At 53.9% G+C, this 54,894-nt stretch overlaps 4 protein-coding genes and 1 non-coding gene across 7 annotated transcripts; 4 read left to right on the top strand and 1 right to left on the bottom strand.

Annotated features, from left to right (window-relative positions):
- Positions 1–18,603: 18,603 nt before the first annotated feature.
- Positions 18,604–26,838, top strand: SLC29A2 (solute carrier family 29 member 2). 2 transcript variants are annotated; one of them, XM_013060039.2, is made up of 12 exons: positions 18,604–18,899; positions 19,147–19,228; positions 20,717–20,883; positions 21,117–21,256; positions 21,662–21,796; positions 22,457–22,554; positions 22,768–22,852; positions 23,412–23,548; positions 23,812–23,917; positions 24,031–24,116; positions 24,979–25,061; positions 25,737–26,838. In XM_013060039.2, exons 1-12 carry the CDS (start codon positions 18,871–18,873, stop codon positions 25,846–25,848), a joined length of 1,260 nt encoding a protein of 419 aa, XP_012915493.1. In that variant the 5' UTR covers positions 18,604–18,870; the 3' UTR covers positions 25,849–26,838. The 2 variants fall into 2 exon arrangements, with proteins under 2 accessions (XP_012915493.1, XP_004759480.1); XM_004759423.3 differs by having other exon boundaries at positions 24,862–25,061.
- An 8,231-nt stretch (positions 26,839–35,069) lies between these two features.
- TRNAS-GCU lies at positions 35,070–35,151 on the bottom strand. The gene has a single exon. It is a non-coding gene; the product is annotated as a tRNA-Ser (tRNA).
- A 186-nt stretch (positions 35,152–35,337) lies between these two features.
- On the top strand, positions 35,338–37,880 carry B4GAT1 (beta-1,4-glucuronyltransferase 1). Its single transcript, XM_004759424.3, has 2 exons — positions 35,338–36,780; positions 37,022–37,880. Exons 1-2 carry the CDS (start codon positions 35,725–35,727, stop codon positions 37,211–37,213), a joined length of 1,248 nt encoding a protein of 415 aa, XP_004759481.1. The 5' UTR covers positions 35,338–35,724; the 3' UTR covers positions 37,214–37,880.
- A 296-nt stretch (positions 37,881–38,176) lies between these two features.
- Positions 38,177–45,364, top strand: BRMS1 (BRMS1 transcriptional repressor and anoikis regulator). Its single transcript, XM_013060023.2, has 10 exons — positions 38,177–38,291; positions 41,010–41,155; positions 41,239–41,329; positions 41,487–41,614; positions 41,796–41,875; positions 41,972–42,068; positions 42,642–42,734; positions 43,828–43,892; positions 44,430–44,469; positions 44,836–45,364. The coding sequence occupies exons 2-10, from the start codon at positions 41,017–41,019 to the stop codon at positions 44,841–44,843; spliced, it is 741 nt and encodes a 246-aa protein (XP_012915477.1). The 5' UTR covers positions 38,177–38,291; positions 41,010–41,016; the 3' UTR covers positions 44,844–45,364.
- A 136-nt stretch (positions 45,365–45,500) lies between these two features.
- Positions 45,501–52,631, top strand: RIN1 (Ras and Rab interactor 1). Of its 2 annotated transcripts, XM_045065333.1 has the most exons (11): positions 45,501–46,457; positions 46,612–46,792; positions 46,924–47,038; positions 47,134–47,206; positions 47,352–47,443; positions 47,580–48,317; positions 48,495–48,800; positions 49,114–49,245; positions 49,414–49,565; positions 50,453–50,932; positions 50,986–52,631. In XM_045065333.1, the coding sequence occupies exons 1-11, from the start codon at positions 46,372–46,374 to the stop codon at positions 50,998–51,000; spliced, it is 2,370 nt and encodes a 789-aa protein (XP_044921268.1). In that variant the 5' UTR covers positions 45,501–46,371; the 3' UTR covers positions 51,001–52,631. The 2 variants fall into 2 exon arrangements, with proteins under 2 accessions (XP_044921268.1, XP_044921261.1); XM_045065326.1 differs by having other exon boundaries at positions 50,453–52,631.
- The last annotated feature ends 2,263 nt before the right edge of the window (positions 52,632–54,894 follow it).

Raw genomic sequence — 54,894 nt, 5'->3', positions numbered from 1 at the left:
TCACTCTGGATGGTTCTGTTGTTTTCCCATGAGGTTAACAGGATTTTCTGTCATTGTGGCAATCCTGAAAGGGCTGCTGGAAAAATCCATCTAGATGTGATCTTTACTTAGATTTTCCCAGATGTGTTCCCAAATTTCCACATAGCTTCTCCGAAATGCTTTCCTACTGTTTCCTCCAGTAGGAAATGCTGGAGGGTATTGGGGTGTTCCTTGGCCCCAAAGTTTTTCTCCTAAGGTACATTTATAGTTGCCTACATAGATCCACTCTGCCTCTTGACATGAATTTTCTCTGGAACAGCCAGTAACTCCAGGAAATCTACAGGATTGGGACAATTTGGGACCAGCTGGCAAATTCCCTACACACTCACAGTTCCAGCACTAGATTATAACCATCCATGTGTAATTTCTTACCCATCCCTTATCTGCCCCCAAGTGGCTCCCAGGGGTGTGCTCCAAGCCCAGGGTTTTAGCGTCATAGTGGTGGCGGTGGGGATGGGTGCTGGGATGTGTCCTCTCATTTGGTTTTCCATAACTGTTCAGTTCTGGCTTCTATCAGGCAGAGAGCCAAGAACCATGATCACTTTCAATTGGAGCCATATCTAGTAAATTCTCATAAACCAAGCACACTTGGGAACTTTTTCACCAAAAAAAAAAAAAAAAATCTCTGGTACTGGATATTTTCCATTTGCACCTGCAGACCCACTTGCTGTCTTCTTGAGCTTGCTTCGAGTGTAGGGAGGGGGATATCTGTGATGGAACCAGTGGGTTCCTTTGCCCATTTGTTGCCAGGTGATGTGACCAACAAGAATCATTGGCAAGAAAATAGAAGGATGGATAAGAGTGAGGCAGAGGTATTTAGACTTCCTAGCTTCATCACTGCTGGGTGACCATGGACTGGTGGCATTTCTTCATCAAAGACTGAAGCCCTGGGGTGTCTGGGAGGTTCCGTGGATTGGCTCCATGGAAGGGTCTGCCTTCAGCTCAAGTCATAATCTCAGGGTCCTCGGATCGAGTCCTGAGTCAGGATCCGTGCTCAGTGGGGAGCCTGCTTCTCCCTCTCCCTCTGCCCCTCCCCCCACTCATGCTTGTGCACCCACTCTCCCTTTCTCTCTCTCTCAAAAAAAAAAAAAAAAAAAAAAAAAGACTGAAACCCCGTCAGGCACTCTGTCTCTGCAGCCTCCCTCTCTAGGTTCAGGCTGACGTGTGACCCTGTTACCACTAGTCTGACTCTTGTTTCTCTATAGCTAGAGACCTCTGTTTCTCCAGGTTGAGTGTGCCATCTGCTTGTACCTCAAGAGCCTGAGAGATAGCCCCCCCCCCCGACGCATCTTCCCCAGTGACTCATTAGCTTGAATTAAATTGCCTATTTCTGAACCAAAACATAAAAGGAAGGAACAGCAATGTAAAATGATTATAAGAAGGTAATAGAAGGGGCACCTGGGTGGCTCAGTCATTAAGCAGCTACCTTTGGCTCAGGTCATGATCCCAGGGTCCCGGGATAGGTCCTGGCTTCGGGCTCCCTGCTCAGCAGGAAGCCTGCTTCTCCCTCTCCCACTCCCCCTGCTTGTGTTCCCTCTCTCACTGTATCTCTCTCTGTCAACTAAATAAGTAAAGTCTTTTTTTTAAAAAAAGAAATTAATAGAAGATTCATACATGAATTTTTTTTTAAAGATTTTATTTGTTTATTTGACAGAGATCACAGTAGACAGAGAGGCAGGCAGAGAGAGAGAGGGAAACAGGCTCCCTGCTGAGCAGAAAGCCCGATGCGGGACTCGATCCCAGGACCCTGAGATCATGACCTGAGCCGAAGGCAGTGGCTTAACCCACTGAGCCACCCAAGTGCCCCTCATACATGAAATTTAACATAAGATAACTGGCATTCCCAGTGATGAGATTAGAAAAAAATGCAATAGGAAAAATATTAAAAGATATAGTGTCACACTTTCTGAAATAAGGATTGGCCTTTGTTTACATACAAAAGCTCATAGGTTGAAAAGCATGCACGTCCTGGAGGAGGGGACGAATCGCATGAAAAGATAGAACAAAACCTCAACCTGAAGGTACTAGATTTCAGGGATATAGACAGCTTCCCATTGGCATTTACAAGGGAAAAAAATCTTGTCATATATAGACAAGTAGGAAAACATCCTTCATTCACTCAACAGATATTTATGCTAGATCCTGCTGGAGACATGTGGGATACTGTCATGTACAAACTAATGGTCTCTCCCTTTGCGGCCTTTGCCATCTAGTGAGGACAGAGACCAAGCAACAGATATAATGAATAAGAACATTCCAAGATGTTATGTTTATGGAAAAAGAAAATGTAGAGCAAGGTTGTGGGATTGGGAAATCCGGGGGTTGGAGTTTTAAATAGAGTAGCAGGGAGGACTTGTTGACAAGTTAGGAGCTCTCATGGGAAGCCGTATTATACTGTGGCAACAAACAGGCTCAGTTCTTCCCTGTTTACAACAAAGGGAGGGGTTACTTGGAAGTGTTACTTGGCTCCTTGGGAACTTGATATTGAGTTCAACATGGAGATCTGAATTGGATATAAATCTTTGGGGAGAGGGGAATATAAGTGGTATTTAGAGTCGCAAATCTGGAGTAGGTATGACAGAAATGAGAGGATCAAAGCCCGAAACCCGAAGATATCAGGGAGGAGAGGGAGACTGAGAAAGAGGGACCACTGAGGCAGGAGGAAGAGGAAGGAAGTGTCTAGAAGGCAAGTGCAGGAAGGACTTCCATGAGGACAGAGCAGGCTGTCAGGTCAATTTCGACGTGAGAATAGCTGAAGTCAATAGATGGAGAATTTAGGACTTGGATGTCGTGGATGACTCTTGCCATGGCTGACACCAAGCTGAAAGTCAGGTTGGGGTGGGCTTAGGAGGGGACTGGTGGGGAGAAATTGGGGATAAGGAGTATCAGCGGGGCTTTTTTTCTTGCAAAAAAAGGAGCCAAAGTAGGCGTGGTAGTTGGCAAGGGAAGTGAGACCAAGAGAGTGTTTATGTGTTTCTTAAGATGGGAGGAATCGCCTACATGTCTAAATACTGGTAGAGAAGATCCGGCCAGAGCAAACGTCACTAGAGGGGAGAGAGGAGAGACTTGCTAGAGCAGAGGCCTTGAGAACGTGAGAGCAGATTGAACATGGAGGACGAGGGGGGAATTGGCTTTGGACAGAAACTTGGATGGTTCAGAGAGCAAGAAGAGCAGGCCCTGGAGGGGCATGTGTGGGAAATCGGATTGCTTCAGTTTTGTCAAGGAAGTAGGGAAGACTCATTAGCTGAGAATGAGGACGCGGGAGGGGGTGATGGAGGTGTGTTTGGTGGCCTCTTCCCCCGTCTTCAAAGTTAACAGAGTGACATCTCCAAACCTCTCTCTGACTCATGCTACTGCCTCCTTGGCCTGCCCAGACAATCCAGAATAGTCTCCCCATCTAAAGACCCTTAGGTTAACCACAGCCGCAAAATCCTTTTTGCCCTGTAACATGCCATATTCACAGGCTCTGGGGATGAGGATGGAGACAACTTGGATTTTGCCTACAGCACTCGGTAAATAGCTCCCAGGATCACATTCATATTACATATGTTGCCTTTAAAATAAAAAATAAATCGAATTCAACTATTTCTAGATCTTTTCCATGAGATGTAGGGCATTGATTGAGAAAGTTTGGAACCTCAAGAATTCAAATGACAATATTTAGAAGAAATCAGAGAATGCCAAGGATCCTAAACCCCCAAATCCGATGCCAGCTGAAGCATGTAAGGCCCTTTATTTGAGAGAGAGAGAGAGAGAGAGGGAGGGAGAGAGTGTGAGAGTATGGGCGGTAGAAGGGCAGAGGGAGAAGCAGACGCCCCAGTAAGCAGGGAGCCCAAAGGCCTGAGCCAAAGGCAGATGCTTCACTGACTGAGCCACTCAGATGCCCCACGCAATTGTCATTCTTATTAAAACTCAATGCCTGGGGTGCCTGGGTGGCTCAGTGGGTTAAGCCTCTGCCTTAGGCTAAGGTCATGGTCTCAGGGTCCTGGGATCGAGCCCCGCATTGGGGTCCCTGCTCGGCAGGGAGCCTGCTTCACCCCCTCTCTCTCTGCTTGCCTCTCTGCCTACTTGTGATCTCTCTCTCTGTCAAATAAGAAAATAACATCTTAAAAAAAAACTCAATGCCCCATCTTTGGCCTCTTCACAGTGACATCTGAGATCTTTTGAGCATGACTCTAGCAGTCTTTGGTGCCTTTTTACTATCTGGGGAGACAAGATATTCTAGGCTCCCAGCATTTCTGGATCAAAGATTGTGCACCTTTTACATTTAAATTCTTATGCAATCCAATTTATCACTTTTTCTTTTATAGATCATGCTTTTGATGTCCTAGCTAAGAAAAGTTTCCCAATCTGAAGCTAACGTCACATAATATGTCAATTATACTTCAATAATAATTTACAAAAAGAAAATCTTCCCTAACCTAAGATCAAAATTATTTCCTGTTTTCATTTTATAATTTTCATAGTGTAAAGCCCTTACACTTAGGCTAGCATACTCCATGATTTTGATGACGGCATGTCTGCAGTCTAGATTAGGTTTTTGTTATCAGAAACATGCACAGGGTTTTCATTCGAAATGTAAAAATGTTATTTTTATGATTTTAAAAAAGAAAATGTTCTTGATTTGATTTTTTTAAGTTCACTTATTTACCTTTTTATTTTCTTAAGATTTTTATTTATTTATTTAACAGACAGAGATCACAAGTAGGCAGAGAGGCAGGCAGAGAGAGAGGAGGGAGCAGGCTCCCCGCCGAGCAGAGAGATCATGACCTGAGATCATGACCTGAGCCGAAGGCAGAGGCTTTAACCCACTGAGCCACCCAGGTGCCCCCATTTATTTGCCTTTTTAGTGGCATCTACACTCAACATGCAGCTCAAACTCTGGACCCTGAGAACAAGAGTCACATGCCCTTCCAAATGAGCCAGGCAGGCATCCTGATATTTATTTATTTATTTAAGAGTGAGCGCACAAGCAAGCGTGAGGGGCAGAGAGAGAATCTCAAGCAGGCTCCACGTTCAGCACAGCGCCTGATGCTTGATCTCAAAATCCTGATATCATGACCTGAGCGGAAATCAAGAGTCTGATGCTTAACTTACTAAGCCACCCAGGCACCCCGATTTTTATTTAGTTTTAGTTACACAAATGACACAGGAATATAAACTGTACTAAAAGAGCAAAAGTGCATAGTGTAGAAAGTAAAAGTCACTCTTACACACATTGTTATTCATTCATTCAAGAAATCTGGGTTAGCTGCCCATTCACACGTTACTTCCACAATTCAAGATTCATTAGTCTACATACAACAGTGCTGTATGCGGTATGCTGGTGACATGTTGTGGCAATAACTTCACCATTTTCCCATAGCTGCATTCTCTTATTCCAAAGACAGTAAAATGAAAATCTTTGTATCACGACATAGACTTTGTACATGCAGAGGGTAACTCAGAGGATCCAGGTTCTGGAGGCAAAAGAACCATATCTTGTCGTTCCCCAAGACTAAAATGAGAAGGCTTTCCAGTGGGGCTGATGCCTTTCAGATGTGTTAAAAAGAAAACTAAGTTGCAAGACAACTCAGGGGCTTCCTCATGACTGCTTTCTGAAGATGTAGTAAGAGTTTAGCTGTGGGGGTCTTTTTAGAGATTTTATTTATTTATTTGACAGAGAGAGAGATCACATGTAGGCAGAGGCAGGTAGAGAAAGGTGGGGGGGGTGCAGGCCCCCTGCTGAGCAGCGAGCTGGACACAGGGCTTGATCCCATGACCCTGAGATCGTGACCCGAGCCAAAGGCAGAGGCTTAACCCACTAAGCCACTCAGGCACCCCTAGCTGTGAGGTTTTAAATCTAATTTCAAATGATCATTTTCATGATCCAGCTTCTTCTTCACTCTCCCCCAATTGACTGAACATGGAAATAGCAAGAAAGACACATATGATGTTTTTGACATAAAATCCAGAACAGAGACGCTAACAGCTCCCAGTGAGTCACCAGCCTCGACTTCATATGAAGACCAATGTGGTATTTCTCATGTGCTTCAGCTGAACAATCATCCTGGAATGATCTCCACCTATAAGCAGGTCCAGCCAACCACCCATTATTTTCTGACTGTGTCTCTGGTGTCCTCACAAATTTCTGCAGTTTTATCTCCAAAGGCAAAAAGATCGGTGGCATTTCAGTAGATTTTAAGTCATCAAATATCGAATTATTCTGCATTGAGAGAGCTGTGCTTTAAAAATGTAAGTTTCAAATATGACTTTATTTCTTCTACCATCTTCGAAGTCTAGAGTTGCAAAACTAAGCAGCAGCTTGCTTGAGGATTCCAGTCCACTGAGTGGGTCTTCCTTCTTCCGCTGCAGGATCTGATTGGTAGTCCACAGTCCCACAACAACTCTCCATGGGTCTATTAGCCCCCTGTTGCTGGAAATCCTGTCCTATCAACAGGAGGCGCTGAAGAGCCATGGAAGGAAGAAAGGGTTTTCCTGGTTCCCGTGTCTCCAGGGACAGTCGCTAGTCAAGCTCCTTTCTCTAGTGCTCATCTCTCTCTCTCTCTCTCTCTTAATTCCAGTGTGAGGGCACCTGGGTGGTTCAGCAGTTAAGCATCCGACTCTTGATCTCAGCTCCAGTTTTGATCTCAGGGTCATGAGTGTAAGCACCGTGTTGAGCTCCACACTGGGCACAGAGCCTTACGTAAAAATAAAAATTTTAAAAATTAAATAAAATAAATCGCGGGGTAGTTAACAGACAGCATTATATTAGTTTCAGGTGTACAATATCGTGATTCAACAGCTCCATGTATCACTCAGTGTTCACCAAGACAAATTTACTCTTTTTTTTTTTTTTTTTTTACAGATTTACTCTTAATCCCCTTCACTTATTTCACCCCTTGTTTTTCGGTTTGACTCTTTTTTCCTTTTGTCCATTTGTTTTGTTTCTTAAATTCCACACATGAGTGAAATTCATAAGACTGGCTTATTTCACTTAGCTCAGTACTCTCTGGGTCCATCCATGCTGTTGCAAATGGCAAGATTTCATTCTTTTTTTTTTTAAGACTTTATTTATTTATCAGACAGAGATCACAAGTAGGCAGAGTCAGGCAGCAAGAGAGGAGGAAGCAGGCTCCCTGCTGAGCAAAGAGCCCAATGTGGGGCTTGATCCCAGGACCCTGGGATCATGACCCGAGCCAAAGGCAGAGGCTTAACCCACTGAGCCACCCACGCGCCCCTCACTCTTTTTTATATTATATGTATATAATATTCTGTTGTGAATATCCGATTGTGCATATACACCACATCTTTTTTATCCATTCATCTATCGGTGGACATGGACGGCTTCCTTAGTTTGGCTATTGTAGATAATGCTGCAGTAAACAGAGGAGTGCATATTTCTCTTCAAATTAGGGTTTTCATATGCTTTGAGTAAATACCCAATAGTGCAATTCCTGGGTCGTTGGGTAGTTCTATTTATAATTTTTTTAAAGATTTTATTTATTTATTTGACAGAGAGAGACAGCAAGAGAGGGAACACAGCAGGGGAAGCAGGAGAGAGAGAAGCGGGGAGCCTGATGCGGGGCTCAATCCTAGGACCCTGGGATCAGGACCTGACCCGAAGGCAGACCCTTAACAACTGAGTCACTGAGGTGTCCCTATTTTTAATTTTTTAAGGAAACTCTATATTGCCTTCCACAGTGACCGCACCACTTTGTGTTCCCGCACGAGGGTTCCTTTTTTTCCCACATCCTTACCAACACTTCTTTTTCTTTTTTTTTTTTAAGATTTTATTTATTTATTTGAGAGATAAAGTGAGAGAGAGATCATGAGCAGGGGGGAAGGGTAGAGGGAGAAGCAGACTCCCCCCTCCCTGCCCTGAGCAGGGCGCCCCATGCAAGACTCAATCCCAGGACCCGGAGGTCGTGACCTGAGCTGAAGGCAGAGGCTTCAGTTGAGCCACCCAGGCTCCCACACTTGTTGTTTCTTGAGTTTTTTTTTATTTTAGCCATTCTGGCAGATGTGAGATGGAGCTCACTGTGGTTTCAATTTGCATTTCCCTGCTGATGAATGATGTTGAGCATCTTTTCATGTGTCTGTTAGCCATCTGGATGTCTTCTTTGGAGAAACATCTGCTCGTGTCTTCTGCCCCTTGAACGCTCAGCTCTCAGGCAGGCAGTTTTCCCACAATAGGTTCCTCATGGCCACAGCTTCCCTGAGCACTGGCCTCAGGAAGACCAGATTTTCCAGTGACCAGCTTCTGCTGATGTCAGCTTTCCCACCTCTCAGTTCCTGAGCAGGTGGTGGCCAGCTCCATTCCCGCCCCACCCCACCCCCCACACATCTTCTGGGCAGCTCTATGGTGACTTCTGCCCTCTCTGGCCAGATCTGGCCCCCAGCCTATGTGTGCATGTGCTCTTCCTTGGGCACTCTATCTCAGCCCTACTCATGGGGACGGCTCCTTGGATCTACTATCCCCTTGTTGTTTAGAATTCTCTGTAATTCCTACTAGCAAATCCCCCATTATCCAATCCCCTGGAAATAATTCTTTATATTAAATTCCCCCTATTCAAATTACTATGTGGATCACGTCCTCTGGCTGGACTCTAACTCATAGAATAATGTTACAACATCCCTTGATAGTCTTTAGGGCAAGTCTGACTTCCTGGTTGCTTTTCAAACTGTCATTAGTTATTCTCTCTCATTTTTTCTTCACGATGAATTTCAAAACTCAGGGTGGTTTGTTTTTTTTTTTTTTTCAAAATCAGTTTTCAAATGCTATGAAACAATCCTTAAGATTTTAATTAGGATAATATGGAAATAACATGTTAAATTGTTGAGAATGGGGGTCTTTGTGATAAGAATAATTCTTCCTTTCCAGAAGCATGAGTTAGCTCCTGAGATAAGTAATGCTCTCAATTTTTGCATCTCCTTATCCTTGCTCATGGGAAATTATTTCTTCGTTTGGCTGTGATTTCTTTAAGAAGGGTTTCTATGCCACCAAAATGGTCCCCTAGTTGCTACTGCTAGGCATCCAAGACACAGAAATAGCTTGGGGTTATTTTTTAAATAATTTCTCAGCTTGAGTTTACCACCCAATGGGCTAATTCAAGCTCCACATCTGCCTGAAGATGAAAAAACATTTCTTTTTCCCAGCTGGGTCCACAGCTGAGGCAAGCTTTCTCACTGCCTCCGTGACCCAGGGGGAAGCTTGTTGGTCTTCCTAATAAAGCGATTGCAGCCTTTACAAGTCCCAGCTTTGTGCAAAGGTCCCATTTCAAACTCATCCCATCTCAAAGGCTGAGGTTTCATCTTTTGTTCTTAAGTGAGGTTAAAAACCAAGCTTTCTCCCTTGGAGAATCCATAAGCAAGTGTTAGGTTGCCCCCTTGTGGAAACCCCGGGCAAGGTTGAGATGGGCTTTTTGGGTCCCTGCAGATAGGACCCATTAGAATGGTTAACATCTCCTCCCCACCATTGAGTGCTCTGTAATTATCTGAAAGAGCTCCTTTCTCTGCTTAAGAGAGAATACGTTATATTCAATGAACAAAGTGAGTCAGGTCTGGAGGACCCCTAAGATGCGAAAAATGCAACGTTCCTGATTCCTGTCCCTTTCTGCTTAGGTCTTAACTATAGCTACAGAAGGGGAGACCCGGACATACTGCTAACAGCAGTTCAGATAGCTGCTCCCCAAGACAGCCACCGCCCTGCTGGTTCACAGAAGGGCTTCCCAGGATCCGCGGGACACGGGGACTGCACTGCTATCTCCTTAGACAAAGCCTTGTGTTAGTCAATCTCATGGCATCTGGTTCTTCAAAAGGAATGTGTGTAGAGAATAAAAAGGAATTGGACTCCTTGCCCCAACCCTTAAAGAGGCTTGTCTGGGAGGGCTGCCGACAGCCTGGAAAACAATGGCAGCAGAGGTCTGTCTCCTGCCTCAATGCATCCTCCCTAGATTCTGGGAACCGTGTGACGCCTGCGCTCTGAGGGAGGCCACGCCAGGACCATTACTCCCAAAGTAAAACTGAGTCTTACGCTAAGCTTTTATTCATATTTCTCCTTCTTGCACTGGCACATTGTATGCATGTGCTTCTTGAGAGCACAGGCTCAGAAGGACACAGCCTGGCTCCAAGCCCTGGCTCTGCCCCTTTATACTGGGGAGACCAGAAAAGTGACTTAAGGTCTCTGTGGTTCAGCTTCTTCATCGGTAAAATGGAGGCATTCACAACACCTCCCTCGTAAGGTTGTGATGATTGAATGAGTGGACTCGTGCGAAGAGCTTAGACTAGTGGCTGGCATATAGTAAGTCCTCAAAATATGCTATTTTTAAGTCTATAAAAGAAAAGCAAACTCGCAACAAAGACAATGACAAGCCTCTAACCCTTCCCAGCCACCCCCTTCCCGCCCCACAACTGCCAACTTCTCAGCTCACAGGCTGCTTCTCTGACACTCAGGTTCCTCTGTGTTTCTAGTACTCAAGGATGCCCGATTTCCCTTTCCTCCTTATAAGCTCGGCCTTGCACTACATTTGTGGAATCAGAGATTTCATTCCACATCTCTAAGGGTTAGAGCTGAAAACATTCAGCATTAGCCTGATCTTCCATTCAGACCAGAAGCCTTTCTCCAGCCTTTCTGCCATCCATCACCGAAAGCATCTGACCTGAACTGGAAGATGTTTGCAACGAAGTAGGATAAACTGCTGAAACAAACAGGCCCCAGAAGTGTTTGATTCTCTGTTATGGAACAGTTTAAAGTGGCATGGGCAAGCTAGGGGTTGGGGGGAGCTCTGCTCAAGCACTGGGCATGACATCATGACTCAAGCTCTGGGCTGACATCAGAGCTGCCATCCTCTGCACAAAGCTTCCATGAATTCCTGGTTGTCCCATTCCCGCCCTTAGGATGGGAAAAGGCATGGAGGCACACGTGGAAGTTTCTATGGGCCAGTCTAGAAAGTGGCACATATCACTCCAGTCAAATTCTACTAGAGAAACCTAGAGAAATTCAGCACATGGCCAAGCCCAACTCCAAAGGAACCTGGGAAGTGACGCCTGGAGGGTGTCACATGCCACCAAAGAAGAGAGAAAGGATTTTTGTAGATATCAGGCAGTCTCTGCCACGGAAGAGAAAACACTGGGTCCTGCAACAGAGACTCTAATTAGATCTGGAGATTGGACAGGAGGAGGTCAGTAGCCAGGACACTCTCTCTCTCGGGAAGGAATATTTCAGGAGGGGTCAGAGTTACTTGGAGGATGAAACGCTCACATTCCTTCAAAAATAGAAAAATTGCAGTATCCTGGGAAACAAAGGGGTGGCATGGCTGGTGGGCTGAGGGGAGCGGAGCCAGCTGGGACCAGGGGGTGTCGGGAGCCCACCCAAGCTAGATCTTAAAAGCCTTTCACAGACCCAGCTCTAACTCTGAGAACAGTGGGAATCTATCCAGTGTATGCAGGGAGCTGATATAATGCAATTTTTCAAAAGACTTATTTATTTATTTATTTATCTGAGGGGGGGGGTGTTAGAGCAGGAGAAGGGGTGAATGGGGAGGGAGAGGTACAAGCAGATTCCGTCCTGAGCGGCGAGCCCCGGACAGGACTCAGTCTCAGGACCCTGAGATCATGACCTGAACTGAAACCAAGAGTCAGCCACTCAAGCGGCTGAGTCACCCAGGCGCCCCCGCCCCCCCCCTCATTTTCATTTTTAAAAGGTCACTTTGATTCCCAGTCCCCAGATTTTTGTTTCTAAATACCATTCTCCAATAAAAGCAGCAGGACTCCTTGGGGGAAAGACTGATTCAGGGCTACGGCAGAGAAAACTCAAGATGAACCTGAAACATTTTGTAGTAGCAGAAAGCAAGACAGTACTTAAAACAACAAAAGGATGGGGCCATGTCAAAAGGACACAGCAGCCAACTTAAAAGAACTCCCAGTGGCCAGGGCTGGGAAAATCTGAGCAGCAAAGTAAATACATAGTACTAGATTATACCTCAAAGCGTAAAATATACATACATGAATCCACAGTGACATAAGTAAATGGAAGAGAAGAGACAAAGCTTCCTTACAAAGAATTCTAGATGGTATATGTAGCTCCTCCCTTGAGGAGGCAGGGGGAAGCCCAAGCCCTGCCCACCTTTGACTGTGAGCAGATGTGGCAACTGGCTTCCAAAGGATACAGTATGGAAAGAAAATAGTGGCTTTGCAGAGGATAAACTTGGCAATGTGACCAGCGACCGAAGTTACTATCACGAGTGATGTCCTGTTGATATTAGATACTGTTCATGGAAAGGTGTGTCACCGTTGGGGTATTCCCTGCCCTCAATACCAGTCTAATCATAGTAAAAACAGAAAAACCCAAGTTGGGGAATAGTCTATAGAATTCCGTGCCAGTACTTCTCAAAACTGTCCAAGTCATGAAAAACAAGGAAAGACTGAGAAAAAGGCACAGGCTAGAGGGGGCTGAGGAGTTTAGTTAATCATAATGCATGTTGGGGGCGCCCGAGTGATAAAGTCAGTTAAGCAACCAGTTCTTAGTTTCATCTCAGGTTGTGCTCTCAGTGTACAGGGATCAAGTCCCACATCGGGTCCCACGCTCAGAGCGGGGTCTGCTTGAGATTCTCTCCCTCTCCCTTCCCCTCTGCTCCTCCCCCGGCTTGCACGCTCTCTCTGTCTCTCTCATTTGTAACTCTCATTTATATCATTTACATATATATATATATATCTTATTTAATTAATTAATTAAATCTTTTTAAAAATCAGTAGATCCAAAATGTCTATAGGGCTGAGGTTGAGAAACCCGGATCCATAGAAACTCCTGCACAGATGCCCACAGGAGGCATGCAGTGGGTACAATGCCGCTCAGAGCAGCATTGCTTAGACCGGAACACAAGTGGAAACAAGCCGGACACTTGCAACATTTATCCAATAAGATAAACACTGTGTGGCAGTGGAATACTACACATCCATGAATAGTGAATGAACAACAACCATATACATCATGAATGAATCACAAAAAAATGTGTTGAATTTTTAAAAAGTAAGTTGTATTTGTATGAAGTTCAAAACCAAGTGAGCTAGACAAAAATCAGTTTGGGATGGATGCATCCAAAGTGCCATGGTAAAACTCACAGCAACTGCCGTGACCTTTCACCATGTTGTTTGAGCTTCCCCTCCCCCATCTCTTGGAGGATGGAAGGGGGAATGATGCTTAGTAGGACAATATTGCCTCCCAGGATCTTGGAGAATTTTGTCCTAGTAATCACAGTCATGGGAGGAGAGGGCACTAATTGCAATTAGTGGCTGAGGCCAGAGATAATAATTATCCCTAAATGCGTGAGAGTCCTACACAAGGAAAACAGGTCCTGCATCCTGAACAACATTTAACTGACTCCTTGAGCATTCATATAGATTTAAAATATTTTTTTAAATCTTTCACAAAAATTAACTCAAGAGGAATCTTAGACCAAAATGTAAAACACAAAGCAATAAGACTTCTACAAGATTACACAGGGGAAAAAATCTAGATGAACTTGGGTTTGGTGACAAGTGTTTAGATACAACACCTAAAGAATGATCCATGAAAGAGAAAAAAGTGGTAAGATGGACTTCATTAAAATTAAAACCTCCTGCTCCATGAAAGGATTTGTTGAGAAAATGAAGAGACAAGGTACACACTGGGGGAAATATTGGCAAAAACATATATGTGTTTAAAACAACAACAACAACAACAAACACCTTAGGGGATGCCTGGGTGGTTCAGTCGGTTAAGCGTCTGCCTTTGGCTCAGGTCATGATCCCAGGGTCCTGGGATCAAGTCCCACATAAAGTCCCACATTGGGCTCCCTTCTCAACGAAGAGCCTGCATCTCCCTCTGCCTCTGCCGTTCCCCCTGCTGGTGCTCTCTTTCTCTCTCTTTTTTTTTTAAATTTTATTTATTTATTTGACAGAGAGAAATCACAAGTAGATGGAGAGGCAGGCAGAGAGAGAGAGAGAGCTAGGGAAGCAGGCTCCCCGCTGAGCAGAGAGCCCGATGCGGGACTCGATCCCAGGACCCTGAGATCATGACCTGAGCCGAAGGCAGCGGCCTAACCCCCTGAGCCACCCAGGCGCCCTCTTTCTCTCTTTCTGATAAATAAATAAAACCTTAAAAAAAATAGAAACTTTTTAAAGAAAATTTATTTATTTGAGAGAGACAGAGTGCTCAAGAGAGCATGCATGAGCGGCAGTAGGGGCAGAGAGGTAGGGAAGCAGAGGGAGAGGGACAGGCAAATGCCAAGACAGGGCTTGATTTCACAACCCTGAGATCATGATATGAGCTGAAATCAAGAGTCTGATGCTTAATGGACTGAGCCACCCAGGCACCCTGCAAAACACATATCTTATCAAGGACTTATATTCAAAATATAAAAAGAATTCTTAAAAATCAGCGATAAGAAAACAACACAATTCAAAAGTGGGCAAAAGATCTGAACAGACACCTTGCCAAAGAAGATCCACAAATGGTAAATAAGCATGTGAAAAGATGCTTGTCATAATACATCATTAGGGAATTACGAAGGAAAACAACAGGATATCACTACGTACCCATTGGAATGACCAAAATCTAAAACACTGACAATACCAAATGTTGACAAGGATGTGGAGCAACCAGAACGCTCGTTCACTGCTGGTGAGAATGCAAAATGGTAGACACACTTGAAAGTTTGGGAGACACTTATAAAACTAAACATTGTTTGACCACATGATGCATCAATAATACTCCTGGGTATTTATCCCATTGAATTGGAAATGTACGTCCAAGCAAAACATGCATGCGAATGTGTACAGCAGCTTAATTCATAATCACCCAAAACTGGAAGCAATCAAGATGTCCTGCAATTGGAAAGTGGATAGACAAACTGTCATAATCCATATAATGGAATACTATTCAGCACAAAAAGAGAGAGAGAGAGCTATTGAGCCAAAAAGATGGAGAAACCATAAAGGCATATTGCTGAGCAAAAGAATCCAGTCTGAAAAGGCTGCATTCCGTCTGATTCCTACAGCATGGCATTTCAGAAAAGGCAAAATATTTTGACAGTAAAAAGATCAGTAGTTGCCAGGGATTCAGAGAACAGAGGCTAGGGAGGCAGAGGTGGTGCATGAGGGACTTCTAGGGCAGTGAAACTATCCTGTATGACACCGTAATCATGGATACGTGACATGATGCATCAGACAAGATCCATATAAACAGGAAGAGTGAATCTTAATGTGAATCATGGGCTAACTTAATGTATCAACACGGGCTCATCAACTGTAACAAATGTACCACAATAAAGCAAGACGTTCATAATAAAGGGCAACTGCGGAATGGGGTGGGGGAGTGAATATATGGAACTCTATGTACTATTTATTCAACTGTTCTGTAGACCTAAAACGGTAGTAAAAATAAAAACTCTTCTTTATTTTGAAAACCAAGTGGATGATTTTCTGAGCTTGACCTCTAACCCCCATTCTCTGCACGGACACAGTGTATTATTTGTAAGGTTTGAGAATACCCAGCATCTTTCTGTAACACAGCCACTGTCTAGGTGGAGAGATAGCGGCACTTGGTTTGTTTGGAACCTTGCCGAGACTTGGTTACCATTTCAGAAAGTCGCATCACCAATAGCAAGCTAGTGGTCCTTGAGTGGTGGCCTGACCACCCGTCCGCACAGTGCACACATGGTTAGATTCACTGTGGTTTTATTTTTTTCAAAGAATTTATTTATTTATTTGACAGAGATCACAAGTAGGCAGAGAGACAGGCAGAGAGAGGGAGTGGAGGAAGCAGGCTTCCTGCGGGGCTTGATCCCAGGACCCTGGGATCATGACCTGAGCCGAAGGCAGAGGCTTTAACCCGCTGAGCCACCCAGGCACCCCTCACTGTGGTTTTACAAAGAGGGGGGCCCCCATCCCACTGCCCAACTGGGTCTGACCATTTATATATTCAAACACACACTATTTTATTACTAAATCCTTTTACTTATCCTGTGTAGTACAATTAGGACATTATACATACATTATACTGTGTGTGTGTGTGCGTTTGTGTGTGCGTCTGTACAAATAGGTTTTATTACATATTAATTCACTGAGGAGAGCAACAGAGCGTTTGCTATATTTGTAATTAACTAAGTCTGAGAGTTGAGGACCTCTCCCTTGTTGTTTTTTTTTTTTTTTAAGATTTTATTTATTTATTTGACAGAGAGAGAGATCACAGTAGGCAGAGAGAAGAGGGGAAGCAGACTCCCCCCCAAGCAGGGAGCCCAATGCGGGGCTCGATCCCAGGACCCTGAGACCATGACCTGAGCTAAAGGCAGAGGCTTAACCCACTGAGCCACCCAGGTGCCCCTGAGAACCTCTCCTTTAAATGGAAATCCAGACTCTTTCCTCCTGTCCTCACCAGCAATCTCAGCCAGCCTCCTGCTCCCTCGAGGCCTGCCAAAGGGATCTGTTTGTGTGTCTCAGAAGGCGCCAGCATTCCGGATTCCCTGGTCTTGGTACAGGCTGTTTTCTCCCTAAAATGCCTTCACCTTCAGCTTCCTTCACTCACTGTTTCAACAAATGCTGTGTCCCCAGCTCAGTTCCTCCTGGCCTTTCTTTGAAAAGCCTGAGCCATAGCTGTGCCCTCCCTGTGGTCCCTTTTAGGTAATTTTCCTTATTGCTTTTTTAAGATTTTATTTTGAAGTAAGCTCTACGCACAACGTGGGACTCGAACTCACAACCCGGAGATCAAGACCCACATGCTGCCCCAGCTGAGCCAGCCAGGCGCCCTTACCTAATTGTCTTTCAATGATTCACTGTTCCAGAAATTAATTTTGAATTTATATTAAATTACAAACAAATTTATCTTTTATACTATTTACTAATTTATTCCTTTTAAAGATTTTATTTGTTTATTTGACAGAGAGAGTGAGAGCACAAGCAGGGGGAGCGGCAGAGGGAGAAGCAGGCCGGGGCTCAATCCCAGAACCCTGGGATCATGACCTGAGCCAAAAGCCTCTCCCTCTGCCTGCCTCTCTGCCTACTTGTGATCTCTGTCAAATAAATAAATAAAATCTTTAAAAGAAAATCTTTTAAAAAATAAAGAAGGAACATAGATGTTATTAATTTTTTTTAAGATTTTATTTATTTGAGAGAGAGACAGTGAGAGAGAACATGAGCAAGGAGAAGGTCAGAGAGAGAAGCAGACTCCCCGTGGAACTGGGAGCCCCATGCGGGACTCGATCCCGAGACTCCGGGCTCATGACCTGAGCCGAAGGGAGTCGTCCAACCAACTGAGCCACCCAGGCGTCCCTATTAATTTCTCTTTAAACAAAGTTGTCAGCAGCCGCCCTGAAGCCATCTCTTTGTCAGAGAAAGAGGGAGAGAGACCAACATGTGCTAGAAACATGTTAGCACCAAGTTGAGACTTTCCCCTTGACATATTTTGAAAGCAAACTGAAAAGAAAATAACTTTCTCTTTCAGTGTAATTTAATGCTGTCCCTTTTCTCCCTCAATCGCTGTATTTATTACAACCCATTTATCCAGGACCTGCTACCAACCTGGCAGGACCACGAGGTGTTTGCAGTAATAAAGCACTGGCCCAGACCAGCACAGTCGTCCCATAGACTCACAGTCGAATGGAGAAACACTCATGTAATCTGGAAGTGGTCGTGAAATTTCATTGCTTATGAAAGTAATTTGTGGTCTGGAGCCTCTCACTTCTCCAGCATCCCCTGTATGCACGGGAACTGCAGAGCAAACAGATCCATTTGTAAATTACTTGAGCTAGAGCAAATTAATTCCAAAATTGCAGCGGTTTATAATCTTTTAGAAGTTTTTCACAGGAAAAAAAAAAAAAAAGTAGGAGGTGGGTGCGTCTTAATAGGTTTGATGTGATGTGACCTGGGGCCGCCCGAGAAAGTTGTTTGTTTGTTTGTTTGTTTGCTCGCTTGGCGGCAGCGCTGGGAGAACATCTCCGGGTCACCCATTCCTCCTGAGCCTTTGCTTAACCCCTTGCTGCCCGGAACGCAGCTCAGCCTCACTGTCGCCAAGCCCGCCTGGACTCCCCAGCTGGGCCCACGCCTCCGCAGGGCGCCCCAAAGGCCCGATGCTTCCCCAGTCACCGCTTGGAGGAGAAGAAGGCGTCGGTCCGTCTCTCTTCCAGACCCGCCTGCGGGCTCAGACAGCACCGCACAGGGCCCTCTCCTTGGCCTCCCGAAGCACCCAGCTCGGCGCAGCCCCCCAGGACCGCTGGTGACAGACGCTCAGGTTACCCCTGGACAAGCCAGCCCCTCCGCGGGCTCCCGAGTTACCCGACGCTGCGCGGGTCCGACACCACCTCGAACTGCCGGAGGGACCGGGACCGCTCGCCAGCCCGGGGCGGGGGAGGGGCGGGGTACCTCCCCTACCGCCTCCCCCACCCCTCCCGCCGAGGTCCGTGACCCGCGACCGCGAGGCGGGGAGGCCCCGGGGACCTTCTCAGGTCAGCTGCCTCTCAGCCGCCCGGGACCACGAGGGCAGTCCTGGGTCCTCGAGCTCCAGCGGGTCCAAAGCGGGAGTCCAGAGTCCGGGCTAGGAGGAGGTGGGGAGGGGTGGTACGACCCTCTGTCCCCGCCCCGGAGGCGGAGCGAGGTCCGAGCCCGAGGAGCCTGACACCGTTGGAAATCGGTCCCGGCCTTCCTCCCCTGCTCCCGCCTCTCCCCCGCCCCCGCCCCTTTCGGGGAGACCCGACCCCCTCCTTCTGTCCGCCGCCCACCAGACCCAGTATTCCCGATCCCCCGGCCCTCCGGCCCCGGCGTCTGTGCAGGTGCAGCGCGCCACCTCCCTCCCACCCCGGCGCATCCCTCTGGGCGGCCATGGCGCGAGGAGACGCCCCACAAGACAGGCGAGTTGGGGACCCGGTGGGGTGCGGACGGGGATATCCGGGTGGCCGTGGCCAGCGCAGACCCGCTGCCTTCGGGCGCTCCGAGGCTCAAAGCAGACGAGATGGAACTACAATTCCCATCAGTCTCCTCCCTCAGCTACCTGAGCCAGGGTGATGGGGGTTGTAGTCCGCTCTGCGGAGGGGGCGGCCTGGCGGGGGGCGGGGAGGCGACGCGTCCTCAGGGTGACCTTCTGACTGATCCTCACAGCTACCACCTGGTCGGGATCAGCTTCTTCATCCTGGGCCTGGGCACGCTCCTTCCCTGGAACTTCTTCATTACGGCCATCCCGGTGAGACTCGGCTAGAGTGCCCAGCCTCATGGCCACAACCACCATCGCCTGGGACTCGAGGAGTACCAGGCGCTTTCCCACCGCGCCGCCTCTGACTCCTCATTCTGCCCGTTTGTCCGCTGAAGCAAAGAGCCTCAGAGAGGGGAGGTGCCCCGCTCACTGATAGGAAACGTCAAGGTTTCAGAGACGCCCAGATCCTAGAGGGGCAAGGCCACCAACGGGGACGGGAGCTGTGGGATAGCCAAGAACTACCCACCCACCCCCCTCGTTGGTCATTATTCCCTGGCGAGTCATTCCTGGGCTAATCCACTCCCAAAGTGGGTTATCCAAGCCTTTGGTTTTCATTGAATAAAAGCAAATTATATTCATTCACCCAACAAACAGTTAATAATGTGCATCTACTGTGAACCAGGCCCTGTTCTTGGCACTGGGGCGATAGGGGGAAACACAACAGAGGAAACCTCGGCCCTTTCGCAGCCCGCATTCTCTCAAGGGAAGGCAGAAACGTGGGGTTTGTATTCTCTTTAGGACTGGGTTATTCATACATAGTCAGTGCAGCAACTTTCCAGATGCCTTTTCAGTGTCTGGCTCTCTGCTGGGCCCTGGAGACCCAAAGTTAAATCAGCCCCTGGTCTTGAGAAAGACTTGGGTGCCAAAGAGCTATTAATAATTTAATAGGGCACCTGCCACTCCAGGCTTGGAGCAAAGTCCTTTGAGTCCCCGGCGGGGGTGGAGGAGGGAGTAATTCCTTCTGCTTCATAGAAGAGGTGATTTGTAACTTAGGAGAAGGGTAGGTAAAGCATGGGTGTTTGGGGGTTAGGAGATAGCAGGAGGAAAGGGAGAAGGCATTCCAGGCATTCCTCGTAAAGGCACTCAGGCAGGGGAATGCCAACCTGTTCGGAGAAAGGGCCAGAGCCTGGGGTACTAGAGCTTCGCAGCATGGAGCAGGAGATGCAACCCAACAGGGAGGCCAGGATCTGGTTCTGAAGGGCTCCCGCTGCTGTTTCAATATCTTGGGGCTTTGCCCTGAAGGCAACAGGGGCGAACCCTGGGGGTGGGGAGGTGGAAGTTAAACAGAAGCTTAATGAATGTGTGTTCCAGAGGGAATACGGTTGGTCAGCACTTAGGCTGGGCCTGGCTTACAGTAGGCACTCAGTAAATCTTCAGGAGTCTGGAAGCTGCTGCAGGAATGGGGGTAGAGGCTGGAACCAGGGCTCTGCAGAGGAGGGGTGATTCAAAGATGGAGTAAGGCCCAAGCTGGGGGTTCTTAGGGCTTGGGCTCTGTCCCAGACATCAGCTGTTCAATTCAGGGAACATTCATCAAGCTCTGACTGTGTGCCAGGCGCTAGGATCAGTACAGGACAGACAGCTCCCGCAGACGTTAACTGAGCAATGGCAAGCAGGGGAGCAGACAGAGAAGAAAAGCTGGCGGGTTCCTCAGGGTAGGTCGGAGGGTGACCTGTACCCCCTCCCCTGGCATCCTGGCAGTACTTCCAGGGCCGGCTGGCAGGGGCCAACACCACCACCACCACCGGCACCCTGGACAGCAACCACACCGGCCCCGCAGACGCCTTCAACTTCAACAACTGGGTGACGCTGCTGTCCCAGCTGCCCCTGCTGCTCTTCACTCTCCTCAACTCCTTCCTGTACCAGTGGTGAGAGGCCCCGCCCCTCGGGCTCCCCGCAGGCCGCCCCTCTGTGGTGCCCCTGCTAAGGAAGCGCCATCCATCCCTGGGCCCAGGGAAGACCTCCCATCCTTCCTCCACTGCCCCTGCATGCCCCCTCCAGCTCCCGCTGTCCAACCCTGAGCTCCATCTCTTGCCTGCCTCCCCCCCCACCCCGGGCCGGGGGTCCAGCCAATGCCCACTCCACCCCTACCTATGAGCAGCGTCCCTGAGACGGTGCGGATTCTGGGCAGCCTGCTGGCTATCCTGCTGCTCTTTGCCCTGACGGCGGCGTTGGTCAAGGTGGACATGAGCCCTGGGCCCTTCTTCTCCATCACCATGGCGTCTGTTTGGTTCATCAACTGTGAGCACCGCCTCCCCTCCCTGCCTCCCCACCTCCCCACCCCCTGCACCCCGGGCTTCAGCCGAGCCTCTTCTTTGTAACTGAAAAGGCCCAACATATCCTAGAAGGAAAAACAGCAGCGGCTGCACTCCTATCCCTGAGGAGAAACTGAGCCCCAGAGGGAAGAGAAAAGTCACTTGTCCCAAACCCACAGTGACCTAAGATCAGGTCTCCTGGCCCCTAGTCCCTCAGACCTATGGCCGCACATGAGAAGAATGAATGGGACAGTGTTACACCAGGATGCCCAGAGTCTGATGCCTGCCCGACCTAGTCCAGGGTCTCCTGTGTACCCTGCCACCGCCTCTTCCAGGGAGCCTCTAAGGCCTGCCTCATTGAGCGACAGCCCCCACTCTTCTCCCTCCACAGCCTTCTGTGCAGTTCTGCAGGGCAGCCTCTTCGGGCAGCTGGGCACCATGCCTTCCACCTACAGCACCCTCTTCCTCAGTGGCCAGGGCCTGGCTGGGATCTTCGCTGCCCTGGCCATGCTCATGTCCATGGCCAGTGAGTGGACTTGGGTGGTTGCGGCAGGAGGGGGTGGAAGCGGCCTCTGGGATTCTGGGGAGCAGACAGAGTGTGCTAGGAGTGAGATGCCTTGGGTTCTGGGTAGAGATGGAGGTGATGGGAAGCTGGGGTTGGGTTTGGGGGTAGGGAGTGGGACTCTTGGGCTCTATAGTGAGAGAATGATCAGGTGAGGGCTGGGTTAACTTGGGGCCTGGGGCAGGATTCCTGAGGCTGACGCTGGTAAGTGGCAGCAGCCTGGGGTTCAGGGAAGGGGGGACAGGGTTAAGATTCAGGTAAATTTGGTTGGAATCCTAATCCCACTGCTCCCCAGCCAAGGGCACTGGACACCTGTGTCAGTTTTCCAACCGAAATGCTTCTTAAGAGTTCTGTCCTCAGACTGTACGGAGCGTGCAGTAAAAATGAGCACATAATAGGTGCTCAACAAAAGTGACAGGCAGGAATGAAAGAAGCAAAGGGCTGGCCTGGGGTCCTGCATGGGCTCCTGAGTTTTGTCAGCCAGCAGAGCGGAAGAGGCCAGGAGGTGAAGCTGAGAAGTGCATAATGGGAAGTGGGACGAGTCATTAGCCCCGCCCCTATCCCCCGCCCAAGGGAGCCCGCGGGACCAGCCCCCTCCACTCTGCAGCTGAAGTTTCTGCACAGGTGGCGTGGATGCCCAGACCTCCGCCCTGGGGTACTTCATCACACCCTGCGTGGGCATCTTCATGTCCATCGTGTGTTACCTGAGCCTGCCCCACCTGGTGAGCCTGGTACTGGGCTCGAGGCCCCACTTCAGAGCATCTCAGATACAGCTCTGAGTCTGAGGCCCTGCGAGAGGCCAGGGGAGGAGGAGGAAGGGACCTGATCCCCAGAGGAGTCAGCCACTGGGGGACGCCAGCCTCGCAGTCCACAGGGTGGAGAGGGAGCCAGACGCCTCCGCCACGCCAGGCAGGGCCAACGCTTTCCTTCTGCAGGAGTTTGCCCGCTACTACCTAGCCAAGAAACCGTCACAGGCGCCAGGGCAGGAGCTGGAGACCAAAGCTGAGCTCCTCCAGTCTGGTGAGTTCAGGACCCTGCGTGGCAGTGCATGGCGGGGCGGGGGGACCCAAGGGAGGCCGAAGCTACCTCCGCAGGGAAGCATTTCCCCTCTGGGACACCTCCCAGCTGGAGTCCTCAACCCTAGTAGACTCGTGTGAGTAGACCCAGAAGAAATCCAGTGGGAGCAGAGCCATCCCTGTGGGTTTCGAGCGCCGGTTTCCCCCTCTGTAAAATGGGGAGACAGTGGAGCGCCAACACGCTAGTTCTGGGTCCAAATGCATTTATTCGGATCCCGGCCTCCGGCATCCAAGCTGGGTGACCTTAAACAAGTCCCTTAACCCCTCTGAGCCTCCATTTCTTTATCTGGAAAGGAGTAACAGGGAGATAATCTGTTTAAGGTGCTTAACTCTGCCCGACACACGTATGTGCTTCATAAGAAGTAGCTTAGCATATTTCCCTGGTTAATTCTCTTTGCCTACATCCCGGGCTGGAGGAGAGCCACTTGTTTTAACTGCTGGGAATCACTCTCCATGGAACCTGGCTGCCACAGGCATGACTCTGACCTCCCCTCTTGCCCCAGATGAGAAGAACGGTATTCCCAACAGTCCCCAGAAGGTAGCCCTGACTCTGGATCTGGACGCTGAGAAGGAGCCAGAACTGGAGCCTGAGGAGCCCCAGAAGCCAGGAAAACCTTCAGTTTTCATTGTCTTCCAAAAGGTTCGGCTTGGATGTGGCCTCCAACCACCAGCCCTGGGGAAGAGAGAGCTACTCTCTCCAGACCTCTCTAAAGACCCTTAAAATGGAGTGGGACCTTCATGCTCCCCTGGTCCACTTCAAGGTGCCAGAGTCCTAGTGGGTCAGGAACACAGCGAGGCCCAGGCCTCGGGTGTCTTGCCTCCAGGGCCAGGGCTTGGAGGCTGGGGCTGCGTTTGGGGCCCTAGTTGGTGCCGCCTACTTACACCCCTGCCTCTGGCTCTCAGATCTGGTTGACGGCGCTGTGCCTTGTGCTTGTCTTCACTGTCACTCTGTCTGTGTTCCCTGCAATCACCGCCATGGTGACCAGCTCCACCAGTCCTGGGAAGTGGAGTGAGTGCTGGGAAGCAGAAGAGGGCGGGGCAGGGGAGAGGGCGGGAGGAGGGCAGAGGAATTAAGGGAGGGGGAGGGAGGAGGGACCAGGATGAGCCCTGTTTCTCTCCCAGGTCGGTTCTTCAACCCCATCTGCTGCTTCCTTCTCTTCAACATCATGGACTGGGTAGGACGGAGCCTGACCTCCTACTTCCTGTGGGTGAGCATACCTGGGCTGGGGGCACCTGACCCTTCCAGGAAGCAGCTGGGGATCAGAGGGTGTGAAAGAGCCCAGAAGGATGATCTCCCCAAAGTCGGACCAATCTAGGTCTGGCAACAGAACAGCTGGCTAAGAGGTAGTGAGCTCCTGGCCCCTGGAGGTATGCAAGGCAGGGCTTGGACAATGAGCTCCTTGAAAGCAGAAGTCATGTCCAGTTGACCTGTGTCACCAGCATCCAGCCCAGAGACCCTTACCTGGAGGTTCCTATCCCATGTGAGAGGTTGGACAAGATTCCGAGTGTCCGGATTGCTTTTAGCCAAGGTGCTACTTCTCTAAATGAAGTCTTCCAAGGAGATAGAATGAGGCAGACCAAAGAGGAGCTGCTCTGATCCCGGCTGGGCTGGGGTCTGGATCCCCAGCCTCCAATCTTATTCAGCAACCCCACCTGCCCCAGAGGGGTCCGTGGAACCCCCCGGTGTCCTTGGAGGAGCCTAGGTGGGAAACCAAAGATGCTGTGTAAGGTCTCCCCCAGTTCTGCTGCAGAGAGAGGAGCTCAGAAGGGACGGAGGGGGTTAGCCCCCGGCCAGTCTTTGATTGCTGGGTGGCCTCGGCCCAGCCCCTCACCCTCCAGAGGCCTCCGTGCTGGGCCCTCCCCGGCACACGCAGAGTAGGAGGTCAGGGCAAGTGACAGAGTCCAGCCGGGGCGGGCTCCCAGGGACAGCCCTCAGCCCAGCTTCTGCCACAGCCGGACGAGGACAGCCGGCTGCTGCCTCTGCTTGTCGGCCTGCGAATCCTGTTCGTGCCACTCTTCATGCTGTGCCACGTGCCCGAGAGGTCCCGGCTGCCCATCCTCTTCCCACAGGATGCCTACTTCATCACTTTCATGCTGCTCTTCGCTGTCTCCAACGGCTATCTGATGTCCCTCACCATGTGCCTGGCGCCCAGGTCTGGGGGCAGGAGGGAGGGCCTGGGGCTGGGGAGGTGGGCTGGCGGAGAGGGGACCCACTCGGCTTCACTAGCTGTCTCTAGGCCTCGCTTGTGGGGCGGCCCCCACCCCCCCACCCACACTGAGCCACACTGAGCCTGCCTCGGGGCAGGAGCTGGGGAGATGGAGCCTGAGCAGGTGGGGCGGCTGAGGGGGTGGGGTTATGGGGAGACACATTCCTGCCAATGAAATAGCCCGGACAACTTCCAGAGACTCCCCTCTGGGCCTAGGTCCCAAAGCCTCTCCAAATTCTCAGTTGAACGTGGAGCTAATGTCTTGATCCAGTGGGGGATCATGGGCTCTTTACTTTAGGGACAATCGAGTTGAGAATCCAGAGAGAGTAAAGGTGACAGGGAGGACAAGGCTGGGACATTGTGTGGCGCTCGAAGGCAGTGGAATCTAGAATCCTCTAAAACTGGGCCTACAGGGGCCCGAGAAATGTCCTTGGCAGGGGCCAGGCTTGATAGATTGGGAAACTAAAGTCCAGAGAGAAGGGCCTAGTTACAGTGACCCAGAGGTGGGGTCAGCCCAGACTAGAGTTCAGGTGCCCTGTTGTAAGGGAAGCAGAGGGCACTGGCGTTGGGTCGAGACTTGGCCTGGTGTCCCCTAAGAGTTCCTCCTCTTGTGTGTCCTAGGCAGGTGCTACCACACGAGAGGGAGGTGGCTGGCACGCTCATGACCTTCTTCTTGGCCCTGGGGCTCTCCTGTGGAGCCGCCTTTTCCTTCCTCTTCAAGGCTCTGCTCTGAAGTGTTCCGTCCAGGGCTTGCCCACAGCTCTCTCCTCGCTGCCCCTTGGGAGCTGAGACCCCAACGCAGGGGGAATGGCGAGCCAGGTTCAAGCCTCTGCTGGGCAGGTCCCCTTGGTCTGGAGGTGCCAGGAGGCGGTGGGGTGCTGCTCTCCTTCCCTGGCTGGTGTCCACTTGGGAGCTGCAAGGAAAAATTCACCAGCGGTCATTCTGACCCTCACCCAGGAATGGAGCCGACACACAGAGACGGACTATTTAGAGATGCACACAACCTCATCCCAAGGGCGCCGATCAGGGAAAAGACGGCCAAGAGTCTATCTGTTAATTTCAAGAAATGCACTTGCTAATCTGTGGGGATCGGAGGCCACCAGTGGGGTCTTGCCAAGGGTGTGGCTGGTGGGGCCCAGCCTCTGGCTGAGAGTGGGAGTGGGGAGTTGCTCGTCTCCCCAGGCTGCAGTAACCCCAGGATCAAATCTCTCAGACCCCAGGGCAGAGGATGCCAGGGAAGCTGAGGGCAGCAGGGAGAAGGAACAGACATTAGGGATCTGAGGGTACTCACGGGACCCTGTGGGCCTAAACAGTGTTTTCATTGCCAACACCTAACTGTCTCCACTCCCCAGAGCCTGGCTGGGCCTCGGTCTCGGAGCTGCAGTGGGCTTTCACGGGTGCGCATCTCTTTACAGTGTGCAAAGCTCTTCTGTCCCCGAGTCACACTGAGACCTTTGGGGGGAGCCAGGCAGGGATCGTGCGCTCCCCGCGTGCAGGTGAGGAAACCAAGTCTCAGGGGGAAACGACTGGTCCTGGTCCGTGGCAGAGCCGGGACCCAGCCCCCACCCCCCTCCTCCCTGTAGGTGCTGTTCTTCCTGCCCACTACCTGCTTCTCTTTCCTTCAAGAGGCTCAAGGCAGGAGTCCTAAGCACTTACTCCACATTTTGGCTGTTCCTCCCTCCAATCCTGCTCCTGGGTCTAATAACAACCTTCTTCATTTGTATAATTGGTTCACTGAGTCTTTATTTCCAAAGCGCTTTCAGCTCTATTGGCTTTGATGAGCCGGGTGGGGTAGGGCTGATTGTACCCATTTGACCGATGGGATAACTGAGGCCCTGAGAGGGTGGAGATTCATGGGCATCCCTGTGCTGGGCCCTCTTGAGCACATAGTGGCCTGCGCTCCTGGGCAGAGCACCCGGCTGCGTGAACTGCTGTCGCTCTCTCCCTCCACTGGGGTCCTCTGCCTCCCCAGCCCTGCCCCTTCTCAAAAATGGAGCCTCGGGGAGGTAGTCGGTGAATTTCCCGGAGGGATGGACAAGAGTCCTGCCTCATCACACGCCTGTACCATCCTGCCCAGCCCAGAGAAAAGCGAAGCCTTCAGAGGCACCAGCCTTTCTGCCCACGTGCCCTCCCGCCTGCCAAGAACGTTCACTGAGCAGCTATTAAATACCCGGCCCTGAGCCAGCACGGGTTCCCTGCTCAGAGGTGAGATAGGACCTTGGGGGCTGAACTGAAGCCACAGGGCAGAACCCCCAAGGGAGGGTTCATTCCTTTGACTACTGTTCACTGTGCCAGACTCTGGTGAGCCTGACACAAAGGAGACAGGTCCCCGCCCCAAGGCCATGGGACATAGAATGTGACATGTAATGCGGGAGGGGGTCTGTGAGGGCCCTTCAGAAGTATGGAGTGTAAGAGTCCAAAAAACGATGCTCTGGAAAGTCAAGGCGGCAGCTCTGAGGAAGTGTCCCCTCAGCCGTGCCTCAAAGGAAGGAAAAATGAGTAAATGAGTTGTAGTCTTTGTTGTGTCCCCCCCCGCCCCCCCCCCCCGCAAACATACACAAGGCCCAGGTCGGGGAGGGGTGTCCAGGCAGAGACAGCAGGGCGGTGGCATGGACACAGCATATTTAGGAAACTCAGGGAACAGTGGGGACTTCTGGTTGGGGGGATTGGGGAGTTGGGGAGCCCCTAAGATATGAGAGAGCCAGAGGGGAGAGGATGAGGCTGGAGCAGTGGGTTGGGGACCAATGATGAAGGACCTTAGGGATGAGGCATAAATTGGGGGTTAGACAGAGGAGAGATCCAGGAGAGAAAGGGGTGGTTGCCTCTTCAGAGGCCGCTTAACCTAGTGGTTACGTGCGGGTGAGCTGGTCCAGCATTCTTTTCTTTTTTTTTTTTTTTAATAGAAACTATTTTGGGTTTTTTTTTTTAATTTTTTAGATTATTTATTTATTTATTTGACAGACAGACATCACAAGTAGGCAGAGAGGCAGGCAGAGAGAGAGGGGGATGCAGGCTCCACTCCCCGCTGAGCAGAGAGCCTGATGCGGGACACGATCCCAGGACGCTGGGATCATGACCTGAGCTGAAGGCAGAGGCTTAAACCACTGAGCCCCCAGGCGCCCCTGATCCAGCATTCTGGGTTCAAAGCCAGGTCCTTTCACTGATAAGCACTGGGAATGGGGACTTGCCCGTCAGTGCGTGGAGTCCTGGGGAGAGGGTGGGGATGGAGTACAGACAGACGTCTACCAAACGGGGCTTGTAGTCCTAACGGAATCTTGTGCAGACCACAAGGCCGCGCCGGACGCCTGGCTGGGAATGGTGAGAACAGGACCACTCCCGCCCTGGGCCCCTTCTCCTTCTCCACCTTCACAGACTGTTGCTTTTTTTTTTTTGACAGACAGAGATCACCAGTAGGCAGACAGGCAGGCAGAGAGAGAGGAGGAAGCAGGCTCCCCACCCAGCGGAGATCCCGACGCAGGGCTCGATTCCAGGACCCTGGGATGATGACCCGAGCCGAAGGCAGAGGCCCAACCCACTGAGCCAGGCAGGCGCCCCCAGACTGTTGCCTTTTGAACCCAAAGGTCCCCAGACCTGCCAGACCCACCCTCGCAGGCCAGGCAACAGTCCCAGGGAACCCACCGGTGCTGGTCCACAGTCTTCGAGAGCAGCCCACGCTGGGCTGAGTGGTGGAGGGAAGATGGGCCCAGAAAGAGGACACTCATCCCTCAGATGTCCTTCTGATGTCGCATTGCAATTCCTTCTTCCCATCCTCCTTCCTGGTAGACTCAGCCCAACCTGCCCATTCAGTCAGGATGCAGCGGGCTTTCGGTGCCGGAAACGTACTGATGCGTCTGTCCGTTCCTCTCCTGGTGCCCAGTCCCTGCCACATCCGCAGCCTGACAGTCCTGCCCGCAGGCCCTCAGAAGCAGCCGGCTGCCATCAGCAAACACCTGTAGAGGGCGCTATGTGGCAAGCCCTGAGATAGGGACACAAACCTCGGAAGGCCAGTCCTTGCCCTCTAGATTCTCACCCTTTTATGAGGAGGAGGCCTGGTTTGTGAATTGATTCAACTTTCCAATGAAAAGGCAGAGGTTGTCAGATAGATTAAAAAATGATGCATTGGGACACCTGGGTGGCTCAGTGGGTTAAGCCTCTGCCTTGGGCTCAGGTCATGATCTCAGGGTCCTGGGATCCAGCCCTGCATGGGGCTCTCTGCTCAGCAAGGAGCCTGCTTCCTCCCTTCTCTCTCTCTCTCTCTCTCTGCCTGCCTCTCTATTTACTTGTGGTCTCTGTCAAATAAATAAATAAAATCTTAAAAAAAAAATGATGCAACCGTATGCTGTTTACCAGAAACTCACCTTAGAGCAAAAAACACAAACGAATTGAAAAATGAAAGAATGAGAAAAGGTATTCCATGCCAATAGTCATCAAAAGACAGCCAGAATGAATATACTAATATCAGACAAAGGAGAGTTCATGTCAAGAATTATTTAAGATGGGGCACCTGGGTGGCTCAGTGGGTTGAGCCTCTGCCTTCGGCTCAGGTCATGATCCCAGCGTCCTCGGATCGAGCCCCACATCGGACTCTCTGCTCAGCAGGGAGCCTGCTTCCCACCCCCCCCCTTTGCCTGCCTCTCTGCCTACTTGTGATCTCTGCCTGTCAAATAAATAAAATCTTTTATAAAAAAAGAATTATTTAAGAGACAAAGGAGGATGTTATATATTCATAAAAGGGTAAAATAATTATAAACACATGCACACCTAATAACAAAATCCCAAAAAGCATACGAAACAAAAATGGATGAATTTGAAGGAAAAATACACATTTCTATAAGAATAGTTGGACACATCAATGCCCCACCTTCAATGAGGGACACAACAACCGGACAAAAGATCAAGGATGCAGATGACCTGAGCACACCATCAGGCCAAGCAAACACACACAGAGCATTCACCTTCAACAGCAGAACATATGTATCTCCTTCTCGAGCGCCCAAGAAACATCTCCCAGAATAGATCGCCAAGTAGGACACCAAGCAAAACTGCGCTACATTTTAAAAAATTGAAATCCTACAAAGTATCTTTTCTAATCACGGTAGAATAAAACTAGAAACCAATAACAACAAGAGGACAATTCCCAAATATGTACCAATTAACATATTTGGAACTAATGGGTTAAAAAGAAGTCAAAAGATGGGGCGCCTGGGTGGCTCAGTGGGTTAAAGCCTCTGCCTTCGGCTCAGGTCATGATCCCAGAGTCCTGGGATCGAGCCCCACATCAGACTCTCTGCTCGGCAGCGAGCCTGCTTCCCCCCCTCTCTCTGCCTGCCTCTGCCTACTTGTGATCTCTCTCTCTCTGTCAAAAAAAAAAAAAAAAAAAAAAAAAAAAGAAGTCAAAAGATATGGAAACAGCCCAAGAGTCCATTGATGGATGAACAGATAAAGAAGATGTGATACACACACACATGCACACACACACGGAGGAACATTACTCAGACATAAAAAAGAATTTTTTTTTCTCTCATGAAAGAACCTAGAGCGTATTATGCTAAGTGAAATAAGTCAGAGAAAGACAAACACCGTATGATTTCACTCTTTTGTGGAATCTGAAAACCAAAACAACCAAAAAAACCAAAAAGCAGACCCATAAATACGGAGAACAAAGAAGAAGGGGACGAGAGGATGAATGAAATAGGCAGAAGGGATGAAGCGGGGCAAACTTCCACCTGCAGACAAGTCAGTCGTGGAGACGAAAAGTATGGCATAGGGAGTACAGTTAAGAACGTTGTATAACAGGGCACCTGGGTGGCTCAGTGGGTTAAAGCCTCTGCCTTTGGCTCAGGTCATGATCCCAGGGTCCTGGGATCGAGCCCCGCATCAGGCTTGCTTCCTCCTCTCTCTCTGCCTGCCTCTCTGCCTACTTGTGATCTCTCTCTCTCTCTCTCTGTTAAATAAATAAATAAATAATCTTAAAAAAAAAAAATCTCTCCTCGAAAGAAAGAAAATCAAAAGAGAAATTGGAAAATGCCTCGAGACAAAAGAAGATGAAAACACCACACACTGAAAGTTATGGGATGCAGCCCAAAGAGTGCTGAGAGGAAGTCTGTCGGTGTAAATGTCTACATGAAAGAGGAAGAAGGGGTCACCTGGCTGGCTCAGTCGATTGAGCCTGAAACGCTTGATCTCAGAGTCCTGAGTTTGAGCTCCACTGGGTAGAGATTACTTTAAAAAAAAAAAAAAGATAGAAAGAAAGAAAGAAAGAAGGAAGGAAAGAAAGATCTCAAGTCAGTAATCTGACTTTATACCTCAAGCAATTAGCAAAGGAAGAGCAAATAACTAGCGGAAGGAAAGAGACAATAAATATTAGGGTGAAGGGAAACACAGTGCGGGATAGAAAACAGAAAATCAATGAAACTAAAAGTTCAACAAAATTGACAAATTATTTTTTTTAAGATTTTGTGTATTTATTTGACAGAGAGAGATCACAAGTAAGCAGAGAGGCAGGCAGAGAGAGAGGAAGGGAAGCAGGCTCCCTGCCAAGCAGAGAGCCTGATGCGGGACTCGATTCCATGACCCTGAGATCATGACCTGAGCCGAAGGCAGTGGCGTAACCCACTGCGCCACTTTTTTTTTTTTAAAGGTTTTATTTATTTATTTGACAGAGAGAGAAAGACAGAGATCACAAGCAGGCAGAGAGGTAGGCAGAGGCAGAGAGAGAAGCAGGCTCCCCGCTGAGCAAGGAGCCCGATGCGGGGCTCGATCCCAGGACCCTGATCATGACCTGAGCCGAAGGCAGCGGCTCAACCCACTGAGCCACCCAGGCACCCCCCCACTGAGCCACTTTTGACTAGACTAAGAAAAAGAGGAACTTAATGTTATTAAAATCAGAAACAAAGGTGGGGTCATTACTACTGTTTATACAGAAATAAAAAGGATTATAAGAGAATACTATGGACAGTTGTATGCCAACAGATGAGAAACCTAGATGAAATTAATAAATCCTAGAAATATACAAACTACCAAAACTGATTCAAGAAGAAATAAGACGTCTGAACATACAAGAAATAACAAGATGTGGGGCACCTGGGGGATTCAGTCGGTTGAGCCGCTGCCTTCAGCTTGGGTCGTGATCCCGGGGTCCTGCGATTGGGGTCCCCTGTGGGGCTCCTTGCTCGGCGGGGAGCCTGCTTCTCCTTCCACCTCTGCCTGCCACTCTGCTTACTTGTGCGCACGCTCTCTCTCTCTCTCTGACAAATAAATAAATGAATAAAATCTTTAAAAAAGAGAACAAAAGGAATAACAAGATAGGATCGATAATCAGAGAAGTCCCAACAAAGAAAATTTCAGGAGCTGGTGACTTCACAGGCTAATTCTACCAGTCATTCAAAGAATGAGCACCAGGGGGCCCTGGTGGTTCAGTTGGTTAAGCATCTGCCTTTGGCTCAAGTCATGATACCAGGGACCTTGGGTCAAGTCATTTCTCAGGCTCCCTGCTCAGTATGGAGTCTGCTTCACCCTCTGCCCCTCTTCCTACTGATTCTCTCTCTCAAATCAATAAAATCTTTAAAAAAAAAAAAAAGAATGAACACCAAAACTCTCAAACTCCTCCAAAAAAATACAAGGCAGAACATACCTTAACTCACTCTATGAGACCAAAGCCAGATAAAGACATCACAAGAAAACTTAATAACGAATATCCCTTATGAATAAAGATGTAAAAATCTCAATAAAATGCTAGCAAACGGAACCCAGCAGCTCATTAAAGGGACTATATACCACGACCAAGCTTGATCTACTCCAGAATGCAAGGGGGTTCAACATAAAAAAACAATTAATGTAACACACCACATTAATATAATGAAGGGAAAAAGCCACAAGGTCATCTCCACTAATGCAGAAAAAAACATTTGACAAAACCCAACACCATTTCAAGATAAAAACACTCGGGACGCCTGGGTGGCTCAGTCACTAAGCGTCTGCCTTTGGCTCAGGTCCTGATCCCAGGGTCCTGGGATGGAGCCCTGCATCAAGCTCCCTGCTCAGCAGGAAGCATGCTTCTCCCTCTCCCACTCCCCCTGCTTGTGTTCCCTCTCTCGTTGTCTCTCTGTCAAATAAATATAATCATTAAAAAAAAAAAAAACGGGGGTGCCCGGGTTGCTCAGTGGGTTAAAACCTCTGTCTTTGGCTCAGGTCATGATCGTGGGTTCCTGGGATCGAGCCCCACACTGGGCTCTCTGCTCAGTAGGGAGCCTGCTTCCTCCTCTCTCTCTGCTTGCCTCTCTGCCTACTTGTGATCTCTGTCAAATAAATAAAATCTTAAAAAAACAAAACACTCAATGAACCAGGAATAGACAGGAACTTCCTCAACCTGATGACACACATTTATGAAAAATCCACAACTAATGTCGTATTCGATGATAAAAGACTCACAGCCTCTCCCTAAGATAGGAAAAGGCCCACTTTTACCATTTCATCTGCTTAATTCTGCACTGGAAGTCCTAAATACAACAATTGAAAGGAGGAAGTGAAACCATCCATGTTCACAAATGATAAAATACACATACAGGAAAAAAAAATCCTAAAGAATACACATACACACACACTTAGAGCTAATAACCAAATTCAGCAAAATTAGAGGTTCAAGATCAACACACAAAATTCCATTGTATTTCTTTCTTTTTTTTTTAAGATTTTATTTATTTGACAGACAGATCACAAGTAGGCAGAGAGGCAGGTAGAGAGAGAGGAAGGGAAGCAGGCTCTCTGCTCAGCAGGGAGCCTGATATGGGGCTCGATCCCACGACCCTGGGATCATGATCTGAGCCAAAAGCAGAGGCTTTAACCCACTGAACCACCCATTGTATTTCTATACACACAATTCTGACACTAATTCTTGATGCGTGGGCTTCCCCCTCACACCAAGCAACTCCCGACACCACCCGAGCGCCCTTCAACGCAACTCAATTCTGACACCATCTACCTGGAGACAGCAGCAGGTCCCACGGCTTGCTGGCGCAGTCCCACAAGACGGCACACCCCGCCCGCCCCCCTTCAGATGCCCATCGCAAGTTCTGGTTGTCACCTGTGCTCCTGATGGACTGGCAATACCTCAGAGGTTCCAGCCGCCACCCCCTCACTGGATTTGATTGATTTGCCTCCGCAAATCATAGCACTCAGGAAACTGTTTTACTGGCTGGGTTACAGATTTAACACAAAAGGGTATGAATCAGGAATGGCCAGATAGAAGAGATACATAGGGAAAGGTATGTGGAAAGCAGACCCCTTATTAATGGTTTTCCACTCTGGTCTTTTTTTTTTTTTTAAGATTTTATTTATTTATTTATTTGAGAGAGATAGAGCACAAGCACAGGGAGCAGCAGGCAGAGAGCCGGAGAAGCAGGCTCTCTGCTGAGCTGAGCAGGGAGCTGATGCGGGGCTTGATTCGAGGATCCCCTGATCATGACCCAAAGGCGGATGCTTAATGCCCCCAACGCTGGTCTTTGAATCTCTCATGCTTCACTCCATCACACTGGGGAGCCAGGGTCGCTCCCTGGCCAGGCCTTCCTATCCAGATAGCAGGCCGGACCTTCCATGTAGCTTTCCTTGACCTTGACACTTCAGTGAGAGGGTCACTACTTTTCAGTCTCTCCTCAAGCTCCGGCCACTCGGGACACTTCAGAAGCTTCTTGCTCACCCATTCAACAAGCTCGTAGTTATTGGCGGCTGCGTGGCCAGCAGCCCCGCCACTACCAAATTCCAAATTCCACCAATTTTACACAGAACGGTGGCACCTTGTAAGGGGCTTCTCTAATTACCGCAGATAATACATTGGCTCGCAATTTGGCATCAACCAGAATTCCAATCCGGGTCTTCTACGTGCACCTGAGCCCCGGGCCCTTCTTCCCAGGGAGTCAGAAAAGTACACCCTCTCATCTCCTGTAAAACGCGACCTGCCGACGAGGATGGGATTCGAACCCACGCGTGCAAAGCACAATGGATTAGCAGTCCATCGCCTTAACCACTCGGCCACCTCGTCCCACGTGAAGTGTGCTTTTCCACATACTCTTATCTCTCATCTTCTCCGCAGTTTCCGCCCCGCCCCCAGCCCCCGTCTTCGGTGTGGATTTCCTAGGACCTGGCGGGGGGGGGGAGACTGCGGAAGGAAAACGACTTTTTGTGTTCCTTCCCGCCGGCCGCAGCCGCGAACCCGCGCCATCCTTCACCAAGCCGCGACCGAGAGTTCTGCCACGGTTTCCCGGCCTTAAGGCGTGGGCGAGTGCACGAGCGTTTCAGAAAGCGCCTGGTCCGGGGGGTCGCACACCGATCGGGAGGGAGCGGGGAGAATCCCTGGGAACCCGGCAGGCGCGGCCGCGGGCACGTTCAGGATTTGCAGACCGCGGCGTGCGGGGGATGCAGTAGCTCCTCCTCGCGCGCAGGGGGCGAGCTGGCGCGCCCCAAGGCCCTCTCCGGCGGGGAAGCTGCGCGGGGCTCGGCTCGCCTCGGCTCGCTTCGGCTGCGCTCGGCAGGCTGCGGTAAATCCGGGCTTGCGGCGGCTGGCAAAGGCTGCGGCCCGGTGGTCCCCGCTGCGCGCCCTGGAGCCCCGAGAGCCATGCAGATGTCCTACGCCATCCGGTGCGCCTTCTACCAGCTGCTTCTGGCCGCGCTGATGCTGGTGGCGATGCTGCAGCTGCTCTACCTGTCGCTGTTGTCCGGGCTACATGGGCAGGAGGAGCAAGACCAGTATTTCGAGTTCTTTCCCCCGTCCCCGCGGTCCGTGGACCAGGTCAAGGCGCAGCTCCGCACCGCTCTGGCCTCTGGGGGCGTCCTGGACGCCAGTGGCGACTACCGCGTCTACAGGGGCCTACTGAAGACCACCATGGACCCCAATGATGTGATCCTGGCCACGCACGCCAGCGTGGACAACCTGCTGCACCTGTCGGGCCTGTTGGAGCGCTGGGAGGGCCCGCTCTCCGTGTCGGTGTTCGCGGCCACCAAGGAGGAGGCGCAGCTAGCCACGGTGCTGACCTACGCGCTGAGCAGCCACTGCCCCGATATGCGCGCCCGGGTCGCCATGCACCTTGTGTGCCCCTCGCGTTATGAGGCCGCTGTGCCTGATCCCCGGGAGCCGGGGGAGTTTGCCCTGCTGCGGTCCTGCCAGGAGGTCTTTGACAAGCTAGCCAGGGTGGCCCAGCCCGGGATCAACTATGCGCTGGGCACCAATGTCTCCTATCCCAATAACCTGCTGAGGAATCTGGCTCGGGAAGGGGCCAACTATGCCCTGGTAATCGATGTGGACATGGTGCCCAGTGAGGGGCTGTGGAGGGGCCTCCGGGAAATGCTGGATCAGAGCAAGCAGTGGGCGGGCACAGCACTGGTGGTGCCCGCCTTCGAGATCCGCCGAGCCCGCCGCATGCCCACGAACAAGAACGAGCTGTTGCAGCTCTACCAAGTGGGCGAGGTGCGGCCCTTCTATTATGGGCTGTGCACGCCCTGCCAGGCGCCCACCAACTACTCCCGCTGGGTCAACCTGCCAGAAGAGAGCTTGCTGAGGCCTGCCTATGTGGTGCCCTGGCAGGACCCCTGGGAACCATTCTACGTGGCTGGAGGCAAGGTGCCCACTTTCGACGAGCGCTTTCGCCAGTATGGCTTCAATCGGATCAGCCAGGTGCCCAAAGGGAGAGGGCAGGGGACATGGGGCAGGAGGAGTGGTGGGCTCTGGGAGCTATAAGTGGTCCAGGACGGAAAGGAGGCAATGAGGCGGGACAGTCGTAGTTCACGAAGTGGTTGGATGGTGTGGAGGACCCAGGATGTCTCCGGAGGAGTGGGAAAGCTGGAGAGGGGCTTTAGGGAGGTCAGTGGCGGCGCCAGCAGTCTCCAGCTTCACTGACCTGTCTCTCCCCCAACAGGCCTGTGAGCTGCACGTGGCAGGATTTGATTTCGAGGTGCTCAACGAAGGTTTCCTGGTTCATAAGGGCTTCAAGGAAGCTTTGAAGTTCCATCCCCAAAAGGAGGCCGAAAATCAGCACAATAAGATCCTTTACCGCCAGTTCAAACAGGAGTTGAAGGCCAAGTACCCCGACTCCCCTCGTCACTGCTGAGCCTTTCTCTCCCCTAGTCAGAGAAGTCTCAGCCTCTTCCCTCCTTAGGCCATCCCTCAGGACTGACAGGGGGAAGAAATGTCACTCCACTTTACAGTGGTGGCTGTGATGTTGGAACACTGGACTTGAATACGGGGTGCTGGGATCAAGTCCTGGCTTTACCACTAACTAGCTGTGTGGCCTTGAGCAAATCCCACTTCCTCTCTGAGCCTCAGTTATCCCGTCTGTAAAAAGGGAGGTGAGCACACCTACCTCACAGAACTGTCGGGAGGCTCAGATGAGATGCTATATATGTGAACCATTCTGTAAGCTTCGTACAAATGTGAAGTATTATTAATATTATTACAGTATTATTGTTATTATTATTATTAACAATCTGGGGTGGGTGGGCAGTAAGAGAGTGAAAAGTATGAATGGGGCAGAACTGAGACGTCTGAGTACTTAACAAAATGGACTTTTGGGGGAAGAAATCAGGTGAAGGCACTGAATTTAGTTCTTAGCTTTTGGGCAGAATCCTAAACTTCCTGATTCTTCCAGCCGCCTCCGCCCTCGGGAGCTCTGGAGAAAGGGTCTGCAGGTTCTCTGCCCGATCTGTGCCCTCGAATAGGCTGGGCTGGGTTATTTGCCTACCACCGACCATGTGTAAATAAACGAGTGTTCACACCTACGGCTGGCTCCATGACTCTCCTGAACCCGGCGGGCAGGGCGTGGGGTCGTGGCTTCTTCCCTTCCACGCGAGGGATGGGGGGACCGGAGTAGGGGAAGGCGGGGGAGGAGCTGCGGCCCAAGGGGCGCCGACCGCAAAGCAAGGAAACCACAAGGGTCTTGCGCGGCTGCTGAAGGCCGGCTTGAATGTCGGCCGGTTGCTATGGAGACCGACCCCGCGGTATCCCAGCATGCCTCGCCCCAGCTGTCCAATTGTGAGCTCGGCGACGGGCGCCTCCTGATAACGTATGCGGAAGTGCGGCGGGCCCCGCCTCCCGGAGCTGAGAGGAGGGCGCGACGTTTCCGGGAGCCCGGCAGCCGCGGGCACCTCTCAGGGAGTTTCCGACGTCAACCCGGAGGCCCCTTCCCCGCGGTGCGTAATGCTCCTCAGGGCACCTAGTTCGGCGTCTCTGGCCAGTCGGTCGGAGCTGGCCCAGGGAGGGCCGAAGCGGAGACTTAACCGGCCGGACGCGTGCGGCGCCGCGGGCCCGCTGCTGGCCGCCGAAGAGCCAGTGACTCCCCGGCCCGCGGCGCCGGCGCGGACGGGAATGGAACGGGGCGGGAGGGTCCTGCCGCGCGGCCCCGCGGCGCGTAGGGATCTGGATTGGCTTTCTCTAGGGAGAAGAAGCGGCCTTCCGTGGAGGTCTGCCCTGGAAATGCTCACTTTCTAAAAACATAAATTGCCTATGTTCCGCGCCTTACAATTTCCTTTTCCATCCTTTACCCCTTGCGATCTTTACAACACTCAGAGTAGCGGTGTTTATCCTCCTTTTGCGCCCGGGGTAAGGAGGGGAGGTTGTGACTTAATTTTGCTCACTCAGTAGAGTTAGAGACATCTGGAGACAAAAGTAAATATGTATTTAACAATGAAGAGGAATTGCAAATTGGCCAAACTGCAGCAACTCAGTCTTGAGAACGGGGAAAAATGAGGCTGGTTTGGAGAACTGAGGTTTTCAGGTCAGATTCAGATCAGCTGTGAAACCCTTGAGGAATGCGACTAAGCCGACTAAGCCTCGCCTTGAGCCAGTTATTTTACATAACTCGAATTGTGTTAAGAAGAGTTAACAGAATACTTAAGGTTTGCAACCACTGCAGGGTCCTGGGGCAACCAAGAAGTACAAAGCCTGCCTGAAAAAGTGCTTTGTTTCGTTTGTATTTGTGGCAGCACATCGGCAGGAGAGGGTTAGGCAGACAAATGGAAAACGGGCAATTAGAGAGGAAATGTAAACACATAGGGCTTCCTGGAGGGAGCGGCATTTACACTGATCTGAAGGTCTACAGAACTGGACCCAGAGAGGTTGGAAGAGCATCGCAGTGAAATCAAGCCTCCGGTAGGTGGAGAGATTGACTATTGGCAGGACCATTTAGTCTTCCTCTTAAATGATCTCTTGGCAGCATTTGGCACAGTCACGGTCCTTCTGTCTGAAGTTATTTCTCCCCACGACTGAGTTTCTCTTCTTCCGCCTCTTGCTAATTTCCTTCTCCTTTGCTGGGCTTTCATCACCTGCCCCTTTGGTGGCCCTGGGAGTCCATCCTGGACCTCTTCTCAGTCCACACATTCTGCCCTGCTGGTTCCACTGGCCTCTCCCATGGCCTGAAGAACTCTCTATATGCCAGTGACAGATATCTGCCGCCCACATTTCTCTCTGAGGCTTAGACTCATGTGCCCCTTCTCTCATTTTGGAGTCTGTGCACACACTCTTCACTCTGCTTGGAATGTTCCCTCCCCAGCCATCTCCAGTCCTCTGTCTGAGCTCTCCATGGTGATGCTGCGGCAAGGATCTCCCTCTGCAAACCTTCACTGTTGGAGCAAGCTCCGGGTTCCAGTTAAACGCCTCTCCCAGACACTGTTGGAGCAAGCTCCGGGTTCCAGTTAGACGCCTCTCCCAGATACCACCCCCCCGCCCCCGTCTTAGCCCTTCTCACACCACAGTACTGTCCGCTGCTCTGCCTCTCCCAGGAAGCTGTACATTCCTTAAAGTCAGAGACTGGCTCTGCCCTGTCATGCCCCGTCGTGCCCAGCATCTCCTGTACTGTCTGAAGGAACCTGGCATGTGTTAGGTATTTAATAAATCTTAGATGAGTATATAAAAGAAAGAATGACTAATAGAGGTGCCTGGGTGACTCAGAGGGTTAAGCCTCTGCCTTCAGCTCAGGTCATGATCCCAGGGTCCTGGGATCGAGCCCCGAATCGGGCTCTCTGCTCAGCAGGGAGCCTGCTTCCTCCTCTCTCTTTCTCTCTGCTTGCCTCTTTGCCTGCTTGTGATCGCTCTCTCTGTCAAGTAAATAAATAAAATCTATAAAAAAAAGAAAGAAAGAATGACTGATAGTGTTCAACTAAGGGAAGCAGGAAAAAATACTGGCATTGGGCGCCAGAAGGTTATCTGCTGCCACAGGACTCACATCAGCCGAGGGTGACGATAGAGAAATGGAACAGAACATCTGGGAGATGAAAGGGTGGGAACAACCAGAGCCTTGAAAAGCGTAGCTGGGAGGTGGGAAATGGAGGGTAGTTAAATGGAATGGGGCAAGGTTTTGCGTTTCTGCTATTTCTAAATACCTCTAAAGTTTTGTGGGCAGGAGCTGGAGTGTTGGAAAACAGTGGAGGTGGGGGTGCTGGTAGCCTGAGGCTCCAGAGAAAAGAGAAGGACATGGGGGGTGACCCAGAGCTCAGGGAGACGGGAAGGGAATGGCAGAATGTTCTCGGGAAGAGAAGTGGAGGGCCTTCCCAGGGGACGAGCAACAGGAAGGGGCGGAGAGGAGGTTGGAAGGGTGTACTTGAGGATTGACTATGAGATGGTGGAGTCAAGGAGCTGCCCCAGTCCTCAAGTCTGTGTGGGGCCTTAAACGCCCCAATCACAAGTGTATGTCCAGTCCCCGAGGCAGTGGGGACCCCACCCTTGGTGTTTCCCATCGTAAAGACCATCGCCTTGGTGAGCATTCCCCACCCTGGGATGAGCAATAACGTCCCAGGACGTGAGCATTTCCATGGTTCCCAGGCCTCAGGGAGATGTGCGCACGGGGCTTGGCTTGACTCCCCGCATGGCCACTTCCTGCTCACGATAGGCGATGGCTCCCCTCCATCTCCCAGAGCCCAGATGCCCGTCCAGCCTCCGAGCAAAGACACAGAAGAGATGGAAGCAGAGGGTGACTCGGCCGCCGAGATGAACGGGGAGGAGGAAGAGAGTGGGGAGGAGCGCAGCGGCAGCCAGACGGAGTCCGACGAGGAGAGCTCAGGTGAGGCCCCCCGCGGGCCCCCGCGCACCCCCACGGGCCCGCCCTCTCCTCAGCAGCCAGCGCTGACCGGCCTCTTGTCCCAGAGATGGACGATGAGGACTACGAGCGGCGTCGCAGCGAGTGCGTCAACGAGATGCTGGACCTGGAGAAGCAGTTCTCGGAGCTAAAGGAGAAGTGAGCGTGGGGTGTCTGGGCCTGTGTCTCCCGGGGCACCCTGGGCGTGGGGGCGCGGAGGCAGCGGGCCAGTGCGGGGCAGGGGCGTCTGAGGACCTGCCGAGCGGGACCGGCCACGTGCTTGAGGGACACACATGCTCTGCCTCTTCCCTCCCAGGTTGTTCAGGGAGCGGCTGAGTCAGCTGAGGGCGCGGCTGGAGGAAGTCGGGGCTGAGCGGGCTCCTGAGTACACAGAGCCTCTGGGGGGCCTGCAGCGGAGCCTCAAGATCCGCATTCAGGTGGCAGGTCTGTGGGCCGTCCTGTGCGCTGGGGCGGTCCCCGGGCCTCCCCTCTCTGCCTCTGCCGGAGCCCAGGGCTCTCTGCTCCCCGCTCTTCCCTTCCCTGCCAGGCCCGGCTCCTGGCTTCCTATCTGGGACACCCAGGTCCCTGGCCAAGGCGGACTTCCCGTCTCCCTTCCCCGCTGTAGGGATCTACAAGGGCTTCTGTCTGGACGTGATCCGGAACAAGTACGAGTGTGAGCTGCAGGGAGCCAGACAGCACCTGGAGGTGAATGTGCCCGGGTGGAGGGAGGGGGGGTTGGGGGACAGCGGAAGTGGCTTGTCCCCACCGCCCCATGAGCCTGAGCGGCCCCAGCCCTTCCAGAGTGAGAAGCTGCTGCTGTACGACACGCTGCAGGGGGAGCTGCAGGAGCGGATCCAGAGGCTGGAGGAGGACCGCCAGAGCCTGGACCTCAGCTCTGGTGAGGCTGCCCTCGGCGCCGCGCTCTCTGTGCCGTCTCCCCGCCGCACCCCTGCTCTGCCTGCCCAGGGAGCGGGGAGCATGCCAGAGAGCTTGCTTCATGGGCTCACCGTGTGGCCCGAACGGAACCAGGCACAGAGAGGACCCTGCCCAGTGCCTGGTGCACCAGGGAGGCTCAGCAAGAGTGGGCCGCCCCCCCGCCCGCCCTGGCCCCTGCTCTCTTTCTAGAACAGGAGGTGTCGTTCTGACACCCCCACACCTACAACAGCCACGGGGTCCCCCTATGTCCGCAGCGCCTGTGTTCATGGGAGGGTCCTAGGGAAGCCGTAGTGGTCATTGGGCAGCGCCCACTGAACAGATGAAGAAACTGGTCGGACAGACGTACAGTGCCCCCCGGCCCCCCAGGCTCGCACAGCCATGCTGTCCTCGGGCCCTGACCTCCGCTTCTAAGCCCCCCGGTCCCTGGCTCTCTCCACCAACCTGGGCGGGAGAGGAAGGGGAGGGGCTGGCTCCAAGGGCAGGGTGTCCTGGGCGGACCAGCACCTTGATCCTGACTCTGGCTTTGGGGGCCCAGAGTGGTGGGACGACAGACTGCGCGCCCGAAGCAGCACAAAGGCCTGGGACTGCCTGCCGGCCAGCAAGAGGAAGAAGGCTCCTCTCGTCTCTGGTATCCTTCCCCCGACGGCGGCCTGAGTCTGACATCACTGGGGTTAGCTCCAGCCCCAGGAGGGGGTGGAGGCTCGTGGAAGGCGGAGTCACGCCCGACACATGAGCTGACTCCCGCTGTCGGGAATTTTCTAAGGCCCTGGGTCTCTGCCGGGCTGTGTGGACCATAGAGAAAGAGCAGTGCCCCCTCACGGAGTCCCTTAGCTTCCTGAGCGAAGTCTCCTTTGAGGCTCTTCTGGCTTTCCCACACCAGCCCGGGCAGGTCGCAGACTTTCCCATTGCCACGTGCCTCCCCCGCCTGCTCTCACTTTCCACCCGCTTCTCAGAAAGTCGTGCTGCCTGTCTGTGCCTGGTCACGGCTTGCCTCACCTCCTCTGTGAAGCCTCTCCTGGTTTCCTCGCAATGGCGATAGCTTCTCTGTCTTCTGCACCCCTGCGTCCTAACCCGGGACACCCTCATCCCATACACAGTTGCCCCCTGCCCACCGCTGCAGCCCGGGGCCTGCTGAGCCCTCATCCCTCCTGGCAGCGTCCGGCACATGCAGAACAGAATCTGCACGCCCTCCACCCCCACGCCCGGGTACTCCGGCCATCAGACGCTCGGGACCCGGCCGCCTGGTGATGGCTGTCGCATCAGGCAGGGAGGGAAGCATCCAGGCTGCAAGGACTTGAGGGGTGAATGGGGGGCAAGGGCGTGGGGACATCAGGTACAGAGCCCGGGGGGAGTGGGAGTCGGGGGAGTGGAGAGCACCGGAGGGTTGATTCCCGGATGGAAGGAACTGAGGTTTGTGTGTGTAGAAGGGACAGGAAGGGACAGGGAATCGAAGGAGCAAGCTCCCTGCGTGGCTGGGCTGGGTTTTCACCTCCTGACCTTTACACTGGAGAGACGATGAAGGGGGAGCAGAGGGGAGGTGGGGTGAGGCTTAGTTCCCGCCCACAGACTTGTGAAGGGGCCACAACAGGCCCAGCCTTAGGAACCTGGGAGCCAAGAGGTGGGAGGCAGAACCTGAGCTCCCACCGGGGTCCTCAGCCCCCTCCCCGCTGTGACACCTGTTCCCTCTACCGGGCTTCTTGCTTCCTTGACCTCTGTCACAGGTCCTTACATTGTGTACATGCTGCAGGAGATCGACATCCTGGAGGACTGGACGGCTATCAAAAAGGTGCGGCCAGGGCCCCTGCTTCCCCGCACGGGTCCCCATCCCTGACACCAGCTTTGGTCTCTGCGGTCTCACCACACCTGGGCTTCCTGAGGGCCTGGGAGCCCTGCTCGCCCTCAGCACCTCCTGCCTTCAGCCCAGGTTCCCTGGCATTGGCCTTTCTTAGACAGAGAGGGAGAGAATGTGTTTGCACGTGCGAATGGTGTGGTGGGGGGAGCGGGGAGTGCAGAGGGAGAGAGAGAATCCCAAGCAGGCATCATGCCTAACAGAGCCCGATGTGGGGCTCGAGCTCTTGACCCTACTGAGCTGAAACCTTGAGGCTTAACCGACTGATGGCTTAACCCAGGTGCTGGCCTGAGACTTCCCATAGGAGGGACCTTTCAATCTGTGTCAGCCCCTTTCTCCTTCCGGGGCAGGTTTTGATGGGATGGGAGGCACCGACCCAGCAGCGTCCCTACCCCAGAGAAACTAATGTGGAAGAGGCTGCTTGCCAAGCTGGAGGCAGGCTCTCAGGGGGCGCTTTTCTTCTTACCCACCCAGGCTAGAGCAGCTGTGTCCCCTCAGAAGAGAAAAGCAGACGGTAAGACCCACAGGGGTTGTTCCTCCTCCTGCCCCCGCCCCCAGCCCAGCATCCTCGGAAAGAGCCCAGAGAGAGACAAGGGTTATGTCCGATCAGTGGCCCCCGTTAGAATGGTTGGCGTTTGGGGGTTTGGGCAGCCAGAGCCGGGATGGCGATAGAGAATCTCTAGGTCGGTAGGGCTGGGGGATGAAGCTTCCCCCCCAACCAGGCCTGGGTAGGGGGCGCAGGAATGCTGGGCCCATGCTGAGGGCTGTGGAGCTGCCCTGGGCCACCCCGAGGCCGGCCTCTCAGCCCCGACAGGCAGTGGTGTCCCCTCTTGGTTCAGCTTATCACCTGCAGTGCTCTCCGCTTTTGGCATTCCCTCAGGACCGTGACCTTGCCATTCAGAGCCAGGGGGCCCCTTGGAGCAACTGGCCGCAAAGCCAGGATCCACATTTTCCTGCTGTGAGAAGGCAGACTGACAGGGTCTGTCCAGCCAGCTCCCCGGTACTGCTGGTGGATCTTCCCCTCCAGCCATCACTGGTCCGGACTCCTCTGCCCTCCTCGGGGGGCCTGCACAGCTGTGGCCCAGAGCTGCCCTAGCCAGGCCAGACTGTCTCCTCCGTCCCCAGCGCGTGCACTGGCGCCCCCTCCCAGAGGGCAGCCTCCTCCTCCCACAGAGAAGGTGGGGCTCCTCTTACACCAAAGCAGCATCCTTCCTGATGACCTTGGACCAGTCACTGAGCAGGGCCCCATTTCGTGGGAACTCTGAGCCAGACATCATATTTTGGGGGGCCTGTCTTTTCTGGCTGCTGTTGGAGGTGAGAAGGCATGTTCCCCAGGTCTTCTCAAGGAGGTTCTTGGTGTCTCCCAGATTTCAGGGACTGGAATTAAAACCTTTCCTGGGACCTCGGTATGAGCTGTGTGTGTCTGATTTACCTTGCAAGAGAATCAGGGCTCCCCCAGGGAGTGCCTGAGTCAGGCGGGCTCTTCCTGGAGTCCCCGGTAGCTCCCCTCACTAGCAGGCAGGAGCCAACCTACTCTTGAGTTAGGGCAGAGGGAGGGAAGGGGGGACTCGCCCACCACACCTCCCAGGGGGCGGGGAGTGAGCCCTGGCTGAACGAGACTCCTGAGCAAAGTTTGAAGCAACATGTGGCACAGGCAGACCATGTGTCCCCGCCTGTGCTTGGAGACTGGGTCATGTCTGCGCCTGCCCCAGTCACTTGGCAGGTTGGTAAGGCAGGCTGGGGGGGGGCCTGCACGTGTACGAGGCAGCTGGCACGGGGCGCTGACGACCTCACAGCCAAGCTCCCCCCCGTTGAGCACCGAGTGTTAGAACCACCCCCAGAACCTCAGTTAAGCAAGGGGGTTAGTTTCCATGGAGACACAGCATCCTCTCTCCATGGCAACCTGAAGTCCCAACACCCAAGGTAGGCTCAAGAATGAGTCATCCGGGGCTAGTAGGGGGTGCCCCCCCCACCCCCGCTGACCCCAGGGCCTCGCACAGATGAGCAATTGACCAGCAGACTTAAAGGTGCGGGGGTGTGTGGGGGGGTAAACTTGGGCCTGTGGGGGCCCAGATGGGCCCTGCTTAACCCCTTCCCGCTTGCTCGTGTGCTTTGAGGAGGCCGGTAAGGCTTCCAGGCGCACCGTGGGGCGGGGGCTGGCCCCGCAGCTGGGGCTCTCGGAGTGGCGCTTGCACGGATGGGATCCCTGGCCCCTGAGACGGGGCCCAGAACTGAGGATTCCGGGCTTGGCCCAGGCCGAGTGGACACCCAAGAGTTAACTGGCGGGGCGTGACAGGGCGAACCGCCCTCAGGAAGTGTTACTCACCGCCGGGAATGTGAGCGCTCCTGCCTCGGGGGCTGGATTTTCTTCCAGAGTCCTGGGAGAAAGCGTGAGAGACCCAAGGCGCTCTCAGCCATGGAAAGCCCCGGGGAGCCAGGAGCTGGGCCTCTCGGAGCCCCCAGCCTGTCCAACTTCGCACCTGGGCGCCCGGAGAGAGAAAAGTTCGTGAAGTTGGAAGGGCAGCCTGGTGGGGCAGGGGAGGGGTGGCAGAGCAGGGCCTGCCCCAGGGCCCAGGAGGGGGAGAGAGCGGAGCAAGGGCCCCCCCGCCCCGCCTGCCACCCCCGCCACCCCCTCAAGTCTGCCGCCCACCCCTAGGCCCGTGGAGGACCCCCCCTACGACGTGCCTGGAGCCGGCGGGCGGCCGGCGGGCAGGCCCCAGCGGCCGGGGCGCAGCGTGAGCCTGCGGGAGCGCCTGCTGCTCACGCGGCCGGTGTGGCTGCAGCTGCGGGCCAACGCCGCGGCCGCGCTGCACGTGCTGAGGACTGAGCCCCCCGGGGTGAGTCATGGCCCTGAATCCGGACTGGCCGGCGGGGGACGGCGGCGGCGGCGGTTGCGGGGTGTGGGGGAGAGAGAGAGAGAGAGGCCAGAGGCAGAGGTTCTGAGCCCCGGACCCCTGTCCCTTTGCAGACGTTTCTGGTGCGGAAATCCAACACTCGCGGGTGCCAAGCCCTGTGCGTGCGGCTGCCCGAAGCCAGTGGCCCCTCCTTTGTCTCCAGCCACTACATCCAGGAGAGCCCTGAGGGTGAGCTGGACTGGCCTGGGGGGAAGGGGCTGGAAGCAGTCAGGGCCGGGCGCAGGGGTGTTTCCCAGAGAACAACCACACTTCCCATCTCTCAGGCGTCTCCTTGGAGGGCTCAGAGCTCATGTTCCCAGACCTGGTCCAGCTCATCTGCGCCTACTGCCACAGCCGGTGAGCCTGGCCGCAGGGTGCCTGGTGTCCTCTGGTCCCGGCTCCCTGGGACAGTCTGTTTTCCCAAGCCCTGCAGGTCCTGTCAGCCCCCAGAGCCCTGAGCATCCCCTCACCCCTGGCTTTCTGTTTCCCTCTCTGGCCTCAGGGACATCCTCCTCCTCCCGCTCCAGCTCCCCAGAGCCATCTGCCAGGCAGCCACCCACAAGGAACTGGAAGCCATCTCCCATCTGGGCATTGGTAAGGGCTCTTCAGCTTCCCATTGCACCGATGGACAAGCTGAGGGCAAGAAACAAAGTGAAGGCACGCGGGCACATGGCCTGAGCCTGTGCCTTCTTTTGGGCACCTGACACCCCAACTGGTTTCTCCTCCCTAGAGTTCTGGAGCTCCTCCCTCAACACCAAGGCCCAGCCGGGCCCGTCTGAAGGCCAGCTGCTGCCCCGGCTGAAGCCCCGGTCCCCACAAGAGCTGGACCAGGGCACGGGAGCCGCCCTGTGCTTCTTCAATCCCCTGTTCCCAGGGGACCTGGGCCCCACCAAGCGGGAAAAATTCAAGAGGAGCTTCAAAGTGCGTGTGTCCACCGAGACCTCCAGCCCTCTGTCACCACCTGCCGTGCCACCTCCCCCGGTCCCCGTGCTGCCAGGTGCAGCCCCCAGCCAGACAGAAAGCTTCCCCCCTCACCAGCTTCTGCAAAGGGAGAGCTCAGTGGGGTACCGTGTGCCAGGGGGCCCCAGGCCCAGCCTCCCACCTCTGCCCTCCCTCCAGGAGGTAGACTGCGGCTCTCCCAGCAGTTCAGAAGAGGAGGGGGCGCCGGGGTCCCAGGGAAGCCCAGCGACCTCCCCTGGCCTGGGCCGCCGGCGGCCCCTGCTTCGGTCCATGAGTGCGGCCTTCTGCTCCCTGCTGGCGCCCGAGCGGCAGGTGGGCCGGGCCGCCGCGGCCCTGGTGCAGGACCGACACACGGCTGTGGGCCAGCTGATACAGGACCTACTGACCCAGGTGCGGGCTGGCCCTGCACCCCGGGAGCTGCAGGGCGTCCGAGAGGCACTAACCCGGGCACGGGCCATGCTGAGCGCGGAGCTGGGTCCTGAGAAGCTGCTGCCTCCTGAGAGACTGGGTGAGACCCGGGGCGCTCCGCTGGGCTCTCCGGAGCGCTAGTTCTTTCTGCTCCCCACCTCTCTCCGGCTCTTCTCCTGTCTCACGGAGATTCCCCCCAACTTGCATCCCTCCCTGCCTACAGCCCCCCTCCACGGGCGCCCCAGTTCCCCTGACCCTGCCCGCCTCTCCCCTGCAGAACATGCCTTGGAGAAGTCGCTGCATCGCTCCGTGCTCAAGCCTCTCCGGCCCATCCTGGCGGCCCGCCTGCGGCGCCGGCTCTCCGCCAATGGCTCCCTGGGCCGCCTGGCCGAAGGCCTGCGCCTGGCCCGGACCCAGGGCTCTGGAGCCTTTGGGGCCCACGTGAGCCTGCCCTCCCCGGCCGAGGTGGAACAGGTTCGCCACAAGCTGCTGCAGCTGCTCCGGGCCTACTCGCCCAGCGCCCAGGTCAAGCGGCTCCTGCAGGCCTGCAAGCTGCTCTACACAGCGCTGAGGACCGAAGCGGGTACGCCCCCTCCTTCTGCTGCCCAGCGGCCCCTGCCCGGTCAGAGGCAGGCCCCCCAGAGATCCCATACTGGTGCGGCAGACTGGGAAATGGGCCCAACCTTCCACAGACGGTGCAACTGAGGCCCAGAGAGTATAGAGTGTCCTCCCCAGGCTCTCCGCTCCCCCACCCCGCTCCCGTCTGTGGTCACCGTAGAGACCGCCTCCCCCAAGGCCCGGCAGGTGGAGGGGAGGGTCACTGTCCGAGACACGGGGTGGACACCAACCCTGGGGCCCGAGCAGAGTCTGAAGCTTCCTTCTCTGCTGCCCCACAGGGGAGGCCGCGGGGGCAGATGAGTTCCTCCCGCTGCTGAGCCTTGTCCTGGCCCAGTGCAACCTTCCCGAGCTGCTGCTGGAAGCTGAGTACATGTCGGAGCTGCTGGAGCCCACCCTGCTCACCGGAGAGGGTGAGGGAGCCCCTCCGCGCGCCACCGCCCTGGGTGCGGGGGGGGGGGGGGGGAGGGCGGGACTGGGCCGCTTAGGGGCTGCATAGCCCCAGGAAGGTGGCGGGGCAGGGGCATGGCAAAGCATCACCTGTCCTCAGCCCGAGCTGCATTCTTCCCCTTGTGTCCCAGGCGGTTACTACCTGACCAGCCTCTCCGCCAGCCTGGCCCTGCTGAGTGGCCTGGACCAGGCCCACTCCGCGCCCTTGAGCCCCTCACAGGAGCTGCAGCGCTCCCTCAGCCTCTGGGAGCAGCGCCGCCTGCCGGCCACCCACAGCCTCCAGGTACGGGGCCTCCCCGTCAGTCGCCTGAACTGCCCCGGCCAGGGGCGCAGTGGGGGTGGCGTCGGGGTTCTGGCATCATCCTGCGCGGTCCCCTCCTTTTCCTAGAGAGACCCAGCAGGGGAGAGAAGCAGCCCCCTGTGTGGACTCCACGCCTCGCCTTCCTCGAGAGGGCATGTTCCGTGTGCTCTAGGGGCTCAGCCCTGCCGCTTCAAAGAAACTCGGCCTTAGGACCATTATTATCCCATTTTACAGATGAGGAAACAGAGACGTGACACGGAGGGGGAAAGGGACGCAGGGGGCAAACTCACACCCCAAATCCTGGCTTCTAGCGTTGACCCCCGACTCCGTGGGGCTCTGCCCTCGCCCGGAGTGAGGCTCCCCGCCCATGCTCCCCGCAGCCTCCTCTCCATCCAGCCCAGGGACCCTCCCCAGCCTCGGTGAGGACTTTAGACCCTGAAGCCAGATGTCGGCTTCACATCCTGCCTCAGCTACTTTCTGTTTGCAGGCGTGGGGCACCTTACATAGCCGCTGTGTGCCTGGCTACCCTCACCTATAAGCGGAGGCAACGGGAAATGTCTCCTGGGGCCGATGTGTGGATGAGATGAGCGAATGCAGGACGGGCGCTTGGGCCCGGGGAGGCCCCGAGGAGGGCTGGCAGGCGCTGGACAGCCGCTGGGGCCATCCTCCTGCAGCTCTAACCCACCAGCCAAGGCAGACCTCACCTTTCCGCAGCTCCCTTTATCCAAAAAGTTTTCGTCACTCAGTTCTACCCCCGGATTTATACCCCGCGCCCCGTCCCTGCAGAGCCTACCCTGGGACCTCAAGCTGTATAGCCAGAGACGGAGCAGGCAGGACTGAGCTCTGGCTTCGCTTGTCTTCCTGCACAGTGCCTCCTCCGAGTAGCCCACCAGGACCCCAGCAGTGGCTGCACCTCCAAGACCCTGGCTGTGCCTCCAGGGGCCTCGATTGCCACCCTGAACCAGCTCTGTGCCACCAAGTTCCGAGTGACCCAGCCCGACACGTTTGGCCTGTTCCTGTACAAGGAGCAGGGCTACCACCGCCTGCCCCCCGGAGCCCTGGCCCACAGGCTCCCCGCCACCAGTTACCTTGTCTACCGCAGGGCAGAGCGGCCTGAGACCCAGGGGGCCTCGCCTGGGGCTACACCGGAGTTTGGCAGCGGGGAGCCAGAGGCGGGAGGCGGGGAGTTGGAGAAAGAGGGCCAGGGAGATGGGGACATCGGGGTCGAAGCCGGTCCTAGGGATAGCCAGGGAGAGTCTGACCCCAGTGCTGAGAGGGCCAAGGCAGGGATGGGCCAGGCCAGGGGGGCCCCTGCTCAGCCGGGGGGGCCAGAGGCTGCGGGAAGCCAGGCAGCAGAGGAGTAGCTGGAAGTGATCAGAAGGGTCATTTGGCGGGAAGCCAGGCAGCAGAGGAGTAGCCGGAAGTGATCAGAAGGGTCATTTGAGACAGAAAGCTGAGCCTGCTGGGAAGGCCTCTCCGAGCCGTCAGCCCCACCCCTGCAGGCTTCCCCACCCCAGCCACTCCTGAGTCCGCCACCGCCCCGTCCGATACTTCCCTCCGTGATCACACCTGCTGGGGTGGCGCCTGGCCTGGCCGCTACAGAATACTGGAATCAAGCTGAGTGGGTTTGAGGGACCCCAGACCCAGGGCTCAGGCCCTCTGCCTCTCGCCCTTCCCTCCCAGCTGGAGGCCAGGCAGCCGTCAGTGCTGGATGTCCCAACAGGGGACAAACCCAACAGGTGCCCCTCCCAGCTGCTGTCTTCAGGGCCGCGAAAGGCTTCACCTGTTCCTGGGTGTCACGGGCCCAGAGCCAACACGGGCCCAGAGCCCAGGCCAGCCGTAGCCCAGCTGGAGGATCAGAAGCTCCAGACTTCAGTGTCCTGGAAAGAGAGGGTGCCCTGCCTTCTCCCACAAGTCCCCCAGAGGCCAAATGGATGGTTTTGCTGCAAAGCAGAGCTCCGGCTAGAAGGAAGGAGAGAGTAGGAGGTGGGATGTTAGCGGACCACTCCTCCCAGGGTCTGTTGTGTGCATCCACCGAAGGCTCTCATCCCGCCACTCGGGGGAGATCCGAGAGATCAGGTCTGGCCCAGGGAGCACCCAGGTCCCAGTCTTTCCTCAAGGAGGGATTTTCTGCCATGCACTCTGGCATCCCAGGGGACTTGGACAGGGGAGATGGGCTTCCGAAACAGAAGGGGTGCTTGGAAACCATTTTCTCTGCACTTAACTCTTCTGGACCTCACAAGAGCTCCGCGGAAGGCTGGGCATGGCTTATTACACACTGTTTGAGAAAGTGACTCCTAAGATACCCATCGCATAGCCGGCCATTACAGCCTCCCCGCCCGAACCAGGGTGCCAGGCTCCAAATACGTGCCCTTTCTTCTAAGCCACCAATAAATTAAACCTAAAGGCCCTACAACCCCAAGTTGGGGCCCAGGGCAGGGAGCCAATGGGAGCAAAGGAAATGCCACTGATGACCACAGTGGGGTGCGCGTGGCCCAGGAAGTGGCCAGTCGGTAATTGCCAGGGGCGAGTGTGTTTCCAGGGCCAAAGCCCGAAGCGAGTTAGGTGGCCAGAGACCCTGTACTCCTGCAGCTACCAGGCAACCTGGGGTCCGTGCAGGGCCCAGCGCTGCCAGCCTTCAGCTCCCAGGTTTCGGGCAGACTCCGGAGGAATCACTCCCTGGGAAAGAACTGTCCCCTGGTGGAAGGAGGACCCCAGCCAGGCTCGGGGGTACTCCCTCAGGTGCTGACCACAAAGGGACATCATACCCCACGTGAGACAGACATGACAACTGGAAGGTAGAAATCCTGGACATTGGGATTTCCGACAGTCCAGAGACAGATGCACCAAATTTGGGCGTATCGCTCTCCAATGTGTCACTAGAGCCACCAGCAGCTCTTGCCTCCCCACTGCCACCCCCCACTCCAAGCTTCCTGCTGGCAGGGAGTCTCCCCCTTTGTATGTCCCCCTCCCTGTCTCACCCCCACCCCCCAGTGCCTTGCCCCGCGCTGGGCACTGCACCGGTGATCAATAAATGTTGTCCCCTGATTGGAGTTTGAGAAAAAAGAGTAAAGGGCAGTGAGGTGGGAAGCTGGGAGGTTAGGAGGGGGGCCTGGGTTCTGGGAACCAAACAGGATGTCTCAAGTTGAGCTCCAGAGGAAAACCTAGAACAACTGGTTGCCAGGGGCGCTCAGAGAAACCTGGATGTGGAGCTGGCCTCACGGGAACTGGGTCTGACAGAAGCTTCTGAGCCCCTTCCTTGCTGCCCTCTGCAAACCCCTCCTAACCCCCCCCTTTTTTTAAAGATTTTATTTATTTATTTGACACACAGAGAGAGATCACAAATAGGCAGAGAGGCAGGTAGAGGAAGAGGGGAGGAAGCAGGCTCCCTGCTGAGCAGCGAGCCCAATGCGGGGCTCGATCTCAGGCCCCTGAGACCATGACCTGAGCCGAAGGCAGAGGCTTTAACCCACTGAGCCACCCAGGCGCCCCCTCCTAACCCCTTACTGTGCTCAGTCCCACTTCCAGGCTCTGGGAATTCAGAAGCCCCTCCCCTGCTCAGAGCACTATGGGGCCCTTCCCACTACTGAGCCTTTTGAATTTTCGTCTCAAGACACCGTGCTTGGTCAGGGGCCGAGGCCAGGTAACAGTACGGTCAGGGGTCACCGTCCGGAGGTGGGGACTCCGAGCAGGGCAGGCAAGCATAGGCAGGTCTAAGACTGATCTCATTCCCATTTTACAGATGAGGAAACAGGCTTGCCCAGGGTCAGTGATTTAGTACAGGGCAAAGGGCTGGGACCCAGCTTCCGTGGAGCTTCGGGATTCTGCCCTCCTCCAAGACAGAAGCACGCATTTACTTAACCTCTCAGCAATAATTAACCGCGCCCGAATGGACCAAGCACCAAGCGCCCCCCGCCCCGCCCCCCCCCCCCCCCGTGGATGGAAAACAGCGTGATTGACAGGAAGAACGCGCCCTGGGTGCCTCGGTATCTAACTCTGCCCCGCCCTCACGCGGCCTTCCACCTTGGCCTTCAGGAAGAGGACGTCGGGCGAGACGAGCCGCACCTGGCCAGCAGGCACCGCGGCAGAGCAGGGCGCGAAGGCCGGCGTTTGGCTCGCAAGCAGCCGCCAAGTCCTTTCCTCGGCCAGAAACGTTGCTCTTAGCAGCCCTAGAGTCGCAGCGGCTCTCTGTGTGAGTTTATGGTCTGTCTTCCCCACCAGACCGGAGCCAAGTCAGCCTTGTTCGCCTCTAAATCTCGGGGGGCCAGAACAATGCCTGGCCCGGAACTGGCACTTAGGAGATGGATGTGGAATGATTGATTCGTAAGACGCCGCCCGCCCGAACAGTTCCTCTGAGTTTGTGCGGCTGGGGCGGCGCAACCTCCATCGCGGCCGCCAGGGGGCGAGCACGCCCGTTCCCAGGCACATGGCCGGCCCCGTTCCTGCGGGAGGCCACCCAGGGACCCTGGGCACTCCGACCGCCTGCACCCGGCCTGGTGCCAGCGTGGGGAAGCCTCCCCTCAGTGGGGCCCTGGGCCCGTCCTGCGAACGGGAGTCCTGCCAGCAGAGGTTGGGAAGGGGATGCGGGGAGCCAGGGCCTCTGGAGTGGCCCAAGAGGGGCCCTGGGAGGGGTGGGGAGAAGGCGGTCACTGAGCCCCACACCATCACCCTCCCTCAGGTCCGCACAGAACATTCGGTACCGGCTGGAGTCTTGTGACCCATGCCCCCCGCCCCCCGCGGCGCGCAGTTTAACACACACAAGCATCCTGACTCATGGGGGTGCACATAGAATTTGTGACACCCTGAGGGCCATGGTCTTGTACAGAGAACCTGGGCACCCCCAGCTGTAACAGGAACACTCAGAGTGTTGGAAACACCTGGAGACTTAGCCGCTCCTGCCCTGTATGGTGGGACCCCGTCACACACACACACACACATACACACACACACACACACACACACACACACGGGCTCCTCCTCTGAGCCGTACCCTGACAGCCATCCGTAGATCTGCCAGCTCAGAGACATTCCCTTGTCACCCTCCCAGCCTCTCAGGTTGAAAATGTGACTCGGTGACACACATCCACGGGCACAGGCTGACACGGAGACATGGCGAGCGCTGCATATTAGGTGACATACACCCACCCAGCTAGCACTGCCAAGTGCTCTGCTCAGTCGCGGCACGTGGGCTTGCTTCTCACGCTGCACAGGCATAGGAAGTGTCCACGCGCGCACACACGTGCACACATATGCGCACACACACACACATTCTTTCACACTTCTGATCATGCTGAAGAGGTCCAAGTCCTGA

The sequence above is a fragment of the Mustela putorius genome, unplaced genomic scaffold (assembly GCF_011764305.1).
Source record: "Mustela putorius furo isolate JIRA1106 unplaced genomic scaffold, ASM1176430v1.1 tig00000127_pilon_pilon_pilon, whole genome shotgun sequence".
Lineage (NCBI taxonomy): Eukaryota > Metazoa > Chordata > Mammalia > Carnivora > Mustelidae > Mustela > Mustela putorius.
Note: the sequence above shows the minus strand (reverse complement) of the source record. Positions and strands in the feature narration are given on the sequence as shown.

What these genes read in the sequence shown, in the direction of transcription:
- SLC29A2 (XM_004759423.3), top strand. Translation starts at nt 18,871, where the DNA reads ATGGCGCGAGGAGACGCCCCACAAGACAG. An exon ending in CATGCTCATGTCCATGGCCA is followed by an intron (nt 21,797 to 22,456) that starts GTGAGTGGACTT and finishes GTTTCTGCACAG; the next exon opens with GTGGCGTGGATGCCCAGACC. An exon ending in CACCAGTCCTGGGAAGTGGA is followed by an intron (nt 23,918 to 24,030) that starts GTGAGTGCTGGG and finishes TTTCTCTCCCAG; the next exon opens with GTCGGTTCTTCAACCCCATC.
- B4GAT1 (XM_004759424.3), top strand. Translation starts at nt 35,725, where the DNA reads ATGCAGATGTCCTACGCCATCCGGTGCGCCTTCTACCAGCTGCTTCTG. An exon ending in GCTTCAATCGGATCAGCCAG is followed by an intron (nt 36,781 to 37,021) that starts GTGCCCAAAGGG and finishes CTCCCCCAACAG; the next exon opens with GCCTGTGAGCTGCACGTGGC.
- RIN1 (XM_045065333.1), top strand. Translation starts at nt 46,372, where the DNA reads ATGGAAAGCCCCGGGGAGCCAGGAGCTGGGCCTCTCGGAGCCCCCAGC. An exon ending in TGAGGACTGAGCCCCCCGGG is followed by an intron (nt 46,793 to 46,923) that starts GTGAGTCATGGC and finishes GTCCCTTTGCAG; the next exon opens with ACGTTTCTGGTGCGGAAATC. An exon ending in CGGCCACCCACAGCCTCCAG is followed by an intron (nt 49,566 to 50,452) that starts GTACGGGGCCTC and finishes CTTCCTGCACAG; the next exon opens with TGCCTCCTCCGAGTAGCCCA.
- BRMS1 (XM_013060023.2), top strand. Translation starts at nt 41,017, where the DNA reads ATGCCCGTCCAGCCTCCGAGCAAAGACACAGAAGAGATGGAAGCAGAG. An exon ending in GAGCCAGACAGCACCTGGAG is followed by an intron (nt 41,876 to 41,971) that starts GTGAATGTGCCC and finishes CAGCCCTTCCAG; the next exon opens with AGTGAGAAGCTGCTGCTGTA. An exon ending in GAAGGCTCCTCTCGTCTCTG is followed by an intron (nt 42,735 to 43,827) that starts GTATCCTTCCCC and finishes CCTCTGTCACAG; the next exon opens with GTCCTTACATTGTGTACATG.